The following is a 72,089-nucleotide window of genomic DNA, read 5'->3' on the forward strand; positions in this document are numbered from 1 at the left end:
TATAATTTGGAAATTAGCCAGCTGGAGTGTGATGTTGGATATGATTGATATTTGATGTGCAGGTACACTGCACCAATGAGAAAGCTTCCCATGTGGTTGTGGATGACATCCAGACACCTTCCACATGATCCAACACAAACTACAGCCGTGTTCGGATTTTGTTTCATTATTTTCTGAAAAGTTCACTGCTCTTGTCATTTATATAAACCCCACCTATCTCTCTCTACCCATTTTCTCTCTCTAGCTATTTAAACAAAAATCTCACCTTTTTTGCTCAAGATTTTGCTCCCAGTTCTCATTGTTCATTAGTAAGTCACCTAACTCACTTCTCATTGTTCGATAGTAATATTTTATATTCGTTCGTTATGTTATCTTATGTTATGTTATATATTGAACGATCCTTTATGATGTATATATACAGTCCACATTGATCCTGCAAGATCCTAACAGCGCCCTACCACAAATTCATTTTTAAATTATGAACATGCATATATTTATATATTGGTGGCCCTGCTAATCCTGCAAGAGCACAGCCCCTACAAAACCTGATTTAAATATTGCATAAACAATTTAAGACTTTTTTGGTTTTGTCATTTTACTAAATGTAGGTTTTTATTTATTTTTGGGTTAAATGTGTTGGCCTTAATTGTATTCATCAATTTCAAATGAAAATTTGATAGTCATTTTTCAGTCAAAGGGTCTTTGCCCAATATGTAACGGTATTATACGTAGTTATGGTAGTTATCTTTAATCAGTGTTAGTTAGTTGGTTAGTCACCTGAGTGGTTAAATAATCGCTATGTTACAAATAAGGATGTCGATGTAAACAGAAAGAGCGTGTCTCTGGTATTAATACAAATTCTTGTTTAGGGTTAATCCCTTGATCTCTTTGTTCTTGTTGGTTTTTTTTTATTGAATACTTGTTGCAATGATCTCCAGGGTCCTATAAAATAATATTGGTGATTTTTTAAGAAGAATTTTAGCAATGGTGCATACAATATGTAGAGACAGCATATTCAGAACTACAAGCAACTATAGATATCAGTCTTGTTATTTACCAAATGCATACCTCTTGTTACTTTGATACATATGCATGACGGGTGCGAATAACTTAAACAGTTGCATTAAAAATCTAAACACTACTAGGGTCACCACCTCGTTACCATGATGCGAGAAAGATTCGTGATCACACCCATGTGACAGTGATAGTGATTAAAGAAAGGGAAAACATTTGATGTTATTTTAGGCTTTTTCAGATCTTCTTTTTCTTGTGAAACCTTACTTAAGTCTAAAGAAGTCACCTATGTTTTTCTAGTAGCCTATTCTTTATTTACTTTATTCAAATTCCATATTTTCTTTACATTTCCTCCATCCTTTTGGCTCTCTTTTTTTCCAATTTTCTAATTTTTTTTTATTTTTTTAAAGCATGTAAACACACCCTTTGAGCTCACATGCATGCATTATCTTTACAAGCTGTATTAAATATTAGTTTTCTTTGTTTTAATTGGTGTTAGGTTATTCCCACAGGATATGGTTCATGCCACTATGATTATTAATTCCCTTGATCCAGTGGGACAAAGGATTTAAAATCTATTAAAATGTCATGTTAGGATCAAATGAAATTTTCATTTACTTTAAATGGATAAACATAAACTATAATGATTTTTTTGAACGACGATGATCATCTAATATGTTTACCCAGATAAGATATAACTATAAGACCACACGTAGTGGTAAAGTTTTGAAGGTGAAAACGAGCCCAAAACGCTGGACACACTATCCCCCGACTTGTTACGGTGTGGTGGGGTGACTTGGCCAATCAAGTTTTTTTTCTTCATATTTATACTTTTATTTATGCTAAAAAGTAATAAATGAGTCATGATTGAAAGGGTACTACGTCACTTTTTGCAAAACTAACAATTGCTGATTGGGATGTCACGTGTCTCACAACCCCTACGTGCTTAGTTACCGCGACACGTGGTATAATGGTTTTTATATTTGTTTCTCTAGTTTTTGCAATCAAAAGACATGTAAAAATCCTCATAAAGTTTCTTGATGACTTTTAATTCCCATTAAAACCTAGAGAAACATTGTCACATTATGTCTAGCCTCATTCATCTTCAGCCAAAGGCTGTCCTAAAACAGCAAGCTTCTTGAGGCAGCAATAAATGCTAACCCGCCAGCGTTCGCAACGGGCCATGCCAATTTAGCATATGCTATATCTTCAAGGAGTGTGACTGCATAATGCCTGCAACATTAAAGACCTACTTTTCATCTTTGACTACTGTAAACAAGAAAACAACATACAATTAAGTATAGGGATCATCAAAATGGTCCATACAAATATTATAGCATTGAATCAATTGGTGACCAGGCAGACGTAATTGTGTACTATTTCTCAAAATGAAAATGATAATTGATAAACATAAATGTGAGCACAGAACCAGAACTTACGTCCTCGCAAGAAGGCCACGTTTCTAGTAAATATAGAAATATGAAAACTCTACTAAGTATGTATTATTAATCAACTATATATGTTAGAGATCATTACAGTAAAATCTAACTAGTTAATATATTTTAGAGTTAAGTTCTGTTTTAATCCCCATGGTTTGCAAGTTTTTGTCATTTCAGTCAAACGTCACTAACACCGTTAGTAAAATTTGTTAATTAAAGGGTATATAAATTTTGTAAAGAAAAAAAATTAGTGCATATAATATTATAAATTCACGAGTTTATAAAATTTGCGTTACATAAGTGTCTTTTAAAAAAAATATTTTTGTCGTTTATATATCAATATGTGTGAGTGAAATAAAACACCATAAAAATTGAATAAAAAATAAACAAGTCAACTCGAGCTTTCTTACAATCTGAGCTCGAACTCAACTTTTCAACTCGTTAAAACAAACGAGCCGAGTTGAGCCAGTTTGGTTCGTAAACACGGTTTGGCTTGGTTTGTAAACAAGCAAAAGAGAGAATGTAAACACAATTAATTTACTAGTTTTTCTTTTGGGTAATGTTATATATAACAGGCGCGACTCAACCATTTTGGGGGCCAGTCGACCTAAAATTCCGGAACCTTAGTAAATTACCATAACTACATATCAAGTCTACAAAAATAGGTTATGAGATATTGCTAAAATCATGGGATGTTCAAGGTCCGTTTTAGCGAATTTTGGAGTGTAACGTAAGCGAACCCTGTAAACTAATCTGAACCGTTGAAAATTAAAACTAAACAAAATCGACGAATTGAAGTACATCCATATACTTTGTTTCACAATTTCACATTTTATTAATTTAATGTTTTTGTTTTTTGGAGCTTCACTGAAATAATATTCGCACGTCGGAAAGGATGATGACTTAAGCCCATCATATTAAACTGGTGGGCTAGAAAGTTGGGCTGAATTAAATGGTTGGCATGGAGATAAATAGAAATAGTAAAGACTGTTCATTCAGAAAGTTTTATTTTTGGGTTGGTGGGTGGTGTGTGTGAGTGGCTCGTTTATTTGAGAGGTTGAAATTTAAGCTCAAGTTCGGCTTATGAATGTCGAGCTGCTCATTTAAATTAATTTTAGTAAAGTAAAAGTTAATATTAAAATTAATCTTATGATAGTTTATGTTGAGATCATTAACCATTGTATGTAATTGGTTATAACTTAGGCTATATGCTATACTTGCGGGCTTCCATGCTGCATCGCCGCACACTTTTGCTCCAATATTTGCTCACACCACACTTTTGCTTCAAGCTGACACCCCGTGGCACTCGCACCCATAGCACATAGCCCTGCAAACATTAAAAAGTTTAGCTTTAACAAATCAAGCAACAAGTCATCGAATGAGCTTGCCTTGGCTCGAGCTGGCTTGTTTATAAAATAAACCAACTCGATTCGTCTCGTTTATAATAAAAATGGCCGGCTATGAAGCGTGGGCAAGGTGGTTGACAGGCCCCGGTCCAATCACCCTGATATTTTTTTTTAATTACGCATTCTTAATGTTTAAACCCAACAACTCAACTCATTTAAGCCCATTTTTATAATATATATATATATATATATATATATATATATATATATATATATATATATGCATAATCCAACTTTTAACTAAGTAACCCATTTAAAATTTTAATTGTTTAAACCTATAATAAAAAACATTTTACTTGAGGCCCAAATTTTTTTTCGTCTTCGGCCCAAATTTTTTTAACGATTATCGGAGACGACCCTGATATTAAACCACGAGTTTCTGAACGGTCCTAACTGCGGGAAATACTGAGAAAACCGGGCCGAGGGGATGGCTTGCAAAGGTATCAACAACTTGATTGCTTGGCACATGGATCCAGAAACAAAGCCACCAAGGCTTTATATAAGGATTTGCATTTATGGCTTAGTGTTTTCTTGTGTTATAACCGGGATTTTGGTTTGATTGCTTTGTGTAACTTTAATCTGTTTTATTTATAACACATGTGAAGTTGTATTGAATGTTATCATTTGGGTTTATATAGGGTCCTACTAGAGACAACCCCCCCCCTATACGCCACGTATAGGACTATAGGGCTATACGGGCGGGGTCTAGCCCCTCGTATAGCCCTATACAGGGGCATATAGGGTGTTTGGTGTCCCTAGAAAACCCTTTATATATGTTCTTGTGTTTTTGTTTGGTCTCCGGGAATTAAGGATTATAGTGCGTTATTTAATTGTTAATTTCACCATAGTTATTTTAGTTGGCAATAATACGATTCATAGGAATATATTTGTATAAACGCAAAGTTAGTCAACCAATCAATATATCTTATGTTTATGTAACTAATCAAAGATCATATCGAACATCATATTAACAAGTGGCAATCCAACTTAGTTATAGTTAGCTATGTCTAGTCAGTTCTATGTATGTGGTTTTTATTCGTTTTAGTGTGATTGATTTTTGTGCTAATTTGACAAGAGGGTTTAAAATACGCAACCAGATCATGGTTGTTTAATTAAGTATCAAATTATTAGTGTATAATTACATGCATGGATCGTGTTCTAGGCTAGTCACGGTCAAGATAAGCAATGATGAATACAAGAATTTTCGGTAGAAGGAAAAATATGGATAAGTAAAAAATGGGTTGTAATCACTAACATTGTCTCACTTAATTTTTTTTTTAACTTTATTATTCGTACGAAAGTTATATAAAATTGAAACATCTAATGAAGCTTGAGTTGTTGAGAAACAAAAAAATTTGGAATAGTTTTCATAAAACACTTGAAAAACTTAATAATTAATTATTATTAAGGCATCCGTAATGAAACACCTTAAAAGTGAAAAACTTATTTACTATTAGGGTATCCGTAAATTATAAAAGTTAAGAAAAAGAAAGTGATATAGGTTACCCACGAGAGCGCCCAAAGCATAAATGCCCTCCTATAGTGGTGTTGAGGGCATTTTTGTCAGATGTGGCATGGGGCGTTAGATAAAAATGCGTGCCTATAGATGAAGTTTTCTCTATAATTTTCTCAGACAATTTCCTTCCTACGCCTCAATGGAAAAATAATCCTTATTTTTTATACAGCCAACACTTCTAGTCCTCTAAGGCTATGTGTAGTGAGAGGCTACAAAATATGGGGGATTTTTGACACGTGGCCAAGGGGGGCGATATGTAGCCCAAAAATCCCCCCCCCCCCCCCCCCCAAATCGGCCCTTTGTCACCTAGGGGCGGTGTTCTCGCCATTGTTGTCCCATATTTGCTGCCCATTACACCTGGACTAAGATATTGACATGATTAATGATTATAATGTATAATTGTACTAAATTATATGAAAAGGATTCAAGCAGCAGGTTGAACCTACCCAATTGTTAATATTAAGGCCTTGTCCAGATTCGACAATACTAAGCATTCCTAGCTAGTCTAATCGTCCTCGGTTGTTTGTTTAGCAGGTATTAAAATATTCAAACCTTTTGTATATCAGTTAATATTAATCCATGTAGTTCATAATATTATATTTGAAATATTCAACTGTTAATTTTTATATTTAAATAAAGGATGGAAGACTCATTTGGAGTTTAGAAGAGAGGTTTGGCTTTGACTTAATGGTTTCTTCTATTGATCTTCTTTGTGTTTACCTTTTTCTCTTTTGTTTCTTCGTTTTGTTTTATTTTGTACACAACCTTATACATAGATACTCCACTATAATAATAATAATAATAATAATAATAATAATAATAATAATAATAATAATAATAAACAACTTTTGTAAGTTACACACATGTCTATGTGTATAGGTACACATTCAATGCAAAATCAATTAGGTAGAGCCGTAGAGAACTACGGGAAACATATAAATCGTGTGTACGTAACATTTTGCTAATATAATGAGCGAGAGAAAGAGAGAGATATAAATTATTGCATTGTATTAATTAAGACTGTTAAAACAAAAGACACAAGTGTTTATATGATTTTTGCATTCTTCTACTAACTATGTAATGGTTTTTTAGTTATGCTCCTATATGTGTATATGCATGTATGCATATGTATACTTCAATTTTAGAAATTAGAACCATATGGATTAGAAAAGGGTAATAGCCTTCACCGTAAAATTTTTAGAACAAAGGTGATATTTAAAATTCTTAGTTGGATGGTAGAGACTCTTGTCTTTTGAGAAGAAGACTAAAGTTCACATATCGTGACATGAGGTATATCATTGGTATAATTTGAAAATAGGAGTAGATTATGCTGAGAAGTGTCGTTAATAAAAGGAAAATAAGTATTATAAGTTTACTATAAAAACAATATTAGGTATAAAAATCCACTTATAACTCCTATTTTCACATGACCTTGCCAAGTAATTGCTCTTCATATACCAAAAAAAAAAAAAACTAGGCTAGTAAATGAATCAAACGAACATGAACAAGGGCATGAACCTGTTCATTCATTTAACTTTAAACGAACACGAATACTTAATCGAACACATATTTTGAGTTCGTGTTCGTTTATTTAAAAAAATGAGAATGTTCGTGCTCGTTTATGCTCGTTTGTTTAAAGTCTAAACAAACATTTTACGAACATAAATAAATAGAGATAAACAAACATATATGAACAAATGTACATAAACACAAACAAACATAAACGAACATATATGAACACACTTAAATGAATACAAATGAACAAATATAAATCTATTAAGTAGATAACTCTTCCTGATAATATTTAATTATTTTTTATTAATATGTAAACGAACATAAATAAACGGACATAAAGGAATATCAATAAACAAATGTTCACGAACATAAATGAACGAACGAAATATGTGTTCATGTTCGTTCATTTAATTAAACGAACACAAAATTTTTGTTCATGTTCGATCGTTTATTAAATTAATTAACGAACTTTTCACCGAACGGTTTACGAACAATTTACCGAATGTTTGGCTCGTTTACAAATTTGCAAACAACTAAGGGGTTAAATGTAAATTGTATTAATTACAAATCTTTGATAAGTCACTTTACTGATATTATAAAAAGTTGATGGATAAATATAAATTGTCTAGCATCCAAGCATATTGTGTTATAAAATAATGTTAACTGTATAAAATGTTTACTAATTAAATATTATATGTCTTAACTAATTTATTCTTGGCATTCGATAATCATTACATACTTAAATGATATTTATAAATTTTACTTTAATCTCTAAGTGTTTATGTCATACATATCACCGAATATTTTAATATTTTAACAATAGTAATATTTTAAATCCAGATCGTGTCACAAACAAATCTAAAATGAAAGCTACTTGACCCTGATACCTTACGTCTCTTTTGCTTTGGATGGATTAAGTGGTATCTTTGATCATAATATCGTTACAAGAAGTGTATGAATAATCTTACATCTAAATAATACTAAAAATGCTAAATATTCTAAGACGTTATAAATTATTCGAGTCTATCGCTTGTGTTCACGGCATGCACCAATGTGGTTAGCGTTGACTTATAAGGTTATCGTTCTAACGTTAGGTGTGTCACTTAGTTTCTATCAAGTTGAGGCTTATCGATCCTTGATACCTGTAGCGGCTCGAAACGACTTAGAAATATTCGCAAGATTGGGCGAACAATTAACTTTGATTTATTGTTTTGAGAACAATTAATTGCAACAGAGCTTTACATGTTACTTACAAAGTCTTTCGATGTGTTAGATGTTAACGTACAAAATAAGATCTTACTTATTTATACCTATTTTTAGACCAATTCTAGAATCTTCCTTTTTTTCTGAACGGCATTATTATTTTATAAAGCACCGGCCAGCAAGAAGCTAGACGGGCAAAGAAAAGAATTCTAGAATCTTTTTAGTTTATAATTCTAGACACTTTCATTAATCTTCATGTTCAATTAAGGTATCTCACACATCTACAAGGATTTTTATACTTAAAAGAATTATGCATAAATATAGAACTCTCTTATCTTTCTAAGGATTTCTATCATTTTGTGACTCTCACTTAAATGATTCTAAATTCTTCCTTCGAGTCTTCATCTTTAAATATTAATACAAAAGTTTACGGAGTTCTCAAGTCTTGCGATTCGTATTTAAGACGCGCCATGACATTAGAAGTTCTTCGATCCCCAAATACATACATGTATTTTTTAAAAATATTGTTTCTTTAAATTGTTTCATCTCCAATGATATACTAAAACATTGTTGCTTCTCTTTTGTATAAAACCAAAAGTGAATATTTTAGTTTTTAACAACTTATATCAGTATGGCATTTAAATATATTGTATAGATGATGATTCTGATTTTGATCTATGATTTTAGGCCATCATACTATTTTTATTTGAAATGGTCTTTGTACTTTCTAAACCAAATATTGGTTGTTGACAAACAACGATTGAAATTGTTGGTCACAAGCTGTACTATACTACTATATATATAATTGTACCTTTTGATTGAATTATTCATTTACATCACTGTAATTTTTTTTTTTACTTATAGCATTATACTTTCTATGTTTGGTGAATGCCTTTCTTCTCTAGATCACTTGCATTTTTTTTTCTTGCACACTTTTCATACGTTATACGTACTATGTACATACTCGTGTTATAAGTAATGTTACCTATACATACACACAATATGTATTGAGTTAACTACATGATAATCATTGTGGCTTATAAGTTGTAACTAACACCTTTGGAATCGACCGGGTCTAATTTAGAAAAAAATAATAATAAAAAAGAAAAAGAAAATTATGTGTTTGAGTTATGTGTTGTTAGAACACTCATATCCCATCTATCGTCTCTCTTTACCCTCAACTTTAAACTTTTAAGAAAAATCTACTAGAAACTAATCACTACATCTCATCGATCATTTCTCTACCTCAATGGTAAATTATAAAAAGACGTTGTACTAACTTTTTATATATAAAAAGTTAGTATACATCCTTCACAAATTATTGTTAGTGTATAAAATTAATAATATAATAACAAAAGAGAATTATAATAAACATTTCTTGTATAATGAAAACATAAACCTACCCAAATTTAGAATCTAGTATTTTTTAAATATTATGGTTACGTTAAATATTAAATGTAGCATGCCAAAATTATTTAGGTAACCATAAAAGTTAAAATATAAAAACTCTTAATTAAGTTTATCTAACTAATAAAAGAATTGACTGGCCGGTTCTATATTTTTGGTATATACGTGTAACTTTGTATGAAAAGTTATGCTTGTGAGGGCACATATGAAAGGTTAATAACTATATATTTTTCTACCAGCATTCTAAAATTATGGAATATTAACTCGTACTTAAAATTAAATGTCAAAATTTGGACCTTGTGTTTCAAACTATGAACTGAACCATATATATGGAATGTGGTGAATTAGCCCGTATCCATTTAAATGATTTGTTTACCTTTCAAAACAAAATACATAAGCCAATTCATGACTCGGTGAGTTAACTCGGATAAAATGACACCAAAAATTTTAATTATATATCGAGGTAGACCAACCGTTGGAATCTCACAGGAATAGAGGCAAACATGAAGACAATCTGTCAAACTACATCATAATATTATTAGCTGAAACAAGTGTAGCATCCAATGTAATGTGATTGTTTTTTCCTAGTGTTTTTTATTTTCACAATGTCAACGGATCTAATGTTGACTTTCGACCTAAACATTGTTCTTATCACTACTAAAGATAATGAGATCTTTCATTTCATTGAATTCTTATTAACTATAGTTATGCTTAAACTTTAAACAAGAAGTTAATTTGTGGAATATACCCTAACTAAATGCCTTTTCCTCTATAGTTGTATTGACATTCATAATAAGATCGATTACTTAATTGATATGTACCCTTTAATTGTTTCCTTTAGTGTGATTTGCTAAAATCATGAAAATTGTGTTTAGTTAGGGATTTGATTCATGTGATTTTGCTAGCATCCACAAATAATTTATAATATACCATAAGGTTTATCCTGTTTGAAAGTATATTATTTATCAGATAAGAAAATTTACCGGTAATTAAAATGTTAAGAGTCATCTCACATTCTCACCTAATACATAGTATTGAGGTAGTGAACAACTTCACCGGCACAACATCATGTTAATGTGTGGTAAAAAAGAAGCTTTTATCGTTATCATATACCCCCAATCCCATTAGCTTATCCGGTTGTGTTTTTTACGAAGTCTTTATTTTAATGGGTTGTTTGATAGCATCCTATGATTTCATTAAGATATCAGACACAATATTTGTTGAGATCCTACAGCAATTGGAAAATACATCAGCAAAATCCTGCACTTGCCAAACATGCCTAGAGGCTTGTAACGTCCGACCCCTTGTACAACCAATATTGTCTGATTTGTCCACGAAAAGCGATCACGGATTTTTTGGTTGTCAATGTGGAGACTTCCCAGGAGGTCATCCATCCTGATACTACTCTCACCTGAGCACGATTAATTGCGAAACTCTCCTCTCGTCGACTGGCTTTAAGCTCAAAATACGTTGGTGATTTAAAAAGCGAAACATTTACTTATAAACCAGGAGAAATTCTCCTATTCACAACCAATACATAATTGCATAGGTGTTAGACGGCTTCTTGGGATATATAATAATCCCAAGTCCCAACAATTTCAGTTCATCTTAATTTCCATTTCTTGTTACCACCAGCGAACACCCACAAGAGTATTATTAAATAATATATATGTAACGAATCTTATAGTATGTACTACTTTAAAACTTTTAATATCCTAGCTACCTTAAGGATCACAGATACTAGCCTATGTTAAAAGTAGAGATACTTTGGTTAGAATCATAAGGATTCATAAAAAAACTTACATGACCATCAATACTCTATAGTACTCTATTAGTCAATGTAACCAGGAGTGGTTATATATTTAGGTTTCGGGTTTTTCGGGTCGGGTTCTTCGAGTTTGAGAAATTTATTTCAAGTACACATACCCATAACCCAACCCTAATCTCCCTCAGGTTACTCGGGTTTGGGTCATTCGGGTTTATGGGTACGGGTTAATCGGGTTTCGAGTATTTGACCTAAAAACTATATATCAAACAAATATATCATTTTTAATTTTCAACTTACATAAGCAAATAACAAACCTCATAATCCAAAATACACAATCATTTAACAAGCCACGTTAACATTGATCAGAGGTGTGTCACCTTAACACTTATCAAAGATTAAATGTTTTCTTGTTAAAGATACATATAGTTTTAGGATAACACGTATTTCATTTTCTATATATAATGTAAATTGAGCAATATTTACATATATTTTTTTTCCTAAAACATGCTATATAACAAAACTAGCATAATGTAATATGAAAATTTTCTTCATGAGCCATATGATATTTAAAAACTAACACAATTTCTTGTTTTTTATTTACAGTTTTTAACGTATCACCACTCATCATTTGGATATGTAGTGATTTTCATTGAATAGGCTAAAGCAGGATATATAATAACCAAATATAAGACTTAGTCAAACAGGTTATTCGTGTTTAATCGAAACCCATTAAAAAGTACAAGGTACTCGACTCGTATTAGTTCAGGTTGTACTCGGGTTTGTTCAATTCGGGCTCGGGTTTCATGAGTACGAGTATTTTTGAGTTCGGGTTAATAATTATTTGAGTCGGGTTGCGGATAAATGGCAGCCCTAAATGTAAGTAACGTTGTAACACTACGACACCTTGAAGATTAAATGGAGAAAACTTATAAATATAGCATGCAAATAAGAACTTAGTTAATTATTATACTCTTATACACGTAAACAAATAGTAGATGATAGTTATGTTTTTAGATGATGGAATATTTAACCTGCTAAGAATATCCCTAAATAACATAAAATAGAAATATCTAAACGCACTGTTTTTAGAATTTAGTCCCTGCCTACCTATTAGCCACTTAGCCATTAACCAATATATTCAACACCTACATTCATGGACCATGGCTCAATGTGCACACTTATGGTCCAAATTTGTGACTTGTGAAGTTGTGACCCACAACAGCACCTATGAGTTGCAACCAACTTTAAACTAGTAGAATACCCTACAAATAATTAGATGCAACGATAAACCATTATATTTGAGTTTCTCAAAAGGATGTGAACTTTGCACAACAGAAATTAATGTTACAACTCTAAAATAATCATACTTTGTGTCTAATATATAGTGTGAACTGGTTTATTAATATATGCATATAGGGAAATAAAAACAATAACGCAAACATGCAAAGTTGTAATGTTATAACAATTACCGACACAACTCGAAATATGACATGAATTGATGAACACAGCATGAAAATAGCAAGGTATTTTGTCATATCTAAAATGTTTAATAAAGGGGTCGTGTTTGGATTTATCTATTTAACTTGATTAGTTAAACAGGTCGGCATTCCAACCTATTTAATTAAACATGTCGATGATCCACTAACCTATGCAACCCATTTATTTACATTTCTTACATTTTCTACTTCATTATTACCCATCAACTTGTTTGACACATTTGGATAAACTATTTAGACTATGTGTAGCGGGGGGCTACAAATTGGGGGCGATTTGACACGTGATGCCACCTTAGCAAATGGATAATTTTTATTTTAGGGTGTAATGGGTTTTGTAATCTCATCACATCATACACACACACACATATACATATTACACACACATACTAATATAATAATATTTTCTCATAAAACACACCCGGCAAATATATCTCCCCCCCCCCCTACTTATCGCCTAGGGCGGTGTTCTCGACCAAATTCGCCCATTGTCGCCCCTATATGGATGTCATAACATGTCGAACACAATACGATGACCTGTGATACTAAACATAACACATTTGGGGGGTGTTTTAGCAAAAAGAAAGGTGTCCCTAGAATTCCCCAAATAAAACTCTATAAAAACTTCCTAACTTTTAAGGAAAAAAACAGACATACTAAATAATTATTAATTACAAATAATATTATACAAACTGGTAACTTGTTTAATTGATGAGTAACGGATAAAAGCATTGAATTTGCAAACAAAGAGTAAGTAAATAAACAAAAACCAACAACAAAACAACATTTTCACTTCACCCCGAAAAAACAAAAATATTGACCTTTTCCTCCGTATATAAAAAAATATTATTAATTTTATAATATATTGACCCCCTAAGCATTGGTTTCTGTTATTTCACACCCCCTTGGAATTTTGTCACTTGGTGTTTTCCCTTCATCCGTCGATTCCCCATGTCAAATTTTCGTTTCTTCACTTCTACAAAACCCCCTTTTCCATTCATCAATTTCACCATTCATATTATTATTATTGTTATTATTATTATTATTATTATTATTATTATTATTATTATTATTATTATTATTATTATTATTATTATTATTTCTATAACCAACATCCATCCATGGTGCAGATTATAGAAAATATTGGAAATGCAGAAGTTGATGTGGATAACAATAATAATAATGAAGAACCTGAACCTGAAGCTAACAGGTTCAGGTTCTGCATAAACGACCACCTCGATTTGCTGATCGAGGTGTTGAAGCGTTTGGACGGGCGATCGCTAAGCACTGCCGCATGCGTGTGTCGACAGTGGTGCGCAATCGCCCGTAACGACACGTTTTGGGAGCACTTGTGCTTCCGCAATGTGTCGCCACCACCGGTTGGGGTTAGGCCGGTGGTGTCAGCATTGGGCGGGTACCGGAGGCTGTACATGGTGTGTGTTAGGCCGGTGTTGAATCGACTCAAGCGGCGGAGGATCGGTGGTGAGTCGGAGGTGGTGAGGCGGGTGTGGAACCGGCATGAGGTGGAGCTGTCGTTGTCATTGTTTTGTGTTGAATATTATGAACGGTTGTTGGTCGGCGGCGGGAGAGTCGCCGGCGCCGTAGATTCGCCGGCGGCGTCATTGAAGTTTCTATGCATGCCGGTGAATGTTTGATGGTGAAACGACGTCGTTCCGGTTGAGTATTTGAGCTTACATTCTTTATTTTGTTTTGGTTTGCTAGTAATTTTCCATAATTATATTTTTATATTTTATAAAGAAATACATTAGTAATGATATTATTAAAGTCTTTTGTGTACATGTTTAATTAAACGAACACAAATTTATTGTTCATGTGCGTTCGCTTATTAAATAAATGAATTTTCTGTCAAACAGTTCACGAATAGTTTACCAGACGTTCGGTTTGTTTACAAAACTAGTTTTATTTATGTTTTATGGATTGAAGTTTGGAGTGTATACTAGTTTATATTTGATTATTGTAACTTGTTTAAATATAGCTATCATGTTTTTAACTTTAATGTGATGTTTGGTTGTCTATTCTAAAATTACTATGAACACGTGAATTGTTTCAAATTACTTGAACACGTGAATTGTTTGCAAATAGATGGATCATAAATCATAACTATAAATAAAATTTTAAAAAGTAATATGATAGAAATGTTATTTTTCATCTGTACCTCATAAAATAACAAAAACATTGACAGACCCATTCTCTTGATATAAAAATAATCTATAGGTGATTGTGTCGAAGAAAAATTAGTATTTCTCTTAACAGGTATTACGGCCTGTATATAGTATATACTATGGTATTTCATCGACCGTCAAGGGTTCTTAGTAAAAACTCACAAAGTAAGATAAAAATTGAAATCGATATCATGTATCAACTACGCATGTGAAATGCTTAATCAAGATTAAGTGTCGACAAAGTTAAGTTCAATAAAATTGAAATATCAAGTTATTGATGAACACAAAAATCTACATTACTCTTTTTTGTATTATTAAAGATAGTTTGATAAGTACTGCTAATTATAGACATTATATGATAAATAATTTTTATAAAATAAAGGCTTACTAATTGAATGAAGTTTATATACAAAGTTATTTACTATATTTGAGATTTTAGATACTTTTATAAAACCAAAATACTTATAAAAACAACCATAAAAGTTTGGAAGAATTTATAAAACAATGAATATGCTATAGAAGTTATTGAATCTTTTTTTTTTTAATTGCTAGAGTGCTTAAGTTGTGGAATAATCTTTAGATCTAAAGCGAGTAACTGAACATGTTTTTTTAAGTTGCAGATACACAACTTACAAAAATGATTCAAGACTTTACATTTATAAACTATCACATAAATTGTTGGTTATCTAGCCGTCCGTCTCAAATAGTTTAAATTATATTCTATTTAGATAGGAAAAAAATTATATATATATTCTACTTAGGGTGGGCCACTCCTAGCTCAACCCGCGAGTACCGCATCACTAGTCAATAGGTCATTGGTGGTATTGACCCACATAATTCACAACTTTGTTTCCTCTTGATCATAGGCGTGAACCATTGTGTAAGCCCACTCGGGTATCAATGATGTTTTGGTTCACGACATTGTTTGGATTTGTGGTTAGGAGTGTATATTTTAAAATAGAGAGAAAAATATTAGGATGATGAAATATTTGTGTATTTAGAGTGTAAAAAATGGGTATAATTTTTTTAATTAAATATCATATATACTTTTTTGCCATCATCAACGCTCAAATGTTTTCCTTGCTCTATGTTCCACAACCCGCATCCACTACCTGATTCCTCTTCTCGCATCACTCGGACAGATATGCTATAGGTACTCGCGAGCGTGCTTAGGTGGCAAGTTGAGTCGCCCGCAACCCTTAAACATGGTCAACCCTATATTTTGAAAATGTTTCTTTAACAAGTAAGCATTTTGAAGGCAACCATTTCAACAACAAAACATAAGTTTAAAGTACGAAATTCCAAAGAATAAAAATACATGAATGAATTATGCACCCTTTAGTTGTGAGTCTTGTGACATCGTGCGTCAACCGTCCAACATTGATTAATTATTTATTAACTTTATTTATGTCACATCGTTACCACACTTTGGTGCTCATTTTAGAAAATCTAGAAACTGAAACACATATTTTCTTGTGTGATCCTATACTTATGTATTTATTCAATTTGCAAGAATTAAAGACAATCAAGATAAACAAAACGCCCAAGTCAAACTCTGAAACCAACATGGACCCAATTAAGACAACATAGTCTAGCTAGAATGAAACAACGAGACTCTTTAAATTGGAGAGTACGAAGGCATAAACACACACACACAAAAAGTCGTTCTAAAAAATAAAGAAAACGTTAACAGAAGAAAGAGATAGTGTTTGAAGTGTCAACTGTAAGCTCTATTATAAGATACATTTGTTACATGTTTTAAAAACCGGTATTTTATTCGTACCTGATTAGACTAAAAAACGTTACAACCGGTTGAACCAGGTTGTATCGGGAGGTTCAACCGGATTGCATAGTTTACCTTATAATTTCATATAAATGCAACTTTAACTAAAAAAACCAAAAAATTCATAATTTCATCAAATATCATTCAAAAGTTAATCCATATTCTAAAAAAAATACAAAAGCACTTGATTTTCAAACAAAGTTCTTTTAAAATAAAGGTTCGCAATGCTGTATGCATCGAGTTCACGATCGCTTAAAAGATAAAATTCACTCTCATCGTCATCCTTATCAACAAAAATATAAGTACTTTCACTTCCTACAATAATAAATAAGAAGTTTTTGTTACATATAATCATAATATACAAAAATCACATGAAATAAGTAACATATAAAAAAAATGGGTCTGAAACATAAAAACGCCTGTGGGCTTTTAAATCGGTTTACCGGTATAAATCGGTTTTCTATGAAAACCGGCCTGTTTGATGTTCCATAAAACCGCTCAAATATACCGGATACATAATACCGAGCTGCTCACCGAAATCCGGTTCAACCGGTTGAACCGGCCGGTTTAAACCGGTTTTTAAAACAAATGTGTACGTACAAATGTGTACATGAAAGTAGTGATTAATTACTACCAAATTAGTGCGAAATCATAGTGATTTCTTTCATACTATAACAAAGAAGTTGTGAGATCTATACAATCTTAGAGAAAAACTTATACATAGTGATATGATATCTACTTGAATAACTAAAATGCCTATATAACCTCAAACCCTTTACTGATTATTCTTTAATTCATAAGTTTTTTTTATATGATATGTTAACAGATTTGCATGAGTAAAGGAATAATAATAATAATAATAATAATAATAATAATAATAATAATAATAATAATAATAATAATAATGGAATTGAGAGGCAAGGGGGTGGTAAGGTCATTTTCAGTGTGTGTGTGGTGGTGCCCATGAAAACGAGGAAAGCTTTAATTTTCGTTTCTATATTGGTGGTGCAAGGAATGGTAACAAAAGGATATATAATTGTACATTATTCCATTTGTTTTGCATTATCAAGTAAATATTATTATATGATTTTTTTGGATACGCACTATTTGACTATGAGTTAATTTTTTATTTTCAGTAAACCACAATATTTCGCTATATGAATGCGAATATGAATGAATACTAAGAGAGAAAAAAATTTATACAAGTTATGTACCCTATTAATGATACTAGCTAGTGGATTGGCTCGCGTGATCTGTGGGGTGTCACCGAGGCTCTTTTGAAAAACACAATCTAATCCAACCCTTATATAATAAGGGTATTGTTGTTGTTGTTGTTATTATTATTTATTATGTAGTTATTAATATGTTTTTTTTTCAAAAAAAGTCATTAATATTATTATAATAACTATTATAATTCATTTTGATTTTCTTTTCTTTTTGGTAATGTACTAATTAATATAAAAGTTATTATATATATTCGTATTTATATTAGTTTATATTTTAAAAATTAGTTTTCATCAATATACTATATATCTTAATACATGAAAATATAAAAGACAATAATGTAAAACAAATATAGAAATAAGAGTTAATTCCAAGTGGTTTAGTTAAGAGTGCTATATTTTGGATCTAACTTTAAAAGGCTAATGATTGACCAGATTAATGGTTTTCAATTTATAAGATGTTTAACTAGCTTTCTTTAAAAAAAAACAAGGCATGTTCTAACACTAGTTTTGATGATATGGGAACTTAAGCATCTCAAAAAGACCAAGTCTTGTAAGTATTTCTTAGCATATATAGTTCGTTTACGAACGAAGTCTTGCAATCATTCGAGTTGTTCCCCTTGATACCTTCATGTCACTTTCATTTTATGTCGATTTGTTGTTGAGTTCATGGAGGATGTGGATACAAGTGAGGATTGCAGAAAAAGAGTGGGGTCGTTTTCTTTATTCCTTTTTTCATCATGATCCTTTCATCGTCGAAAAACCATGTGGAAATTGTTATGGATCATCAAAACCTTACATGGTTAAACCATGTAGTTGATTATTAATACCAAAGAATCTAAGATTTTACATGTTATCAAAGTAGGGTTAGGGTTGGTTTTCTTTAAGAACTTCAAAAAAGTTGACAACCTTTAGAAACTCTTAAAAACCAAGCATTTTTTTATCTTTTTTTATTTTAACATTATTTGAGAGTATTTTTATAATATTTGATATATAATTTTTTTATTACATATATAAATCACAAGTTTGCATATGTATAAAACTTATGTAATAACAAATCTACATATGTGTAAAGAAATTTTAGATATGTGTAAAACTTAATTTGCATAATTGTAATCGTAAATATAAATATTAAAAGTGATAAAACTACACTCAAATAGTATTAGTATACAAAATATAAATAAATAAAAAGTTGGTTGTTAAAAGTTTTTAACGTTCTTAATTAATTTAGAGTTTTGTAATTAAACTCATCCTACCAAAAGTTAACTAATACGTACCAAATTACATATTTGTTTATAGGCAAGACAATGGATTGAGTTGAAACGAGTGCTGGTAATCCCAATCACTTACCTAGTTAAAATTGCATCCTATACCTAGTCTCGTATCCATTGGATGCTCATTACTCAATACCCACTGGTTTTCGGGCAGTGGCGGATCCAGAAATTTTTTCTAGGGTTACACTGTTTTTAGATGGTCCAATTTCATATAGTCAAATATAAAAAAAAAAAAAGTTCAGGTCGGTTCGACGATTTGAGTCGGGTAAGGTTCATCACATACTATTTCTATTGGTGCTGAAAATTCATTATATATTTGTGCATCTATACTAAAGCGAACTCTAAGATAGGGCCTTTTCAAGATATTATTATTAGTTTCTCAACAACTAATTTAACACCTTCAATCCTTCATATTAGTTAAATCCTAGTATGGGTTAAACTGTGTGCAAATAATAAAGACAGTTACAGAAAACAACCTTATAGATTGAATCAAGACGTGCTTCACAGCTGAAAAACAGTCTGAAAGGCCGAAACTGTTCCCTAAGAAATCTAGTTGTGTTTGTGCCCATGTAGAAAACTACACAAAATGCTAGAGGTTTGCATGAGATAAGATGGAACTATCAAAAATCAAAGTAGCAATTTTCGCTAAATTGTTTATCCGGTAATTGAACATAGGTTCCGGTACCCATCCTGAATGTATCAAGTTCGGAATTTTTCCCATCAGATCCTGATTTCGTTTGACATCGACGTAGTGTGTTGACTGACCCGATAAACCCAGTATTGAGTACTTCTGTTAAACTACAATTTGTAGAATTGTACATGAACAACTAGCTGGTATGAAAGTAATATTTATGTGACTTGAGTCAAATAGTTTAGGTCCACTTTAACATAAACATTCCCTTTCTTTTCTCCTTGTAACAATCTAAAAAAAGTATGGATGTTACGGTTCTCGAGATCGGCTCGTGAAAAAACTCGATCAAGCCGAGCTTAAACGAGCTCGAGCCTAAAAGCAAGCTCGTTTAATAAAAAGGAGCTTAAGTCAGCTTGCGAGCCAAAGCCAGTCTGTCATTTGTATAATTTTTATAATATCTATACATATATATTTACATCTATGTATATGTATATAATAATTAATGAATTAACAAAATAACTAAATAATATATATTATGTTATATATTAAATTTTAATTGAAAAAAATATAAAAATAATAAAAAATATATAAAAACTAATTAATAAATAGTAAACGAGCAGGGCTCAAGCCTTTGAAATAAAGATCGAAGCGAGCAAAGGTCGAGCTCTGCGTAAGCTAAACGAGCCGAGCTCGGGCTCTACTTGTTTGCACCCCTAGACACCATCACAACAAAAACATCATTTTCCTTCTACCTCACTTTGATTATGTTCTGCCACCTTGGTGAAATTGGTTTTTTTAACAGCTAAATGTTACACTTAATACGAATTGAACCCATGACCTCCTATTTGACACCTTAACCATCTTACCACCCATCAAATTGGGAATAGCGCCTCGGTGAAATTGCTTAGGTAACTTAGACGTGACCCGGCCCGATTAATATTAATAAGCACACTAAAAGTTAAAAGTAATGGTAGTATAATATACTAGTAATGACCATAATGAACATATGAATAAACCTCTTCCATGACCATTTGCCATTGCATTGCTAGTTTTCAAGTGACAATAATCTACAATATCAAGTCAACTTCTCAGAAAAAACCACTTTCACCAAGATCACTTAGATTTGCCAGTTGAAAAGCAAAGACTTTGAGAAGAATTAAAGATCATCATGCAGATCATTAACACCTTTCAAGTACTACAAAAAGCTGCAAAAGAAATAAGGGCAAGCCAAGGAAGGAACAAGTTATAAACAGAAGCCATGAAGTCATGAATTCAAGCCAAGTCAAACCAAATACTCATTTCCATCAGTTATGCAGAATCAAAACAATCATCGTAGAATCAGGAACATAATTGTAATGTTTTTTAAGAGACGGGACATACTCAAGTCAAATAATGTTGGGCGGCGTAATATATCGGATCACCAACCACACTGTATGTTACTCAGCACCTTGCTGATTTATCTGTGTCTTATTATTATTATATCAATGATGGTTGGTTTTGTTGGCAAAAAATAAAAAATAAATAACGACTTACGAAAGCACAGCTGAATATTTTGTTGGTCACTGATTTTCTGTCTTCAATATTTCATTAAAAATCAAGCAAATAAGAGGTTATGTATTTGGTTTGACGCAGATAGACGAAAGTGATAAATAATCAAAGGGTGGGCATGATTGCCCATAGCTTTATCACAAAACATGATAGCTTCCAAAGCTTCCAATAACTCATTTCTAAGTGACAATAAACGTCTCGAGAAAGTGCACACAGGCACACTTTAGGCTCAAAGTATTCGCACAAAAAAGCATACCAACAAAGTCAGTTCCAGTCAACTCTTTGTTAGCTATAATGGTTAGGGTTAGCTTTGCTTTGTATGATGGGAACACCATCTTCCCTCCAAATCACGCGCTCATCACATACCGCAGCCGCTACCTCTGCATACATTTTATGTTCCTGACAATAAAAAGTTTCAGGTATTTCACATTATTAACAGCAATGCCATACAAGCTTAAAAAAAGCACACACAAAAAGTTTATTAACAACTATGCCATAGAGATTACAAACGATAAAAAAAGATAACTTCATTTAAAAAAATGCAAAATTTCACATTATTAAAAATGTTCCGGGTATTTCCTCATTATTAACAGCCATGCCATAAAGATTAAAAATGATTAAAAAAGACGCAAACTTTATTTAAAAAGTTTAAAATTTTCAATTACCTGACGAAGAACCCTTGCAGCAAGTGTTTCGGCAGTGTCGTTAGCAAGCACTGGAACAATTCTTTGAGCTAGAATGCGACCCGTATCATAATGCTCATCAACAAAATGGATTGTGGGGCCTGAATATCTTCAAAAATAATAAAAAAATATAAGAGATCAATGAAGCACAAATGCACAATAATCTTGAAATCCAAGTGGAAAAGAAAGAATTGCAAATACCTAGCTCCAGAAGCAATAACAGCTTTATGCACCTTTTGACCATAATACCCTTTGCCTCCAAAAGCTGGAAGAAGTGAAGGATGAATATTCAAGATCGATTTCGGATAAGCTCGAACTAACTCGGATGGTATAAGCTTCAAGTATCCAGCTAGAAGTATAAAGTCAACCTTGTACTTACTACACCACATAACAAATGTATTGAATAACTGAAAACAACAGACAACACCATAAAACAAGTAAATATAATTAAAACTGACCTTAATGCCGCTACAAGGTCATTTGAAGACAGACCTTCGGGTTCAGCTTTTGTACTTGGGTATATTATAACTGGGATACCGTTCTCTCGTGCATAGTTTGCTCCTCCACAATCTACAAATATAAAATAAGTAAAAAAAAATAAGTGTTGAAAATAATGCCACTTGCTCATGTGAATTCATCGTATTCTTGGTTTAAAAAATCGTGCCTGAGACACGAGGCGACCTAAAGCGCAACCCTCATCGCTTTTGGCTACTCAAAGCAACCAAAGTTCAAAAGAGGCGCGATTTTTAGGCAAAAAGCGGCTAAGGCTCGCGCCTTTCATACACGGGTGGCTTTATGAATCGAAAAGCTGTACAACATGCCTTTTAAGTTGTACGTGTAGGCAATTTATATATTAAACCATATATGATGCTTATTTATATCTAAATTTTGGGCAGGGGATGCTAGAAACCTATAGTGTGTATAATATACATTATATAGAAAGGCCTTGCGTACGAAAAGCGCTTTTGCGATTCGGTTTTCAACCCTGTCGCTTTTGTGCGCTTCTCGCTTTTTAAAACCAAGATCATATTTTATATTCTTAACAACATTATCGTTGAATATGCTTGATGCCAATTCACCATGTATTTGGTTAATCATTTAAGACTATAAACAATTCTAGACTCATTCCATATCGAATTAGGACAATATACAATGGCACATGGCACTTGAATTTACAACTATAGTATCTTGTTTTTAGCACATTCGATGCTTAAAGATCAAAACAAATATGTGGCATCAACAGTTCTAACACTAACACACAACACTAAGTTCAAACTAAAAGAACACAATACACAAAGGTAAAAACTTTACCATGTTTATTGGTGATCAAAACAACAAACTGCCCATGAACATCTCCCCTAACAGTTGCCTCATGAACGGCTCGAAAATTCGAACCGCCACCGGACACAAAAACCGCAAGATTCTTCCTTTTAACACCATTCTCCAAACTCCCACCTTCATAGCTACTCATACACTTCAATCCCCTATTCTTGGACACAATCAATTGCTTCAAATCTTTAAAATCATGGGATTTTAAGGACACCCAGTTCTGAGATTTTAACTGTAGACTAATTGGAATAAAGGGTGTGTGTTTCTGGGGTTGAATCGATGGAAACAATGAAGATGAGCTAATGCTGAAAAGGGTTTCCATAGAAATAGATAAAGATTGAAACTTTAGGGTTTGTGGGGTTGATACTGAGATGGGTTTTGTGATTGAAGAACAAAGAATCTTTAAATTGAGAGATTCTAGGGTTTTTTGATACCCGATTGGTTGAATTGGATTCAGGGTTTTAGGATGAGTGTGGTTTTTGGAGACGATGGGGCGGGAACAGGGAACGGGTCAGGATAGGGTGATGCACGGTTCGGTTCGGTTTGGTTTGGTTCGATTCGGTTAATAGTCTCGGTCAAATTAATCACAGTTTTTGATTAATTGGTTCGGTTAATTTTTTAGTTTTTTGTTTGGTCAAGTTAATTATATATATATTAAAAACCAAAAGTCGGTGCTCTCAATGTAATCACTATTCATCAAAATAATATTTGTTTATTCAAGGAGGAAAACATGTTTGTGTGGATTTGACAAGGGTTTCCTCTCTGGTGGGCTTGGGGAGTAGTGGTTTCACAACCGGTCAAACCGCTTTTAAAGCTGCTTCAGGCAAGGTGACCAAACATGAGAAGGCGTGTCTTGATAACCAACATGTTGCTTTTAACACTTTTGGTTTCCTCGCGCCTGAAGCTGTGGAGTTACTTACCCGTGTCCAACGGGTCATGCATGGTAATGTTATGACTCAAAGATCCGCAAATGTAGTTTTTAAAAGATTGGGTTATACAATTCAAAAGACGCAGCTTGTTGACTGCTTACCTTCTGTTTGGATGAATCTGAATACTTTATTACCGATAATTTATATTTTTCTTCATTATTCAAGGATTAAAAAAGAAATTAAGTATTAATTCAAAGGACTAAAAGTTATAAAATGTTAAAAGGGCACCAATACTTAACTTTTTTAAATCACTAGCGACATCAACTTGATTATTTTTTTATATTTAAAATTGAATACATTGTTACCAGTAAGGATGAGCTTGGGATGGTACCTCCGATCTCGAAAATCCCGATCCCGAAATTCATAAATAGTTGGTACCGGTATCGGTACCGAAATGTTCGGTTCAGTACCGTGGTACCGAACGGTTCGGTACCCGTACGATACCGGTATTTTGTGAAAAATTCGGGAAATACCGGTACCGTACCAAACCGTATCGGTAGCGGTACCGTACCGCTACCGAAAACTCAAAAGTTGGTACCAATTCGGTACGGTACCAATCGGTACCCGTTGTCACACCCCAACCTAAGGCGGAAATGCTGGGGCGTGAGCATGATTGCTCATAGCTCGAGGTAACTATCATACAATAATGGTGACAATATCTAATAATTTATTTTATTCCAAATAAAAAAATAATATTCAAAAATAGCAAATAAATTCCAACAATAATCCATAACAAATAAATAAATAATCCAGGTTAAAATTTAAGTAAATTGTCTTTATGATTTCCTAAAGTCTTGACTAGCAATCCAACACTTCAAGTCCTTAGTTCATGCGAAAACCTGCATATACGTAGAAAATACAATAGGTTTATCAACAATAATGCTGAGTGAGCAAGTCATTAAGTTTTGCAATAATGTATAATATGAAAAGATAGCAAAACGTAGGTAAAGTGGTAAATAAACCAAACCAATGAGCAAATAAAGTGTCAAGCGAATCGGACGCCGGTTATAATTAGACGGTCGCATGATCATACTATAATGAGAATATAGTGGACCTATCCGAATGCGCAAATTAAACAAGTAATCAAATAGCATTTATGTATAGCAATTCACACACAATATAACGTTTGCTAATGATTGAGACATGTATAATATGAAATACTATAAATATGTATACGCTCCCAAAACGTTTGAAAATATGTGAAAACGGGGGAATGACAAAACTCACCTTAATAATAAGCGAGTTAATTAAAATATTAAGGATTAAATATAAGTCTTCCGATTAACGCGCCAAACGAGAATATCCAACAGAACCTGAAACTTAGCAGTATGAAAGTATAAGTAAAAACGAACCTAACGCCGCTGGAATCAATCCAAACGGATGAGTAGAACTCAAGTTATGTCAATTTTAACGTTTAAACTAGTCGAGTCTAACCAGAATCCGAACTTCGAGTCGGAAGTTGGGTTTTGGTCAGAACCCTTAAAATTTTATTACGAGAAGAAAAGTCTTCTGGACTGAATGTTGAATCCGACCAGAGGTGTGAGAAAACGAGAAATCAAACAGATTGACTATTTTGCCCTTTTTCGGTTTTTAAAGCGATTGACCAGCCAATACCCTTCAATATCAGAAATTGATTGAAGGTTATCGACTAGGGAATGTTTATGAACGAAAAATCAGTTTACAACTTACCCGGAATGTGAACGAACAACGAAATATAACGAGTCAAAGGTCCTTGGACTAGCAAAGTCAACCGGTTATGAACGGTTCTTCAACAAAAACACCAAAACCGAAGAGATTTGAGAGAGGCAGAGAGGGTGACGGCTGAGATATGTTTGTTAGGGTTTAGGTAAGTTTTGTGGCAGATGAATGATGTTAGTTTATATAAGAAATGCCTAAACGAACTAATTAAAGGCTTTTTGGCCCGTTAAGCAACTAAATATGACTTTTATGATGAAATCTCTGAATATAATCATAAAGATCTGGTATTGAATGATAAGAAATGAATTTAAATATATATTTTAGTTATATTAAGATATCTTGATCCTTACTTCTCTCGATTCATGCTCAAAATAACCGATTTTTTGCCAAAACGAGCTAATAAACGAAAAACGAACTCAGATTCTGTGCGAACTGACTGTGCAGCAGCACCATAGCACTGTGTGGTCAGCTTCTGGACCACCACCGCGCGGCGCTCCGGCGTCCAGGTTAGAGGTGCACAAACCGGTTTTTTTTAAAAAACCGGTTCGGTTATTAACCGGACCGGTTTTTTTGGCCCGGAAAAAAACCGGTTCGGTTAATAACCGGTTTTTTGCTGTCAAAACCCTAACCGGTTTAACCGGTTAGGACCGGTTTAGAAACCGGTTAGAACCGGTTAATAAACCGGTTTTTTTATTAACCGGTTTTTTTTATTAACCGGTTTTTTTTTTTTTTTTTTTTTTTTAAATTTCGCGGTTTCAAATACGAATATTTGTTTTTTATATTTTGTACTTAATGAAGACCATTATTTTTTCACAGTATAAACAAACCGGTAACTACAAGGCAAAACGGTAACTACAAGGCAAAACGGACTGACCGAAGCCATTCTTTGCTTTCGTTGTTAGGGTTCTTTGCTTGGAAGATGAGTATGAGTGTGTGTTGGTGAATGTGTTTTCAACAAACCAAAGATTAAAAACACATAACTTTCATTTATAGTTTTTACATTAAAAATACAAACATTAAATCGTTATCGCATATTCGTAACTCAAAAATACAAACATTAAATCATTAACACTGAAGAAATCTCTGCCAAGAACTGTTGTTCATGATTTAACTCAAAAATACAAACACTGAAGGAATCTCTACCAATACCCAACCTAAACTATATATAGATGTTTGTGAGGGTAAAATGGTAAAAAAAAAAAAAACGATCCAAAAACAAAAAAAAACGGGCATATAGCCGTTATAAACCGGCTTTTTTATAAACCGGTTAACCGGTTTTTCCATAACCGGTTAATAAAAAAAACCGGTTTTTCCATAAACCGGTTAACCGGTTTTTCCATAACCGGTTAATAAAAAAACCCGGTTATTTTATGAATATAAAAGTGAATATACTGGACTCCAGGTGGGTCAAGTTTCAGCCGTTGACAACTTTAGTCCCTAATGTTTGTATTTTGGCCATTTTATGAACTTTTTAAGATATAATTAGGATTTAAATAACGAGTAAACATGAAGGGCTTGATGTGAATATAAAGAAACTTAATAGTTCATAAATGCAAAGTTCTTAATAGAAATTAGGATCCGAATAACGTTCAAACACGGATAAAACAAATACGATAAAATCCGAAACGTTACACCGTATTGAAAACGCTCATCCCTGGTTACCAGTATATTCACTTTTATATCCATACGACCATACCTACGTGCATATAAAATGAATCGTATCACAACTACGTATCTGAAATTATAGTTACTTTTATATACTAGAAGTTACGAGAGATTTATAGAACATTTGAAAAAAAATCTAAAAACTTAAATTATCAAACACAGTTAATAAAATAAGCGTATACACGGTGAGAAAAATTGCCGCTTCTTTATAATTTTCCTCACTGTCACGTGCTATACGAGCCATATAACATTTTTCATTTTTTCTTCTGTTAGGCCGTGTGTAGTGGGCGAGGAGGTTCGGCGTTAAGGAGGAGGAACACCCCCCCCCCCCGGTGATAAAGGGGGTTGACAAGGGGGGATGTGTTTTTGTCGCTGGCGATGATTTGAATAATAATATTATTATAATTTTTTGACCGTTGAAACGATCATAAATAAATAAAAAACAATATATATACATATACCTTCTTTTTCTCCGACTTCATCTCCAACAAAATCAATATTTTATACAAAAATACATCTCTTCTCAAAAAAACCTACAAAAATGAATCCTAGAAAGAACCCGAGCCATCCATTCCCCGCTTTCGGGCAATCCCTACAACCGGATTGCCTATCTCTTTGAATTGCAGCAAGTGGGAAAAGACTACGACTTCCTCGTCTCAAACGGGTGGGTAAACGAATAGGTCGCTTTATTGGAAGAACGACGAGTAGAAAAAATGGCAAATTTTATGGTTTTTAGTTTTATGGTTTTTTTATGTATTTTTTTGTATTTCTTTTTTAATTTTAATGTATTTTTTATCTGTTTAATTTAATGAGTTTTTATTTGTTTAATTTAAGTATAAAAAATATATAAAAAAAAAGATGATGACAATAAAGGGATTACAATACTATTACACCCTTAAAACAAAATTTTTTTATTTATTGACTAGACGTCACATGTCAAAATTTGTCCAATTTTATTTTTATGTAATCCATCCACAACAAATATAGTCACACAACCCAAATAACTTGTCAAGGATTACAATAGTTTGCGTATTCAATAAATGCTCCACTCTGATCTTAGATCCTCTTTGGGACCAAACAAGCTTCACTTTTCTCTCTACCAAACACCCCACCCCATCCCACCCTGGGTGCGCATCACGCACACCTGCGCACCTTTACCTCTTTCTATCACATGAAAACAAAAGCAAACTCCCTTCTTCCACTCCTCAAACCACTAAATCCAAACCACTTCACACACTCTCACTTGTACACCCTGCATTAAAACTTGTACACCATCTTAAATCTAAAAATATTTATCTTAAAAAAAGTACACCCTAAACTAAACCTTAAAGCCTCACTTACACCATCATTACATGATCATATTTTATTTATTTATTTATAAAACCTAAACTTATCAATATTATTTTACCCCTTTTTCACATTTCAAGATTTACATAAATTAAACCACTTTATTAACCAATTGGCCAAGATTTCAGATCTAATTGATGTGGATCTAAGTAAGTTTTACTTCAATTTCTTGCTTATTACTGTTGATTGTGACCCAATTGAAATTAGGGTTTTGAACTCATAAAGGTTTGATTTTTATGCCTAATTTGAGCTGGAATTGGTTTAATTTTTTGTGGGTTTTTGGGGTTTTTGTTTAGATGAATTGGGTGTTTTGAATTAGTGAATAGTTTCATTCTAGGTTGAATCTTGTTGACTGATTATGAACAGATTCATGCTTATTGTTTGATTATAGTAATTAAAGATTTATTAATGTGTAAATTGTTATCAAATAGTTGCTGAATTTATAAAATTTACAGGTTTTTTGGTATAAAGTTTAAATCTTTGAGATGGAATCAAATATAGAAGAAGCTATTAGAGCTAAAGAATATGCAGAGAAGCTATTTGCAGTTAAAGATTTTGTGGGTGCGAGACGGTATGCGATAAAGGCGCAAGCTTTTTGGCCACAATTGGATGGTATTGCTCAAATGGTGGCAACTTTTGAAATATTTGCAGCTGCCGTGTCGAAAGTCAACGGGGAAGTTGACTTGTATTCGGTTCTTGGATCGGATCCATCTGCTAAAAGATCGGTGCTTAAAAAGCAATACAAATTGATGTCTTTATTGTTGGACCCGCGCCACAACAAAACTGTCGGGGCTGGCGAGGCGTTTAAAATTGTTTCAGACGCATGGACGGTTTTGTCTAATAATGCGAGAAGAAGGTCGTATGATGTTAGGAGGAATAAAGGTTTGCTAGCTATGGTTGACCGGTCAAACGGATTGTCTGGGGTTCGGACGGACACGTTTTGGACTGTGTGCACGTCGTGTCGGGTCCAGTATGAATATCTTAGAAAATATGTTAATAAACGGCTTTCGTGTAAAAACTGTCGTGGCGTTTTCGTTGCGGTTGAGACGGGTTCGGCTCCTGTCGCGTTTTGCCCGTGGTCGTATGCAACTGATAACGGGCTCGCAAACCATTCGTACAGTGCAGCTACTTACGGGCCTCCATTGTTTCATTCTGGTAACGGGCCCGATATCGCCAACAATTTGTCATTTCAGTGGAATAATAATCGTTCTTATATGGTTAACGGGGAGGTCGGTGGAGCAAAATTAAACGCTAAGCAACCTGGTAGGCCTCCCAAGAAACGGAAGATTGAAGTGGGAGATACACGGGCCACAAACGGTGAAACGGGCTCAACAACGGAACCGGATGTTGGTGTAAGTAGTGTGCCAAACAGGTGTTATTCATTTGACCCGGCTTTTGATGTTAGAAAACTGTTAATCGAAAAGGCCCGATCGGTGATTCGGGTCAAGTTAGAGGAAATGAAGTCAGCTTCAAAAGCCGAAAAGAGCATTAAAAAGACGAAAAAGGCAATAACCGTTCCCGACCCCGATTTTCATGATTTTGACAAGGACAGATTAGAGGAAATGTTTAAACCGAAACAAATATGGGCGATATATGACGAAGAAGACGGGATGCCTCGTTTATATTGTTTGATCCGTCAAGTTATTTCATCAAACCCGTTCCGCGCTTACATCAGTTACTTAAGCTCAAAAACCGACACCGAATTCAGTTGTGTTAAGCGGATAGAATCCGGATTTACAAAATCTTGTGGAAGCTTTCTTGTTTTTCACTCGGATGTGGTTGACCAAGTCAACATCTTTTCTCATCTTTTGGGAAAAGAAAAGGCGGGTCGAGGCGGGTGCGTTAGAATCTACCCGAAAACCGGGGACATATGGGCGGTGTATAAAAACTGGTCCGAAAATTGGAACCGAAAGACACCTAAAGAAGTGGTTCATCAGTATGAAATGGTGGAGGTTGTCAGTGATTATTCTGACAAAAACGGGGTTTGTGTGGCTCGGTTAGTTAAGTTAAGCGGGTACAAAACGGTTTACCAGCGGGACCCGGGTGAGGACGCGGTTTGGTGGATTCCTAAGCGGGAAATGTTGCGCCTTTCGCATCAGGTTCCGAGTTGGTTGATTGAAGGTCAAGGTGTTGACTTTCCGGATAGGTGTTGGGATCTTGATCCTGCTGCAACACCTGAAGAGCTTCTTGAGGTGAAAATGGAGGGAAAACCTGCAAATGTATAGACATAATAAGGAGTTAAGACAGATACAGTGGAGAAGATGAAAGAATTTAGAGGTGTTAATTTGTCCATTTGACTTTAAAAAAAAGTGATCTTTATTAATTTAGAATATTAAAGTTATTTTTGCACAATTTTTCTCCATGTTACAATTCACTGATTTAACCAGACCACATTTATGATCATGAATAAGGAATGATGGTTCTTGAAAATATAGATGCATTATTAATTTGTGAGGTTTTTGATATTTCCTTTGTTTTTTCTGTTGCAAGTGTTTTTGGCTTGTTGGTTGATTTGGTTTAGGCAGTCTTGCAAAAATCCTGACTAGGCACTAGTTAATCCTCGATTAATCGCTAGTCCCCACTTCACTGATTAGTTTTGGTCTAATCAGCAATTAACCGGTCAATGGTCAAATCCGGCCAAAATCGGCGGTTTCTGGCGAGCTTCCGACCAAAAACTGCTGCTTTCGGCGAGATCCCGGCCAAAATCAGCAGTTTCCAGCGATATTCCATAAAAACCCGGCGGTTTCCAGCAAGATTTCAACTAATTTACGATCAAAATGTGTTTATGCATGTATAAAACTGAAAATTATATATAAAAATGTATGCCTTTATATATAAAATTGAAAATTATAAATTAAACTCCGATCCGATTAATCCCGACTAATCCTGATTAATCGCTGGTCCAGTAGTCTTCATCCCACCGCTCGACTAGCGACTAGCGATTTTTACAACACTAGGTTTAGGATTACTTTGAACTATGAATTGTGGTTATAAATCTACAATTAGTTATGTCCGCAATGTACTTCTCAAACTAACTTTAAATAGCATTAGACGACAACAGATTATTGTTGCGTGTTTATGAGCTAAAAGGAAACACAAAGAACATGTTGGAATTAAATATGGTATGTCTTATCAATGTGACAAACCTTATCTATTAATCTGTGTACCAACAAATTACAAAATAATAATGAAACATAAGCTTGCCCGGCTCAGCCGCTCCCAATTGTGAGTTGAAGTGTGAGTTCATAAACTCGCTCCTGGTTGAAGGTTGGTGTGAGAGCAAATGTCATGGATGCATATTCCAATTGTCATGAATTATGCTGAGTTTTTGAATTATGTGACATTTTTTTATTTGAAGGTCAATCTCCATATTAGTCATTATTGCTCTAAAACACGTCACATGGGTTTTAAAGGCTTGCATATGGGTTCTGACATCTTTTGTCGAGTCTTTACAATTTTCTAATAATTGTTTCTTTTGATATTTTATTGTTCTTTTGTACCGAAAAGGTCATTTTAATGCTCTCTCACCCCCCCAAATTTCGTTAGGGTGGGCTGAAACACGTGACACATATTAATAGATTGTTGTGGATATAGCGGGTTCATGACGAAGTGCCCCACCTACCCTTGTTAGAAGATATAATATCAACGCATTTTAATTGATTTATATCATCCTCGTAACCCATAATCAAATTGAACCGAACAATACCAACACATAACTTACAAACACACTTTTAAATATCGTTTTGATAATGAAGGTCTACTTTCTTTGTTCACGCGTATGGAGTTTTCCTTCTTGTATTCGTCTATACGCTTATGGAGCCGGTGACATTTGAATTTTTTTACCAACCATCGTGGTGCTTCGTTTGTATCAGTTGATGTGGCTTTCTCATGCTCTATCTTATTAGTCTATTAATATTTTCAATAATCAAATATGAGCATCACCACATTTGTCGATTCTCTCTGTTGTTTCATCTTCTCCCTTTCATGCCGTTGTCTAGGTCTTGTTATCCGCAGGTACCAAAATATTAAAACTACATACACACGTATGTAGTTTTAATAGGGCCCAATAATATTGATAGTTCAATTGTCCAAATACCAATTTAATGGTTCTAGGCTTTTAGAAAATTAGCTAAATAAAGGCCCAAAATTATAGTTCTACATCACAATTAGTTTCCTTTTCCTTCTTAGAAACACTCTTTTTTAGGCCACCGCACTATTTAATTTAAAAAGTTCTGTTGTCTCAATTCTGTTCAGACTATGTTGTATTAACCGAGCTCATACTGGCTTCAGAGTTTGGCGTGGACTTTCCCCTTGGAAACCATACTTTTATGTTTTTTTTATCCAGTTTTTTTTATTGAACAAAAGGATCCAATTACAACAGAGAGGTGGGTAAGCGAGCAACAAGCTACGTCGCCACTCCTTTTTGAATGGCAAACCCGATCATACTGAAAAGAAAATTATAGTTCTTTGGCGTCGATAAGTTACTACGCTCGACCCGTTGAACTTTTTTCAGAAACGTAATAGCTTCAGGAGCAAGTGACCCAAATGCATCAAAAGCAAAAGAAATGAATACGTGTTAATTCTCAGCACATGCTTTCTCATGCTTAGAAATTTTTTCTGATTTCATCTTCAACACAGCCCGCCTAACAACAAACCCAGTATCCCTAAGCCCGACAACCCATCCAAATACAAGAACGTCTGCTGGTTAGAGAGTAGACCTCCCTTTGTGTTTAATTATTGATTGCTATAATAACTTTGTTTTATTTATTGTTATCCCAGTTATCATCGATCTTTAAGGAAAAGTTACATACAAAGGCCATTTTTAATACTCGTTTCGGGCATCCGAAATTTAGAACAAATATAATATTATCAATTGGGATAAAAACGAAAGCAAAGAAACATAAAGGGGCCAAAACATAAATAACTCCACTCCATGGATCCTTTATAAACCCCCAAATCAACTTCTTCATCGGGATTTCACGTTTCCGGTAACCGATCCCTGAGCATATTCCGTTAACTTTCACACACAGTAACTCAGTTTCGTGCCGGAGATCCGCTTTTTGACACAATCGTTTGGTTTAATTGAGAAATTTAGTAACCTGTAAATTCTAGGGTTTCGTTATGGGGCGTTCACGAGCAGTCAATCACTCAACCGAAGAGGATTCAAATCAAAGGTATACATATTAATTCATTATTCATTCCTTGTAAATCACTATTTTACACTTGTTTAACTGCTTCTATTTGTTTTGATAAAGTAATAATAATATTATCATAATTAGGGCTGTAATCGAGCCTGGACGAGCTTGAACTTAAACGAGCTCGGCTTGCTAACTTTGAAGCTCGAGCCGAGCTTGTTATTTTTTTATACTGATATTGATATATAGGGTTTGGATCTAATTGTGAGAATCAAGTAATGTAATTATATATACAGCATAGTGTAATTATAGTGTAGTGTAATTACACCATGATTTAATTACGTAGTTACACTACTTATTTCGCACAGCTAGCACGTTAGTTTCATTTGTATGTTAACTTACCCCTTGATATATATAAAGTTATAAACGATAAAAATACAACTTTTGACATTAATGTATAGACTAGAGAATTTATAACATTATATATTTTATTTCTGTTTTTTTATTATAATGTTTTAAACCTCAAGTAGCATCATATATGTATTATTTTTATTTTTATTATTTTGGTATGCTATTATTATTATATATTCAAATTTAGGGTTTAATATAAACGAGCCAACGAACCTAGCTAACGAGCCGAACCAACCGTGGCTCATAGAGAATTCGAGCTGAGCCGGCTTGTTTAGATTCGAGCTTTTTTCGAGCGAGCCACGGACTTTTTGAACACCCCTAGTTTTGAAATTGACGAAAATTAAGGGCAGTTTTGTCACTTTTTGATAATGATTAATCAGAATTCAGTTCTTGAATATGTTGTATGATGCTTCCATAATTTATTTGTGAAGCTGTTAATTGTTAAGGGATATTTGTGCATTTGTGTGTGCACATTTATTACTTAGGTTCATCAATTGTTCCCTTCATTGTTATGAGTAGATACCAGATGATTTTTTAAATTAATGGTTTTTCAAGTGTTTAAGATGTATAATTTACTGCAATCTCATGATAATCTTGATAAATGAACCTGATTATATGATAAACTAGTTTCTGAAGTAGTTGCAATCTAGTGAATGTCAGAGTAATTATGTTGATACAATATAGCATTCATAAGTAACAAATTACACCAACTTATTCAAATGAAAGGCTGTTGGCATGTGTAAATTTGATAGTGTATATCCATGTAGGAGTTGCAATCAAGTGAATGCCACAGTAATTATGTTGATACAATATAGTATATATAAGTAGTAACAAATTACACCAACTTATTCAAATGAAAGGCTGTTAAGATGTTAATCACAAATTTATATTCAACCCTATTGCGGAATACTTGTTGACATGTGTAAATTTGATAGTGTATATCCATGTAATAGAACAGATTGAAGGGGAGTAATGGGTGAAAAATAATTAATAGAGTTAATTACACGAATGGTCCATGTGAAGGTGAAAGAGATGTGCAACGGATACATGTAGGTAATTAAAGAAAGAACAATGTCAAGGCTGTTTTGCAACGGGTCTTGGTTCTGGTTGTAAGGTTGTCCTGTGAATCAACAATATGGTGAACTAAATTTAATCGCCATTGGGTTTGTAAGGTTGTCCTGTGAATCAACAATGTGATGAACTAGATTTGTGTCCGTGGGACGGACAACCATCATGATGGCATGAGAGTGGATGATGCCATGAGAAGTGACAATGAAACAACCAGAACCAAGACCCGTTGCAAAACAGCCTTGGCATTGTTCTTTCTTTAATTAACTACATATGTTTGTTGCACATCTGTTTTACAATAACTGTAATGTTTATAGAGAAAAAGATAAAATCTACTATACAGGCATTACCTAACAGACCATTTGTGTAGTTATGCTACCAACTCCGATATGGGTTAAGAGGCTGAGTCAATGCAGTTAATAGGGAAGAAGGGTAGTGGGAAGATGAAGAGCTAAGGTTTAGAAAATAAATGCAGCATTTATCATGCAATTAAGTTTATATATATGTTCTTGTTTCGGTTTATAGGATATCCATGTTTATATGTATTAAAAATAGGGGTTTTTACGCATTGTATTTGGAGAATTGCGATCATGAATTGGCTAAATGGAAATAGCCCATTTCGAATTGGGACAACTATCCTTGTTCTTGTTTATTTTAATTAATCAAATCTCCGGTTTCATCCAATCAACTCTAATTAATAAGATGCTTAATATCTGTTATCTTATAGTTATTGGAGTTAAATGGCTCAATAATAAACCTAGAAGTTCTTGGTAAGCTAATGAATGTTTTAATTACATGATGAAAAGTTATTTATTTGAATGATGTCAGATTTGAATGTATTGAATCAAATTCAACACTTCTTTTGTAATTGGAAAATACATGAAGGCAGTCTTGAATGACACAGAGAAAAACAAATTTTAGAGTGGAAAAAAAATTCGACAATCGACATTAATTTTGTATGTTTTTTCCTAGTTATTATTTTGCTGCATGTAGGCCTGCAAACAAACCTAATGTTAATTAAACCATTCAGCTTCGTTCGTTTAACAAACAAACATCAACACAACTTTTTTTTTTAATTTAATTAAACGAACGAACATGAGCATGTCTTGTTCGTTCATAAACGTTCGATCACTTACGTTTGGTTATGTCCATTCGCTTATATCCGTTCAAATTGTGTCCATTCGTTTGAATAATGGTTCAAAGATATTTATTACTAATATTAATTTAAAATCAATATAAATCTTTTATTTGAAAAACATTATTGGATATCTGTGTTTACTTTTGAACTGTTGGATGTAATGATCATGCTATTTTAGACTTAAACTTGGGAATACGCTTATGTTCGTTCATTTATGTGCGTGAATCCTTCGCCTAGAATATTAACAAACAAACATAAACGGACACGTTCATTTTTTTAACGAACGAACATGAACAAGAAAGCCGTTCATTTAAGCGTCCGTGTTCGTTTGGTTCGTTTACAGACCCAGCTGCATGTTCTTATCATTCTATGTTCTCATTTCTTATAACAATTTACTCTTGAGTTGGCTTTGAAGATTTGACCTTGTTATACATCTTCCCTAGTCGTTTATCCGAGCCTATCAGTCTAGCAATCTTGTCATAATAGATTTTGTTGCAAAGTAACTTCATTTTATGGTTACTTACATCTTGTTTTTTATTTTGTTACCCTTGAATTTTTCTAACTGTTAATGTATTTCATTTGAACATTTTTAAGCTTGTGGTTACTTTTGCATATTATTCAGCCGATCAAAGAGAAAGCGAACGACCTCAAATTTAGAGAATCTAGAGGCTGCAACTCCAGGTCTCTTATTAATGGAATACACACCCCCTTTTCGGCTATTTTATTATAAACTCGATTATTTTTTCTCTTAATATAACAGGCCAAGGGATTAGTGAAGGGAAAAAGGCTTTGTACCATTGTAACTACTGCAACAAGGACATTTCAGGAAAGATACGCATCAAATGTGCTTGCTGTTCTGACTTTGACCTTTGTGTCGAGTGCTTTTCTGTTGGAGCCGAGGTTTATCCTCATAAAAGCAATCATCCATACCGTGTGATGGTAACTAACCTTATTATAACGCGTACCTGTTTTATTTTATTACCATGCTTTGACATGACTCATATCTAAAGTAATTTTCTTTTCACAGGATAATCTATCATTTCCCCTCTTTTGTTCTGACTGGAATGCAGATGAAGAGATATTGCTACTTGAGGTAATTTTTTTTAATCCACATATATTTATGAAACAACAAAATATATGCTAATAGTTTTATATTGCAGGGGATAGAAATGTATGGGCTGGCGAATTGGAACGAGGTTGCTGAACATGTTGGAACCAAAAGCAAATCGCATTGTATTGAACATTACAATACCATATACATGAATTCACCTTGTTTTCCACTTCCAGTATAACAACTGTTTCATGTTTTTTCGTTCTATAATATTGATTTTTTAGCACACAATCATGTTAATTATGTGCTGTGTTATTAACTTATTTTCTTTACAGGATATGTCTCATGTTATGGGAAAGAATCGAGAAGAACTCCTTGCAATGGCTCGAGGTTATTGATCACATTCAAGTTTATTAATTTTTATATGACAAAATTGCGCAAATGGTCCATGTGGTTTGACCATATTGCAAGTTTGGTCCCCAGTTTTGAAAAAGCGAACTTACTTAGTCCTAACCTTTGTGAAGAAGGCTGCGCGTTTAGTCCCCACCGTTAATCTGAGTTAGTTAACGGAAAAGTGATGCCATGTGCCATTTATGTGACCCACTTGTGTCTGTTCAAATTTGCAACCCTAATAAAATATTCTTCCAAACTCCAGAACTCCCGGCGTTGACTTCAACACCTTCGATCAGTGCAAAATCGAAGTCTCAATACATAATCGAAGGTGATGAAGTCGAGTTAGGAGTTCTGAAGGTTGAAGAGTATTTTATTAGGGCCCCCAATTTGAAAAGACACAATTACCATCACATGAATTGCACGTTAATCATTTTTCCTTAAACTAATTGGGATTAACAGCAGGGACTAAATGTGCATCCCTCTTACAAATGTTTGGACTAAATTTTGCAGTTTTTAATATGCTCAAACCACAAGGATCATTTGTGTGATTCTCTTTTTATATTGCATAACGAACTCCTATCACATATGATTGATTTCTAAATTGCTTCAGAAAACCCGACTGGAAGTGAACTCTCTGTGAAAGAGGAATCTCCATTTTCTGCGAGAATAAAGTATATCATCATACTTCCAAAACCATGATTTTCTCTAATGAAAATTTAACTTTTTCCAACTTTGATTTTGTAATTTTAATTGGTCAGGGTTGAAGAATCAAGAAAAGAAGGTTCGGCTGGAGGTTCTAGCGTCGTCAACGCATCAACAGGGGCAGGTAAGAGAACATCAAGCATTGTTCAAAGTGGCGATGGGATTAAAATAGAAGGTGGGTCCCTGATTATGTTATATCTAGATGAATGATCAATTACAGACGGGTATATAATTATGGTTTTGTGATTTTAGTTCCAGATTCTCATACAGATCGCAGTTTTGGAGGGAAGAAGCTGAGGGCATCAGTAGAAGAAGGGCCTTCAATGACGGAAATAAGTGGATATAACTTCAAGAGGCAAGAATTTGAAGTTGAATATGACAATGATGCTGAACAGTTATTAGCAGATATGGAGTTTAAGGATACTGATACGGATCCTGAACGGGAACTTAAACTTCGTGTCTTGCGTATATACTCAAAAAGGTCAACCTGCAGTCAGCACTTCTAACTTTCTCCCTGTTTCAGTTGAATATAAACATTTTTTTAAACATAATTGCATGAATGGTCCTTGTGGTTTCCCTATATTGCAGCTTTAGTCCCCATGTTTCAGAATTATAGCTACTCGTGAGCTTTTGTAACTTTTAGAACTGGGGGACTAAAGTTGCAGTACAACCAAAGCACAGGGACCATTCGTGTAACTAATATTTATTTATTTATTTTAATTTATCACTTACTGCAAGCAGGCTAGACGAGAGGAAACGCCGAAAAGACTTCATTCTAGAAAGGAACTTACTTTATGGCGACCCATTCGAGCAAGGCCTTTCAGTTGAAGAAATAGAAATATGTCGTCGCTATCGGGTGTTCATGCGGTTCCATACAAAAGAAGAACATGAAGAGTTGCTGAAAACCGTCATTGAAGAACACAGGATTAGAAAACGAATAGAAGATCTTCAGGTTCTTGCCAATTTACATTATTTGTGCCGGTTCGATCAATGTTATTTATTTGTTAGTATTGATGTTAATATGCGTGTTCAGGAAGCCCGAGCTGCTGGTTGTAGATCATCTGCAGATGCTGAAAGATTCATTGAAAACAAGAGAAAGAGAGAAGCTGAAGAGAGTGCACGCGTGTTAAAGGATATTATGCCGCCTGGTCCTAGTGGTAAATTCTTGCAACGAGCCAATCATATCAAAGGGGATCTTGATACTGGCGGTCTAGCTATAGCTAGTTTGGATGACTGGGATGTGACCGGGCATTTGGGTGCTGATTTGCTCTCAGAAGCTGTAAGTATACTGATCATTTTGCTTATTTGGATTGAAGTGTCGGTGTGTGTAATGTTTTTGTTACATTTGTAACTGTGTAGGAGAAACGGTTGTGTGCGGAGATGAAGGTGCTTCCTGCGCATTATTTGAGCATGTTGGAGAAGCTTAGCATAGAGGTTATGAATGGTCACATAAGTCAAAAGTCAGATGCGCATCGGTTGTTTAGTGTTGATCCGAACAAGGTGGATAGGGTGTATGACATGCTTTTAAAGAAGGGAATCGGTCAACCATGAACCGTTTGACCATGTCGGAGTGCTGTTAGCAATCTGTTAGTTGACTCTTTGATGCAATGCAAACATGTTCTGAACCCTTAGTTATTAGCTGGTAACTTGGTGCAAGTATTATAAGGTGTTTTTAAAAGTTATTGTAAAACTCGGTTCAGACATTGACGTTTTGATTGGTCGGTTCAAAGGTTCACATGAGCCAAAGGATGCTGCGGTTCACAGTGTTTAATTGTTAGTAAACACTCCCAAAGAGGAGGCGGATGCTATGTGACTATGTGAGGCGTCTTTTGGACCAAAGGGGCACCATGGTGCGGATAAAATAACGCACTGGGAACATCATAACAAATTCTGATAGTAATTGACTTAAAATAGACCATATTGTGTTCGAAAGGACCGCCATGAGAGAATGAGCTCCATGAGCATTTAGAAGGTATAAATACCTCATTTTGTTAACTACGATGAGATAAGTTTACATCAATGGTTCCTTTCGCTCTATCTAAGCTCTCAACTCACAACTACTTTCAATGATTCTTACGCTCGAGGGTGGTAGAGAGGAAACCCTATCTTCTTTCTGACGAGCTTAATTGTTGTTTAGTTTTGAAGGGAATGTATCACCATATAAAGCTAATCGAACTCGCTATCATCTAGTGCTAATTCTTGAAGCTTGGGTGTATGAACAGCATGGAATAGGAGACGATATAGCCATATAGGCTTGACGGGTTAAAAAACACATCTTGAAAACCATTATTTTGGGAATGCCATATACAAACATCACTCCCATGGTGTTTTTACAGCCCTATACGGTTTGTATAGTGGCTATACGAGTCGTATAGGCATTGCATGACTGCAAATGTACGTAGGGAACAAAATGACACCCTTTTGAAGTCTATACGTGTCATATAGCCCCTATACTAGCCGTATAGACTTCCTTGCTCGCATAGCCTCTATATGACTTGTATCGGTAGTTTTTTTAACTTAAAAGAAGCAAAATACAAAAATATAGGAAACAATAGTCGACATGGTTATAAAATAAAATCACGTAATTTAAAAGTACATATTTTGCTCCATATTAATTAAACAGCCTACGAACAACTAGAGCGTTTTGGGGAATCGGTGTTGGCTATTATTTCCTATAATTTATATATTTTTCTAAGATTTTTTTTTTAAATATGCGTATATGAGTCATACAGATGGGGCTCGTATAGGGACTATACGAGAGAATGAGACGGAACCTGACACTCGCCAACAGTTCGACACAAACTGACATAATATGGACAAACACGACTCATATAGCCTCTATACAAGTCGTATAGGTTTACCTGGTGTCCAAATAGCCAATCCAGTGTGGGTATAACCCAAGCCTTACTTAGAAGTTTATGTATATGAATATTACAATCGTCCTTAACACCATTTGTGAAGATTAACCTTATTCTAAGCATCATTATGATGTTAATAATTGACACCATCTTATGTGTGATTTTTACATCTTAGTGTGAGCGTTCGTTTTTTCAATCATATGAATTATATTAATTAATTAATTTGGTTGAGTGCAAACAAGCCGACCGAGTCAGAGCCTTACATTACTCGAGCTTGGCTTGTTAGGCTTTTCTTAAGTTCAAGCCCAGCTCATTTTAAGCCTATATTACTTGGCTTGGCTTAGTTTGGCTTGAAGCTTTTGATCAACCCAAGTTAAGCTAATTTGAAAAAAATCTTAAATGATCCTAAGCTTGGCTCAAGCTTGGCCATATGTAACTAATATACACACGTCCGAAATAATATATATGCACCTCCTATTTGCGTTAGCTTTACACCCCCTCATTCATCGAGTATGAGATTGTTGCAAGTTACTCTTCCATGCATGGTACTTACATGATGTCACGATAATAGGAGATGCCATTGAAGTGGCTAAAGCCTTAGATATTATAAAATCTGAGGGGCCATGTTTGGGGCTTGAGCTTAATATAAAGAAAACTGAAGTCTTTTGGTCACCTTGCAATGGAGTAAAGACAAAAGTAGATTTGTTTCGTAGCGGGATTGGGAGGCCGAAGTTGGGTGTGAAGCTCCTTGAAGGGGCGGTTAGTTGGGACGCCAACTTTATCAGTAGTTTGGCCATTAACAGAGCTTCAAATGCAGTGAACCTAATGATATGTTTTACTTGCTTGCGTGACCCTCAATGTGAGCTCCTTGCATCGCTCCATACGGGGTTTGCTAAATTGTAATTTGGCCTTCGAGCATGCAAGCCTATGTTTGTTAAGGATGTTGTCTTTGTTTTTGACAGCGGGCTCCGAGAGGCAATTGAGAATATTGTGGTATGTAGGGTCCATTTTTTGGGGATTTTCAATGGAGACTAACATCTCTCCAATCCATTTTGGGGGCTTAGGTTTATATTTAGCTGGGGATGTTTTCACCTATGCTTTCGTAGCATCAAGGGCACAATCTTGGAAGTTACAGGACCACATTTTGTGGGATTGTGGTGTTGATGGGTTGGATTCGGATTATGGTTATGCGGTGGATTTCTTGCATCGTTTTCTTCCGGATCTTGATCTAAGCGATTTCGCTAATAAGGACCCCCCCCCCTCCCCAAAGCTCAACATGCTTTGGTGAGTGTACTTTATAGTAAAATCGTCCAATGCTTGGGAGAGAAATTTAGTTTATCCAATCGTCAGAGAGTGGTGTTAGAATGCCTTTAGGCTCCCCATGCTCAAGATTTCTTGACCGTCATCCCCATTGAAGGGTTAGAGCAATGCATGTTAGCAGTGGAGTATCGGGTAATTCTTAAATATCGATTAATGATCCCATTGTTCCCAGTTAATCAGCCATGTCCGGTTTGTCGTAAAGTTTGTTTGGATAATTTTTGTTAACATGTCATTCATTGCAAGGAGCTTCCAGGGTTTAAGACATGATTTGGTCAGATGTGATGTGTTAAAAACGAGTGGGGATCTCGACAAAAAGAGAAGCTCCTATGAATTTCCTGTCATAACCATTTGAAGGAAGATCTACTCTCCGGCCAGCAGACGTTCTAGTGTTTGGATGGGCAGGGGGAAACACGTTTGTATAGACCTTACTAGAGTATCCCCCATTGTCGAGCTTAGGGATACCGGGTTTGTTGTTAGACAGGTCGTGTTAAATGCGGAATCTAGTAAAGATTGCTAAGCATGAGAAAGAATGTGCTGAGAATCAACATGTCTTCATTCCTTTCGCTTTTGATACATTTGGGTTTCTTGCCCCCGAAGCTATTACGTTTCTGAAAAGAGTTTCGCAGGTCGTGCACAGTAAATTATCGACGCCAAAGAACTATAACTTTGTTTTCAGTAAGATCGATTTTGCAATTTTAAAAGGGGTGGCTACACAACTTGTTGCCCGCTTACCCACATCTTTATTGTAATTGAATCCGTTTGTTCTATTATTAATGAAACTAAAACATCAATATTTCAAAAAAAAAACATGATTTGTTAAAACTCAACGAACCTTAACGATCTTTCCATACAAGCGTCTACTCGTTTTAGTATTTTAATCAATCTAATCTAAAGTAACTAGCGAACCGCAACACTCATTTTAGACAAAGCAAAAAGTCAACAAAAAATAGCATCTCACCATCCAACCGTCCAAACTCTCTCCACTACCATCCACACTCCACCATCCCGCCACGTCACACTCCACTTATCCACAAACAAACGGCTCTTACCCCTCCCACGTGTCACCAATACCGCGTTATCTCCACCTCGATCCAACGGACCACACCACTCCAATCCCACATTTCGCGCCAACCACACTCTCCATGGCGGATTCCGACAACGAGTCAGGCGGCCACAACACCGGCAGCGGCGAGCTATCGGCGCGAGAACAGGACCGGTTCCTGCCTATCGCTAACGTGAGCCGAATCATGAAGAAGGCGTTACCGGCGAACGCGAAGATATCGAAGGACGCAAAGGAGACCGTGCAGGAGTGTGTGTCGGAGTTTATCAGCTTTATTACCGGCGAAGCGTCGGATAAGTGTCAGCGAGAGAAACGGAAGACGATTAACGGCGATGACTTACTTTGGGGGATGACGACGTTAGGGTTTGAGGAGTATATTGAGCCGTTGAAGACGTATTTGTCAAAGTACCGTGAAATGGAAGGCGAGAAGATGACTACCGGACGGCCGGGAGACAAGGACGGTTCGATTGACGGTGCCGCCGGAGCCGCCGGCGGCGGCGGCGGCGGTGGATATAATGTGATGTACGGAGGGTATCAGATACAGCACCAGATGTATAATTCGGGTAAGTATAGTAATCAGCAAACGGGTTTGGGTAGTCCGACGGGGAGGTCGGGTAGTATGGGTGGGTCGTCTTTGAAGCCGGGTAGGTAATGTTTAGGGGAATTAATTATTTTTAAGGTGATATTATTAATATTCTAATTGGCTTTTTTTTTATTTTTTATTTCTGATTAGTTATTGACATGTGGGTTTCTTAAATGTGGTTTTAGCTTTTGTGTTTAGTTTTATTTTTGTTGCCGAATATAGGTTTTGAAATTTGAATGATTGATAGTTTTATATACTTTAACGTCTTTTAACTTTTATTTTTAGAATGGTGAATTTTATTTTTGTGTTTAAGCCTCCGCATAGTTTAACATTATAACTGACTGATGAAGGTGATTAAAATTGTCTTTAAAATTTTTTTACTTTATATGGGTGTCGGTAAGTTTCGGTTGATATCTCTACCATTACTTGATTTTAGATTTTCTGAGTTTGAGAAGAGTCAATTAAATCAGGCAAATTGGAAATAAATAATCACATCTTTTGTGTATTGGTGATAATAATCTTACTTTTAAAAATCACTAACAACACTTAACGATGGAACTGCTTTTTGTCTCAATGGTCTTCCGTTAAAAAACACTTAACGCTGTTAAGGTTATTTCCGAGTTTCAAATAGGGATGGCAATGGGTCGGGTCTGGGACGGGTCTAGGTATTCCCTGACCCGGGCCCGTTTATAAAACCCCATCCCAGATTCGTCGGGTATTTATTGGGTAATTACCCATCGGGTCTCGGGTATACCCACGGGTTTCGGGTATACCCGTTAGTTTATTAAAAATACTCATCGGTTATACCCGTCAAGTTTCGACAATATACAACTGGTCAATATGTTTTTTTAATTGATTGCTTATTGATATACACATAATATCTTTTTAATAGTCTTGAATATTACTAGAATGTAAAAAAATTAATACAATAGTTAACACAAATTAGAAATATTAATTTTTATATTTACATATATATACATATATATGTATATGTATATGTATATGGATATGTATATGTATATAGATATATAGTTATTGGGTACTTCGGGTACATAATCGGGTAATCGGGTCGGGTAATCGGGTATATTAGAAATCCCAGACCCGTCCTAAACCCGCGAAAAATTTAAAAACTAATCCCAGACCCGTCCCAATTATGTCGGGTATCAGGTTTTCCCATCGGGTTCGGGTTTCACTTCCATCCCTAGTTTCAAACGGATGTTTTAGGGCTTTTGATCGAAAGAATGATACAAGTCAAATGATGTAAAACTTATCTCGAAACGATGTATCAAATGGATTGATTTTTGTTAATTGAAAATTCAAACACCCGAATTGAAACAATGTTTCGTCGTTTGGATCACCGTTTCGAGATAAGTTTTACATCAGTTGGCTCGTATCCTTCTTCCGATCAAAAGCCCTAAGACATCCGTTTGAAACTTGGAAAAAAACATAACGGCGCTAAGTGTTTTTTAACAGAGGACCATTGAGGCAAAAATAGTTGAAAGGTTAGACTGTTGGTAGTGATTTTTAAAGATGAGATTATTATCGACCAATACAGAAAGGTGAGATTATTTCTTTCCAATTTTCCATTAAATAAAAATGTAATAGTAATTCAGTATAAAATGCATAAAAATATTGTATTAGAGAATACCTATCTAACAATTGCTCTCCACATCGTTGAAAATGATGTACTACATTTTATAGACAAACACTCTTAGGGGGTGTTTGGTACAGAGAATGGAATTGTAGAGAAATGGAATAGAGAAATGGAATTGCAGAGAAAGAGAATTGGTCTGGAGAATGAGAATTGGCTGTTCTGTTTGGTAGTACAGAGATTTCAGTAGAGAAATATAGCTGAGAATCATTTCTCTTGTTTGGTACATAGAAAATAAACAGAGAATTATATCAACTTTATCATTAGCACAAGTATTTTTTTCATAACAAATATTTATTAAAAAATAAAAAACATATAAAAAGATGCATAAATTCCAACCAAAATATGCATTGATCAAACCAATTCACATACAAAACATAGTTTTTAAGCAAAAAACATCAACTATAGTTAAAACCAATTCACATACAAAACATACTTCAACCATACACAACTATCCCATTGAACCATCGGTATACAACTCGACCATCTCAATTTTCTCTTCTATTGTCAACGCAAGAAAAGAACGTCCTAGATCCACATCTTTACCAATCAAATGTGCTGCTTTGAACCGTTTTTTCGTAGTGATACCTGGTAAAGCTTTCAACTCATCACTAACATTTTCATAGATTTCACGAGCCTCCATACCTTCTTTTCTAAGTTGTTCACCCACCATCTCCCCAAATCGAAGCAAAACTTCCTTGATATCTTTGCAGGACTCTCGATATATCTCATCTGCGTCCGTGCTTCTACCTCTTTTGCGCTTGCTTGTTACACTTCCTGTTTGTCCTTCAGATCTATCAACATTTGGAACGACTTCATCAACAAAATCAAAGTCTTCAATATCAACAGGTGAGCTTTTTTGCGTCTCTTGAACATCTTCTTCTCCAAGGTCAACTGCTTTACTACCAGTAGCTCTATCCTTACCGAATATGGTACACAATTTGTCATAGAAAGGAAATGACTTGTCACGAAAATTCACAGCACATTTGTGAGACTACAAGACAATTACAAATAAATTAGACTAAAATTTTAAAATCTAAAAAACATATTTTTTAGAATATACATTCACGTATTCATTCCAAACACTATCATCGGCAATAATACAACATTTTTGTTCATCCCAACCAAACCCACTTGTATGCACCATATCATATACAATGCTAAAGTGTGTCTTCAATGTCTTCATCCTAGACTTTATATGTGGTTCTGCTTTGAGGCCAGAGTTAGGAAGACTTACATCTAGCAATTGTTGAACACCATTTAAATAACCTGGTTTGAATCCATTGTCAGCGCCAGCATACTTTCCGGATGCATGTATCTCCATTAATGCATCAATTAGCTTTGCATCTTCATCATTTGTCCAGGTATGCTTGCTCCGAGTAACTCCTCTCACTATATTTGAATCTGCCATGTCTACGTACAAATGCATAATTATACAATTAAAAATCATAATTCATGTAACTACAAATACAAATATAACAAGAAACATTAATAAGAAACAAATAAAGTGCATAAATAAACATTAATAAGAAACATCCTTGGTTCTACAAATAAAAAATACATAATTGTCAAACATAATTAAGAAACATTGTTGGCACGCTGCGCACGCATCGCAGTCCAACTATTAAACATTTCATTAGCAAGAAGGTCTCTACGATCGGTCCATTCTTGTGAGGGCTCGATCATAGAAATAACATTGTCATGGTCATTTGCAGGTTGTGTGTGATTTACTGGGATTTCGTTATCAAAAGGGTCTTCACTCATTGTTGTTCGTATGAAATTGTGCAATAAACAACAAGCAATGATGATACGTGGCATGGACTCTATGGGATGATATGAGTTATCACGCAAAATTGCCCATCTATCTTTAATCATTCCGAAACATCTTTCTATAACATTCCTGGCCGATGAATGTCTCATATTAAAGAACTCCTTAGCATTCGTAGGAGGACGAGACAAATCGTTAAGATGATAACGTTGACCTCGATATGGAGTTAAAAATCCTTCACCATTTGTATAACCGGCATCACAAAGGTAGTATGTTCCTACAATTAACCATAAACTCTGTTAATTATCATACTTAAATCTATGTATATTCTTTGAAAATTGTCTATCACATACCCGGAGTTATTTTAAGACCATTGGGTCTACTGATTGCATCACGCAAAACTCTACTATCAGCTGCAGAACCCTCCCATCCCGCTAAGACATACGTAAATAAAAGGTCTCTCGTACATACTCCGAGTACGTTAGTACAAATCTGCCCTTTTCTTGTACTATAAGGTTTTCTATCAATAGCAGGGACTTTAACTTTAATGTATGTTCCATCTAATGCTCCTAAGCAACCCTGGGTTAAAAGAAATCATTACTTACTAATGTATGTTAGCAAAAAATATCTTTAATAAAAAATGTGTTTGACTAACCTTAAACCATTTCCATCTTTCATCAGTTTCATTATCTGGCACTGGCACGGGTGACTTGTAGAGTTCTTTGTGTAATCGACATATAGCATTTAAGACTAACTTGAAATACCGACTTACAGTTTCCCCGGACCGAAGAAATCTGTTGACTAGTATCCTATTCTTTGCATTATGAGCAAGGGTATGTAAAAACATAGCAACTTGCTCATCGACTAGCATGTTTTTACTATTCTTTAGTCCCCCTCTAGTTTCTAGCATATCACAAAGTGTTGTAAATGCATGTATATTCATTCTTATGTTAACAACACTCGTAACATCACTTTCATAAACCATCCTCACCATGTTTTCACGCCTATTATGGTAACTCATTAAATATTTTGTACGTAAAGTCATTGACTCAATCGACCGACGGAAATGATAAGTACACAACATCCACCAACGAATCGTAACATGAATGACATAAAATGCACCTATGGCAACTATTCTTTGTCTGGAAGGTGATCTTGCCATCTACACATAAAAATATAAGAAAATTCAAGAAAAACAAATAACTCCAAAATCTTTAAAAATAAAATTTTATTTATTTCTACTGATGAAACATAGATATTACTCCAAAATATAATCCAAATATTAGTTTGCTTTGTGTCTGTTAAATCTAAACTTCATTTAGCTAAGAATATTGAAGCAGTTGCTAATTTAATCAACAACATAAACCTAATTCATGTTCTACCACTTAATAGAATAAGATGTATAATGAAAACAAAGTGTTGGATTAAAGGAGAACTCACAGGTTAGGTTTGCTGATGATTAAATGATTGATAGAAGCTGATTCCAGGTACGGCGGCGATGCTGATGGATGTCAGGTGACTGCCGATGCTGATGAAAAAAAAGTATATCAGTTTGCTTTGTGTCTGTTAAATCTAAACTTCATATATATAACAAATCAAAAGAGTTCATAGTTCCTATTATACACTAAACTAGACCTCACGATAGTTTATAATAAGCGCACCATGTTCAGAGGAACCAAACTTATATATTGTCCAAAAAGAAAAAATCCAAAATCTTCATCCTAAATAAACATTTCTAAACTGATATCTAACTAATCCAAACAATACCCATGTATCAGTTGTATATATCAAAAGTTGAGGGCATTATCGAATGCTAACAATACCTATGTAAGAATGCACATGTTAAAGCTGCCAAAATCATACACTATGAGGCTGCCAAAGTGCACATGAGATTGCAGGTAAATTAATGCAAAAACGCAGCCAAAATGCACACCAAAATGCAGCAAAATAAAGTGCAAAATTGAGCTAAAGTGAAAGAAGCTTCCAAGTTATCTTATAAAGTGTCAAAATGGACACTATGAACCGGCGAAATTACTCATCAAATCCTAGAACATGAATGCCAAATCTTGCATCAAATTGCACCACAAAATTATGTGAAAGTGAACATGTAATTGTAGGAAAACGAATATCCATCTCAAAATAACCAATCATAAATCATAATAGGTTCAAATTTTATGAACGTGAAAAAATAAATCTCAAAATAATCACACATAATAGGTCTAAATTCCTCCATCCCCTAATGAAGAGTGAAACAAAGAAAACCTGCAAGTGTAAGTGTAAGGCTCATTCCTCAAATGGCTTGCAAAACATACACCATAATTTACAATAGTCTAGTCGAAGATATTGGTTTACACAACGATGGATTTGTAACATTTCACATACACAAAGCCAGACACCTCCAAATCAATTAAATAAAATGAGTCAACAAACCTAAAGAAAACTTTATAGACTAACACGAAAGGACATGTAATTTATAAGTATAACACATGTGTAACCCTCTACACAACAACCTTCAAATGAAATGAACAACAAAATAAACTAGTGTCTTTAAGAAAATTGACAAAATCACAAACAATGAACCACTAATTTGAGTGCAATCAAGCAATAAATTAAAGATAAATGATAATTGCAAGACCTGCCGAAGGAGGCGACAACCGCAGTTAGAAAGGGAATTGGTCAACACTACCGCATAATCGATTAGCAATTATAAAGGTTATTGAAGGAATAGGTGAATGTTGCAACCGATTGGTGAGTGACTGTCGAGATAACGATTAACAGGAGGCAATTGGGTTGCGGTGCTATCCTTGCTGAAGGAGGAAAATGGGAGAGATGAAAAGGAGGAAAATGGGAGAAATGAAACCCTAGAAATCAATTCTCTGCTTTTTTTAGAGAAACAAAATCAGAGAAATGGAAATGGTTTATTTACATTTCTCACCTCTTTCTTTCATAAACAAATAAGAGAATTCTTTCCAATTCCATTTCTCACCCCTCAATTCCCTCTACCAAACACCCCCTTAATGATTTGTTTTTAGAATAATAAAATATAACTCCAATATTAGCACTAGTCAAGCAATTGATAAATGCAAGGTGTTTCTTTGTTTCAAATTTCAACAATCAATTTTAGTATTTTACAGAACTAAAACAGTCCCTTCAAATTAGCAAATCTTTCAATTTATCAATGTAGTGGATGAATGATGAGTTCAAGCATAGGTCTTCTTTTTACATCATGATCAAAATCATATGAATAGATCTCGGTTAAACTTAGCTTTTAAGTAATTCATACGCAAACAATTCAATGAACCAGACTTAAATCTATTAAACGTTCAAGCGGGGATAACATAACTACATTTAAGCATTCGAACGCAAAGCATCTCATCACAGAACAAGTAAAAGACGTTCATTTATTTTTAACTGTTTTCGTCATTTTAAAAGCATCGTTATAACCAGATAGAATCCGCCATTTAATTGTAAACGTTCCGTTAAATAAACAGGTGCATAAACCCGTCCAAAATCGCATACATAACTAAAAATAACAATTCAAATGTCTACCAAACAACCTATAAAAGTTGTCATAACACATAGAACGTTCATCCAAATTGCAAATACGCTGCAAAACATATACTGGACCAAACAAATCATAGCCTCCTTCCTCTTCTACCACTCTTGCGGCGAGTGCTATCAGTTGGAATTGGTGTCACATCCTCTGCACCAATCAAATCACAACTTCTCATCATCTACCACTAAACCAAAAACTATTTTTATCAAAAAATAGTGCTAAAAAGTCCTTACCGATGCGACCAATTTTCATGCCAGATCGAGCAAGAGCTCTAAGAGCGGACTGAGCACCCGGACCTGGTGTCTTAGTCTTGTTTCCACCAGTAGCGCGTAACTTAATGTGAAGGGCATTGATACCAAGCTCCTGTTGGCCAAAAAATAAAAAACTTAAAACAGGCTAAATAATATAAAAGCTAATAACAAAAAGAAAATAATTTTTAAAAGTAAAAACCTTGCATCTGGTAGTAACATCTTGTGCTGCAAGCATAGCTGCGTATGGAGATGATTCATCTCTATCAGCCTTCACCTTCATGCCGCCTGGCAAAAACAAATAAGATGTTAATAAATACATATTATAACAATAATAACAAAAACATGGTTGGATATCGTACCGGTAATCCGGACCATGGTTTCTCTTCCAGAGAGATCAGTCACATGCTGCAGTAGGTATAAAAACATATTAGTCATCAACACAGCATAAAGGCTACCAATTTCAATACATACATATTATACATAAGTAATAACTTACAATGAAAGTATCATTGAAGGATGCAAAAATATGCGCCACGCCAAACACAAGCTCTCCCTCACGAGTAGCCGGTCCAAGAGTGACATTGTCTTCCTTGGGCTCTCTGACCTTCCTCTTTGACTATCAGAGATAAAAAAACAAGTTAATAAAAAGGATTAGTAAGTAAAGATTTATATATATATAATAAATGTAGGGTGATTTCACAAGTTCTTATTACTTCAATACAGTTTGTAAACCACTATTACAGAAAAACAAAACTGAGCATTCATAATTAGCCAACATTAACTACTATGTAAGACTAACTATAAAACATATACCAATTCACACTTGGCAACGCTCCTAAACAACACTGTTGATTCAACATATTTAAAGTTGTAAAACACAAACGAAAAATATACGTATGAGTAAAAAGATCAACATAATTACTCCTAGTTTAGTAAAAGCATAGAAAACTGTGGGAAATTGAGTGTTGAGTAACCCTAATGTAACGAGAAGATGATAGCATTTTGTTTGGTTAAATATTGAACTAATACAACCATAGTTGTTAAAACCCGACTAGGCGCTGATTAATCGTCAATTAATCCTGATTAATCATGATTATTTCCAATTAATACTCGATTAATCACAAATCACCACCGGACCGACTGACTAGCGATTAGTGATTACTACCTATGCAGTCAATCTCGGTGGTATCTCGGTTATCAGCCGATACTTGACCGATATTTCACCGATATTCCCGATATCAGGGTTTTAAGTCTTAATTTTCAACTTTTAGTGTTTAATGTTGGTGTTTTGAGTCTTAATCAGTTCCTACAATTGTTAGTGTTTTTCAAGTTGTAAATGGATAATTTATTAATAGTAGGAGAGTATACTGAATTGTTAGTGTTAAAGTGCTATATATATAAATTTTGCATGATATAAAAACACAGATATCCCACCGACATCTCACTGCGATAACATCCCCGACCGATATCCGATATTATTCCGCATTAACTGTTTAGATTACCACAACACTGGATAACTCCTAACAATCATAGCATCTATTAACTCTAAATTCAACCACCAAAATAAAAAACCAAAATACCAAATCAAATCACCTAATTTTCTAGGTTTTGATAGCTGACTGAAACATTTCAGATGAGCATGTACCAAATCCTAACACTTGCATTGATTGGACACGTAATGAGCTATAAAATGGTGATTATGCATAGGCAAATAGCAATTAAAAGCTATTTGGATGATGTATATAGATTACCATGGTTGTTGACGGCGGCGAAAACAAAGGCAGCTGCTGCTTCTTCTCTGGTTCGCTGAGAATTGAGGTTGAACTGTTAATAATTAGGTTTTATAGGATTAGGGTTTCACTGTGGGTGGGCTATTCATGGAGCCCAATAAGATTTTAGCTCTGCCCACTGAGTCGTGTTCATTTGGGTTCTCTCCGTGCAATTAAAGCCTTAAAGGTGCACAAACGGGGTATTTTTAGGAATCGGAACCGGGTGGGAACCGGTTTCGGATATGGTCAACAAAAGTCAAAAGCGGGTAGGATAGGAATTGTTTTTGGGTATAGTTGGGTATTTGACCGAGTTTTTTTTTTCAGGTTTCGGGTAGGGTAGGTTCGAGTTTTGACCAGGTATTTCCGGTTTTCGACGGATCCAGGTCGGTTCCGGATATGCCTCTAGAGAGAAATCCTATACCAGGTTGTACCCGCGGGTCCGGTACGGGTAGGAATCGGTTCCAGGTCAGGTCTGGGATCGGGTATTTTGTGAACTAGGTGCAATTGCAATTGCAATTGCAAAAACTGCTTTTTTAACATGTTGATGGTTTAAGACCGGTTCGAAACATGATGGTTAACTTTTGAGATCGTTTTAGCATGATGGTTAAGGCTTGAGAATTTTAAGTTTTTAGGTTTGAAACCTAATTCAGTGAGGTTTTATCACATTGATGGGTATCCTTGTAGATTGTGTTGCTGAGGAGTCAGGCCTGTAGGCTGGAAGGTCAAAATCAGTATGGACGGTTGATATTTCATCTTAGGATGTCTTACTCAGGTCTTGAGGATAGTTCTAGATGTTGTAAAAAAAGTTTTAAGACTGGTTAATTTTATTCAATATTGTCAAATTGATTCAAACCGACTTCGAATGGAAATTATTTGAAATGATAGGAAAGGTTTGGATCGGACATTTGATTCAATATTGTCAAATTGATTTAAACCGGTTTCGACTGGAAATCATTTGAAATGATAGAAAAAGGTCCAGGTCGGACATTTGATTCCATATTGTCAAATTGATTCAAACCAGTTTCGAAATGGAAATAATTTGAATCGATAGAGAACGGTCGAGATCGGATTGGAACAAGATTCAAATGGGTTTTCTCTAATTACAAAAAAAAATTGCAAGACTTTTTTAAATTTAAAAAACTAACAAAACAAAATATAAGTAATTGAAACTAGGCATCGATGTCGTTGGCTCTTGGTAGTACTTTTAGACGTTTATTAATGGGATAACTTTGCATAATAGTATCATGCCTATCATTTGTTCTAATAAGGTCATTTAAGGCCAAACCAAAAACAAAATGCTAGTAAGAATTTGATTTGGTTTAACGGCCTAGTTTTAGTTTACATCAGTAGAAAATTTACTAACGATTTGATTTATATGATTCATAGTTTAACCTAAAAAAAACTATCAAAGTCATTTTTCATTTTTCAAGAGCTTTATGCGGAGATGTTCTAAACCAAATAATCCCATGTTTTTAGCATTACATTCTTGATGCCTGATAATTTCATAGAGAAAATTATTATTTGCGTCTCTATGGTTTTAGGGCGAGGCACAATGAGTACCCGAAAAAATTTTTGAACTGGTTGAGTCCCTGTGGTTTCAGAAACGAACAATTTGAGTCCCTGTGGTTTCAGTAAAATGAAAGTTTACCTTCAAAGTTAAGTAACTGCAGGGACTCAAATGGTTCATTTTTGAAACCACAGAGACTCAACCAGTTCAAAAAAATTTCAGGGACTCATTGTGCATCCGTCTTAAATCTACTTAAACGCAAATAGTAATTTTCTCTAATTTCATATGTTTACAACATGATATAAAAAAAGTCAAACTTGAAAAATGAATGGTCAATTTTGGGTCAAAACTCAAGAAAACACAAGGGTAAGCAAACCTTTGTGGTGTGAAAAACATGGATTATAGCAGCCATATAATCCCAACAAAAAAGAGCAAAAAATGGACATCCTAATAATAATAATAATATCCATCTCCTTCCAACATTTTCATCCTGATGTTCCTTAATCTCCCAAAACATCCACCCTGTTTCATCCAATCTACAAAACATGTCAGACAACAAGATCATGGCTGCACACCTTAAAATTGATATGCAAGAACTCTCTCTAGAAGATGACACACCAACTTCACCAAGGAAATCATCAGCCACCAAGATCACCTGCATGTGTGCACCCACCAACCACCCTGGTTCCTTCCGTTGCCGCCACCACCGCACCGCTTCCGTCGGCTCAAACCTCTCCGAGTTAGGAAACCGAAGAACCGCCTCCGTTGGTGCCAATCTTTACCAGTTAGGCAACAGTAACAGTAACAATAACGGTATTGCCAAAACACCCAAAAAATCTAGGGAGTGTTGATAATTATGTATTTGTATTAAACATTTGAAATATATGTAATTAATTCATTCATTAATATGCTTTGATAAAAGTTTTACAGTTTCTCAGATGCTTATTGCACCGGAAACATATACACCAGCACAAAGTCATAAACTAAACATAATGTCACATTGGGTTTGTGTTTTCTTGTGTTTCTTTCGGGCCGATCACGCGGTTCCTACAAAGGGGACATGTTAAGTTCCAGTAGTTTAACCATTTCTCTAGACAAGTTTTATGGAAAACATGTCCACACGAAAGGCGGTTAACATTAGCATCGGGTTGAAACTCGGTCAAGCAAACCGAGCAGTCTTGTTTTGTGGTGCACGAAAGGGAGTCGAACCGGATTGTCGGGGTTAGGCTTCTGAAGTCATCCATGAAGGTTGTTGGCGGGCTTGGATCGGATGGCACACGGATCCACATGCGCAGGATGGATAACAGGTGTTCTTTCATGAACGATATCGACATGGCGGTTTGAACCAGGATCATGCATAGGATTCCAGCATCTGATGGGCTTGAGTATGGTGACAGACCCATGTTGGGTTTAACCTGAATTTAACACAAAAGTAATCCAAATGACTAGGGTTAAAAAGTATTAAAATTTGCACATGATCTATCACAAACAACGCCTATTTAGGGGTGCAAACAAGCCGAGCTACTCAAGATCAAGTCGATTATAAGCTCGAAACAAGCCGGGCTTGTTCGAGCTCGAGTCTGAGCCTCAAATAAAGCGTGCCCAAGCCCGATCTCGAGCCTTGTGTGGGAAGCTCGTTTAGGTCCGTTAAGCCTTAACAAGCCTAGTTGCGTATTTTAATATTTTCTCTCTTTTGGACTTCTATATATTAATTTCACACTGCACAACTTTTGCTCGTTTAAGGTACTACACGAGCTCAACTGCTCAAGCCGATCTTTGCCTCGTTTAAGGATATACTCAATATACATAAAAATAATTAAAAACGTATATAAACCAATTAATAAATAATAAACGAGCCGGGCCTGAGCTAGAAAACACTACTCCCGATGCCAACTCACAAAATACTTGAGATCAGATCAATAACAAACTCGAAACGAGCCAGGCTTTTTTAGCATGATTCGAGCCCGAGCCTCAAATGAGGCTTGTTTAGTTATTGTTTGACCTCTTTTGAACTTCCATGTATTAATTTAATTTCACACTGCACAGCCCAGCATTGGCTCATTTAAAGTCCTACACGAGCTTGAGGCAAGCTGCGGCTCATTTAAGGTTTTTCTCAAAATAATTAAAAACATATATAAATCAATTAATTAACAATAAACGAGCCGAGCTCGGGCTTTGCTCGTTTACACCGACCGCCTATTTTTGTGTGAATTACTCGATCGGTCCAAGAAATTCCAATAAGAATCACCCAATTTACACATTTCGAAACATAATTAATCAAATTTGATAGGACGTAGTTTAACAATGGGATCCGGGTACCAGATAACAAGATCCAGATACAAACGAATTCAGATTATGAAGAACAAGAAACAATAAACGATCGGATCATGGGATGTAAGCTTTAAAAAGCAAAACCCACTTTATAAATCGAAAACCCACAACAGATTCAAGTTCAATTGTTGAAAACATTGAAACACGTATTCATAAAAGTAAGAAAGATACATACTTGCAGGTTGAAGAGTAAATTTGTAATTGTAATTGAATTGAATTGAAAGTTGGTGAATTTGAATGGAGTGGAAAGTTGAGGTGGGTTTTTAAGGACAGTGGAGGAGCTTTAATGGCGCCGCTACCAAAAGTTTATGGGTTTTGAATGAAATTGTAATGTTATTCGTTATAAGTTTTAGAGCATGTTTTGGGATTGAGTTATACTTATTGGGTTATTGGTTTTATTTTGGAAAGTCAGCATTTGGGTTTTTGAAAAACTGTTTTTCAACCCTTTCAAAAATCTAAAGTAAGAGAAGATTTTTTTATTACCAAACACATTTTAATTTATTGGCCTTTTGAAAACACCAATAAACATTTTTCAAACTCAATCCCAAACATGCTCTTATATTTGTTTATTTCGTTTAGGGAAAGGTGTTTGTGAGTTATTCGTGATCGGTTTGTGAAAACATGATAATTGCATGTAAGGTTTTCGTTTGGGGATGCCCAACAGGTATATCAAAAACTCGTGGGTTTACTTGATATCTGACAGGTAATTAGTTAATTATTTAACAAATACCCGAAGGATTTGAGATGGAGTTTACTAATCGGGTTTGGGTTTGGGAATGCCAGAACCTAACCCAAACACGACAGTTACCATCCTTAGCGACTGACAAGAGGCAAAGTGTGAACCGACGATTGAGGTGGGGGGGGGGGGGGGTTGAGGGCGCCACTCGAATATGTAATCCCAAACATGTAAGGGACAATTAAAGGAGTGTTACAACTCCTTCCTATTTTGTTTTTTTTCTTTCAAAGACGGAGAAAGAAATTCTATATCTCTCTCCTATTTACCTTGATGGTGAAGAATCAAATTATTATCACTATATGTATTCATTTTTTACCTTTTTTTTTCTTACCAAGTGCTGAATTTGTGGGTTATTTCTACTAATTGGGGTCCTTCCTTCACCGCCCCTCATGTAGATGGTCTACAGGGTTTATAACTACTCTTACTATAGGCGCTTACATATCCAACACTTATATCGACTATACCCAAACTTTTCTGATTCACCTCAACATTCCTCACTTGTTCGTCTAGTTTTCTATATTATGAGTTTTATTTAAAGTCTCTGAGCTATGATTATTGAAGGCTCTAATGTTTCAGTTTTGATTTTCAGCTTCATAGAAGGACGTATAAGTCAATCCGTTATGTGATGTTTCGATTGAACTAGAAGGCTCTGATTTTTTTTAATCTACAACTTTTTCATGACTGTGACTCTGTGATAATGTTTCAATTATCGTTTCTGATTTTGTAGACTTAATGATTTATCGTTGTTCACATAATCACATTTCACTATACACTAATCAATATATTTCATGACCCCTTTTTTAACTCACCCAAGGCCCCATAATTCTCAAGGACATCCTTAACAAAGGTATTCAACTTTACAATTCGATTAAATATGTAATTGCTAGGATCTTACACTCACATGAACCGAACACAAATATGAAAACAATAAATGAACACAAGGATTTCTACTCTTTTTTTGTATACTAACGGTTTTTTACGTTCACAAATATAGAAAATGCAATTGAAAATAATGAGATCCCATCACTACAACCCATTACCCATTATATGCTATAGCAACTTCAACCCATACTTAAAATACATCACCTACATGCAAACTCTTACTTTCCAATGCTATGAATCTATATGATCCACACCTCACCATCTCATCACAATAAAGAGACAAACAACTTATCTCAATACACTAGATTTATATATATAATTAGATATTTTAATATTTAATATATGATTTTGCAACTTTTCAAACAATAATATTAGCTATACTTGGTTTCTTGATATTTGGTTGAAATTTTGGATTTCTTACTTTGTTACATATATTTTTTTTTAACCAAAAAAATATGTGATTATGAGACACTTGGTGCAACTTTTCAAAAAAATATGTGATTATGAGACACTTGGTAATTATGAGACACATGTGCATGGCTCTAGAAACACCCTAATTCAATTATTTGTGATTAGTCTACTTTTACACTTAATAGTGACAATTGTTTATAGGACCTCCAATTATATTTAACATTGATACTATTTTTAATTCTGTTACCGGTTAATTCTGTTGATATCTATATCTAAATCTTCATATTATATATAAATAATAACATCTTTGCGTGTCTTGTCATATTAAATTACTAGTTTTAAAGCTCGTGTTACACACGGGATAATTCAAATTATAAAATTATAAGTAAAACAAATAATTACATAGCGTATATGAAAAAAAATGTATTACATCTATGCTTGTAACTATAAAATGTGTACATAAATTTATTTTATTTATATCACAAAATGATTTTTTTTTAAATGAGCTTAATAAAAAAAATGTCTGTGCAAAATCGTACCCGAGAATGCTTCTTTCTATTGAAAAATTCATTCTCGGTGTCATATACGTATAATTGAAATAATTTTGATTATGAACCAATTTCGAAAATAAGACTTTTCATACGATAGTAGTTCTAATCATTCAGCATAAATACAAAAGAGACGTTACATTTATTGATATATTTATCAATTTACCACCATCAAAGGAAAGTAGGATATTAATTTGTAGCAATGGATGTTCTTCAAGAACTATGTTTTTCTGAGCTACACTATAAAAATTTTTTTAATAAGTTTCAAAGGGCTTCTCGACTTAGTCATAACGACAACATAAAAAATAATATGTTAACCCATTCAATTTTGTGAATATTTTGTTTCATTTGAGCATAATTTTGCATGACATACCTCCCATTCAACGTTCTGATCACCATTGAAGGAAAAATTAATGTTGACATAAATATTTCAAATTTGATAAAAGTTAGAAGCATTGATAGGCATGGGGGTGGCATGTCGAAAGTGTTCGCAATTTTTTCTTAAATTTTAATAGTTGAGGGAAAAATAATCAATTTACCAAATCTCGAACCTTTTGATTATTTCAAAAAATGCCCTTAAAATAAACTTGAAACCCGAATCATGTTTAAAATTCTAACTTTCATACTTTTGACATTTTAAAGTCAACACTTTGAACTCATAACAAATTTGACGATAAATCTATTTTACATTCTCAAACTTTTAAAAATACTCAAAATTTTCATTTTTGATCTAAATGTAGTTAACTTGTACCAAACAATCTATTTACCAACTTCTGACCCATAAAATCAAATTTAACTTCCACAAAAAACCCGAAACAATTTTCATTTGGGAAACATGATTTGTTGTTGATTTTTGGAATTTACCAAGTATTTTGAAATATATAGTAAAATAATATGTTAATATATATATATATAGATATGATATAAATATTGTGTAAAAGGAAAGTGAATAATTATTGATTTATTACATATATTAGGGTATATTAGTTTTGAAGGGAAAAAAATTGTGAGAATTAACCAAAACATGACAAGTATCCACATTTATTTTACTTTATTAGAATAGGTAGATTATTGTCAGCATAATTAAACACAAATTATTACAAAGAGCCGTGTTGGGTTAGGCGATCAGGGGTGTGTATATGTCATGTTGGGTCGGTTTTGAGCTAAAGTCGAACGAAAACTAAACAGCAGGAGTGATATGAAAAGTAAAGAAACTAAAGTGTTTGTTTCTTTTTATGTTATCCTTAATAAGTTAGATAGCTGCAACCTTAAAACTTACCTTGAAAAACTACATACTACAAAACATACAAACATTAAGTATAAGACTGCCAAGACACCCTAAAGTCAACTGTAATTTACAAAGATCTTCACATAATAACAACTCATCTTGTTATTAGTAGCTTCTTGTTGGCACTCATGGGATCATAATCATAAGCATCACCGGCCTTAATAAACCGCCCTTTCACTCGTTTCCTCCCATCAGCCCTCGCCTTTCGCGTTGCATACCTTACTCTCTTCTCAAATCTTCACCGAAAATTGCATCCAAACACGTGATATTTAATTAATGATATTAGATTATAGAGTATATGTATCAATGAGTTATTGAGTTTATGTTTAAGAAAAACAAAAAAAAACTCACTTTCGCATCTTCTTTTTTTCCTTGTAACGAAGAACCGCATCACTTCTGGTGGTGGTGCTACCCATACCCGGTGTGCACCAAGGCGGCTCGCCCATAGGAACCATAGAAGAAGCCCCACAGTCTTGATATTCCCCACCGCTGCTCTCACCGGTCACATTTGAAAATGATATATTAGAATGCTGGCGTGCATAGCATGGGTTGGGTTCGGTTTTGCAGCTTACTAACGAATCAATTGAGGCTGCGTTACTGCATTCCGGCTGCGCTATATTCGAAGACTCCTAAAACAACTTAAACTTTAGCATATGGTAGATTCATAAACAAACAAACAAACAAACATATCCAGTAAAATCCCACTCATAGCAAGCTAAACCGTTCCTCTATCCTAGAAGACAGAGAAGTTGCTTCCACTGAGACCCTGACTCCAAAAATATTTTTCTTGACATGTATAGTATAGTATTCAGATAACATAAAGTAATATTTTTCTTGGCATGTAAAGTACAATATCTAGATAACATAAAGTAATGTTTTTTTTAACATGTAAAGTATAGTATCCAGATAACATAAAGTGTGACTTGGTGAACACGATATTTGACTATGAATCAAGGTGATACCTTTGTAGCATCTTTCTTGCCAAACAAGCTATCGATCCCGTCTTTTGCAAAAAGATGTTTTGGATCATTACAACCTACACCGAACAATTCTTCATAGTTCTCAATGTTCATGTCAACTTCATCCATGGTGTAGTCATCGTAGACCCCATCATCAACCACTTGTTCAGGATCTTTTGTCCCTGAATATGTTATCTACAAGCAAACCATGTACAAAAATTAAAACTTTAGATAGTTGTGACAATTGATATACTGATTACTGACCTCAACGTTCGCGGATGCATCTTGAATCTTGTCGTTTCCAGAAGCTTCTTGAGTCTTATCAGCAATGCTCATTGAACCCATTTCTTGTTCACAAGGTTCAGACATAAAAGACCAAATTTTTGAAAGTTCGTCGGCTGAAGGGCATCCCGAATAACAATTTAACGTCTGTCGACTATGTGTACTAGGATCCATAGCAGGTCCATTATGAGTAACCCAATCACAATTCTGACAAAGAGACATGTTTTCATCAACACATCTAACGACTGCAGGCTGTGAGTTACACATATCACACACGAGTGTTCTCATGTGGCGTTTCGAAAGTGGGTTCGCGGAATGAACATTGCGATCGCAAGATAAACATAAGTAGGCTGCATCGGACCGACAATACACCATTGATCTTGCCTCCCCACAATAATCACAATTGTATCCCATTTTTCAAATAAAATTTGTCACCTAGATCAAGATTTTAATCCTGCATAAATCAAGATATAAATGGGAACTTTAATCAGAAAGCTGATGAAATATACAAATTTTATTGATTAAGAATATGAATATAAAAAAGGGTCAATTTTGGAACAAAAATTATGAATAAAGATGATTATATCCTGATAATATCCAAGAATAAATGAATAATTTCTTGATAAAATGGTTCCTAAAACATTCTAACATAAAATTGATGGAATGGTAGAGATGCCAAACGAATAAAAGCTTAAATTGAACAAGGTTTTTAGCATCTTAAAATCCAACAAAAGATGAACCAGAATCTACATAACATAAGCTAACTATCAGCAAACAAATAAACCTAAATAAACCAGTAAAAATGAGTAAAGTTTCAATTTTTTTTTCATTTTTTTGTTATAATTATCAAATAATTTCACAAAAGATGAACCAGAATCTACATAACATAAGCTAAATATCAGCAAACAAATAAAACCTAAATAAACCAGTAAAAATGAGGAAAAGTTTCATTTTTTTTTCATTTTTTTAATAATTATCAAATAATTTCACAAAAGATGAACCAGAATCTACATAACATAAGCTAACTATCAGCAAACAAATAAAATCTAAATAAACCAGCAAAAATAAAGTCTAAAAAATTTTTCATTTTTTTCTATAATTATCAAATAATTTCACAAAAGGATCCGATTACAACAGAGAGCCAGGTAAGCGGACAACAGTCTGCGCACAGCAACCTTTTAAATGGCAAATCTGATATGAAAACTTTATAATCCAAGATGAACTTTTTTACAAAATCATAACAAATATAGACAACATAAGATGATATGTACAAGATTTGATGAAAAATATGATCAATCAAGAAAGTGAATCATAACTTACAGATCATGAAGAAACCAAGCAAATCAAGCAAATCCCATATGTATGTGGCTAAAAGAAAGAGAACCCAGAAAGCTTACTTGATAAAAAGAACAAGAACCCTGAAAAGATTGAGAGCTTTGTGGATTTAATGTTGTTTATGTAATCTGTTGTTGTGAGGTAGGTGTTGGTTTTGGTAAGGGTGTTAAATATCTGACAACGCATCACAAAATATCTTAAAAAGGGTAAAAAGTGCAAGCAGATAGAGCAAGTGTGGGCTCAAAAGGTGGGACCTTGACACATGAAAACTCATCTTGGTTATTTACTATTTTGCCCTTGTAAATATGGCAATTTCCACTTTTGACACCTCATTTTGGACGGTTTTGAACGGTTGTGGGATTATCTGGCGTTGATGTGGACGAGAAAGACAACGAATGGTGCGATTTCCAATGCAAAAGTTTGTACCACGGAGCGTGTGTGGCCGGCCCGTAAAGGAGTTACGGAGAGGATAGCCTTAGGAGAGTGAAGTAGGGGGTGTTCGTGTGAAGTGAAAGAACGTTAAACGTGAAAGAGATGAGTTTGTACTTCGTAAATCCTAACATAATGATCTAATATCTAAATATCTAATGATTCAAATGGTTTTTCAACAAGAAAAGTTTAGATTTACTAGTTGTCGAAAAAATATGAAACCATCAATTAATTGACTTTTGCTTAAAGTTAAAATCAATATTTGAGTGCTTACAAAACTAGTTTTAAATAGAGAACTACGAAAACAAAATAAAATATATATATATTTGATTTAAATTGATGTATAAAATAGTGTTTTAATCGATTTTTTTCAATTGTATTCTATTTAATTATTTTTTTATGCCCGTATACAATAATTTAAGCAGTTTTCATAATTATTTATTTAACTACCGTTAAAAATTTGATATTAGGAAACTGAGCTTGGCTACTTGAAAAGTGCACTGCTGTTTGACTTATCCCTTGGGTTTTAGTCTTTTAGACGAAAACTATTATTTGACTTTTAATTTACGGTTTAAAATAACTAAAGTATTACTTTATCCTCATAATTACGTGTCTACTTAAAATTGACTACTATCTAATGTCTATGAAGTCCTTTAATTGTTTTTTCATAAATTTCTAATAATTATGTAACTGTTAACTTTTTGTTTAACATCTAAATTGACCTCATATCTCACACCTAAATGACATTACCATATCATCAAAATGAAAATGACATATAACTTTTAACTATATCAAAATATCATCTATTATAGTTCTTTTAAGATTGTATAATATATTATTTATTTAAAAAAAAGAAAATTGAAACACGAATTTGTAAAATTACACCATTGTCTAATGTCTATGAAGTCCTTTAATTGTTTTTTCATAAATTTCTAATAATTATGTAACTGTTAACTTTTTGTTTAACATCTAAATTGACCTCATATCTCACACCTAAATGACATTACCATATCATCAAAATGAAAATGACATATAACTTTTAACTATATCAAAATATCATCTATTATAGTTCTTTTAAGATTGTATAATATATTAATATATTAGGTTTTGATACGAATAATTTATGTGATTTTGGTATTAAACTGTCTTAAGGAATAGAAGTGGCCTTTGGGGTTCATAAAAAAAATGTAAATTAATTTAATGTTAAATCCATTTATCGTAATTATATTATATAATTATGGTATTATTTTGTCTTTCCACGTCACTATAATTATACTCTAATTGTTTTTTATCATTATTTATTTAAAGCATTCTTATAGTTTCTTTTTTTCTATTTCTATAATTACGTTAAGAATCACTATTTTTTTTTCTCTTTTTTAATTAATATTTTTTATATATTTATCATTTCATTTTCGTTTTGCTTTATTCAAAACCACTTTCAATAAATATTAAAAAATTATAGAGTATTAACGGTGTTTCTTTATATTTACTCATAAACAGTAGCATTTTCCCCTTCCTACACTCACAAGTCACAACCATTTATAATCACACTCTAAAAATGAAATACACGTTCACATAGTCACATGTTATAGAGTATCTGTTATAAATGCTCTTAAATTTGTATTTAAAGACTTTTTAATTATATAAATTAAACTGTGAACAAATAGGAACGTTGGATCAATTGCAGAAATACCCAGCTATATGAAAGTTGTAAAGTTTGTGCCTTTGTTTGAGTTGAGATGATATGGTTGTTTTATTTAATTATTTTTTTAAGTTGTAGAAACCTTCTTTCCGTTATTTTATATTATTTAAATAAAATGTTGTGCATCAATAATGGAAAATGAAGGGAAAAAAACTATTATAAGTATAGGGGAGGGTTAACGTACAAATGAAATTAACGTGCTAAGCATGAGAATCAAGTAAAGTAATTATGTAATTACACGTAATTAATTACATAATTACTCTATTTGATTATCACGTTTAGCACGTTAATTTCATTTGTATTTGATCCAAACCTTATAAGTATATACATAAAATTTTTACAAATTTTTATTTTACCATAAAAGTAAAAAAATGAAAAATGCAGGTTAAATAGCCTACAAACTTTATTTTGAAATTAAGAAAGTTCACTCAAAACTTATAAAACTTTTTAGTAAAATACACCACAATTTCCGTTTATCATACACATAAAACTTTTAGGTGTTCATGATTTAGAGTAAAAAAGACCATCAAATCAACTTCTAAAAGTTATTCTCACTTTAATGGGGTGATAAAATGTTTAGGATGTAAAATAGGAGGGTAAAGGTTCAATATCTGTAAATGTTGTTAAAAATAATCAACTTTTAAAAATAGTTAGTAACATTTTATCATCAAGATGTATTCAATGGTCCTTTAGTGTTCTTAATTCTTAAATAACTTCAAGTTTCAAATCATATTAAAATCGTTTCTTCATAGCCAGCTCAATAGATTTTTTTTAACGGTCAATTTTATTGAATAAACTAAAACAATCAACAAGCAAGGTGTTCGTTGATCAAACAAAACACCGATTACACGTACACAATTACACAATCGTCATTTTACAATACATCAAGATAGGGAATACGAACACCAAGTTTCCCAATCTAACCCCTCTATTTTACCTTTACATTTTACCCAGTGAAAGCTATGCTTCTTTATGTCCTCCTTGAGTCTACTGATTAAGACTCGATGATTGTTGAAGATTGAATTGTTTCTCGTCTTTCAAATACAGCAACAAGCCGTGAGTATTACTGCTTAAATAGCCTTTTGTTTCTTGCTATATACACAGGATAACCGTGAAAAGATATCTAACCTCAAAAGCGAAAATCAAAGGAGTTCCACACCACTCGCTTATAAATTGCCACATAAAAGCTGCAACCAAGCAAGAAGATAATACATGCTCACCCGATTCCATTGATAGAAAATACTTTTAAAAAATAAACCATTTTTTGCATGTATTCTTTAATACTTCTAACAAGAAAATCAACCTATCCAATCACAAAGTATATAAAAAATTGATCAACCATTTTTTTGCATGTATTGTTTAGTACTTCTAACAATTATTATTATTATTATTATTATTATTATTATTATTATTATTATTATTATTATTATTATCATCATCATTATTATTATTATTATTTTGACCAAACTACCTATCTAAATATAGAGATGCCTGACTTTCAGGAAGTTGTTTATATTTTATAAGATTTGAACTTGAATTTTTTGCCCTTCTTTCAGTTACAAAACCGTATTTGTTAGCCACATATACTCAAAAATCAATTAAAATAATAATAAAATGATTAAAAATTAAAGTTAAAAAAAAATCACACTAAATTTTCTACGGTTAGATGATCAAAGGTAAACACTAGTAACACGGGGTAATTGCCCGCGCTCCACGACAGGTTCAGAAAGTAAATACTGCGGGGACGTTAAAATTTGTAACGCTTAGTTTCGATGAACTTTACACTAGTATTAATCCCGCGAAACAAGTTTATGTAGAAATGTTAAAAAGAAACCCGTAGTGATGGTTGATTTTTATACGAGAGTAGATAAAAGTAATACACATTTAAAATAATTAAGTAAATATTTGTTTATAATAATAATTAAAATAGTTTATTAAAGTAGTTAAAGTTTCATTTATATACTTTTACTAAGTTAGACCCTTGTACACTTAGGTGGTGTTTGTTTTTTATCTAAAGATCTTTCCGGTCTCTTATGTCTGCGTCGTGCAGATCACGCGCAGACCTTTAGTCTTGCAGACTGTTTGTTTTTCGGAAGATATTTCATTAAAAAAACATCTTCGCACCCTCTTATCCTAGAAGACATGAACCTACATCTTTTCAGATCTTCTGCATCTTCTATCTTATTCTAAACCTTGCCCCCTTTCATTCTACTTTCTCCTCCCCTTCACCACCGCGACCTCCACTGCCGTGCCGCACCACCGCGACCTCCACCTCGGGCACCACAATAACCGTCGTCGCCACTGCTCCTCCCTAGCCGACCGCCGCCGCTGCTCCACCACCTAACCAGCCGACCGCCACTGCTCCTCCACCTACCCCAGCCGACCGCCGCTGCCTTCCTTTCTCCCCGCATCACCGCCGCCGCACCCTGCTCCGCCACCTCCAGCCCTAGCTGCCACCTCCACCACCATCTACCTTGGCATGCTTATCTCTTCAAGATTTGATAGTCTATTCACCATTATTGTAATTGTTCTATTATTACTAGTTTGTTGTTGAATAAAGTTTGTAGAAGATTTAGATTTATGAATGTGTTGTTTGATTTTTTGTTAAAATTGTACAATTATTACTAGGTTGTTGTTGATTAAAGTTTGCAGAAGGTTTATGAATGTTTGTTGTTTGATTATTGTTAAAATTGTACAATTATTACTAGTTTGTGTTTAAAAAATCGATTTATTTAATTTTTCATTTATTATAGCAGTCTACATACGTTAAAAAACAAACAGTCTTCTTGTTGAAGACTGCAGAGGTTTGGTCCACCTCTTTTGCTGCAGATGCCTGCAGATATGATCCGCAGACTGCAGACGTTTTACCTCTTAAAAAACAAATAGCACATTAATCAAAATTAACTAAGAATAAAACACATGACAATAGAAAATGAAATGTAATTTTAAGCCAATAAAAACACATTGTAAAAAAACAAAGCCCAAATTTTAGCCTCACGGGCTCACGGCCTATCCAAACTTAGAAGAATGTCAAGCATGAGCCCAATGGTCTCTTAGAAAGCCTATATGCAAGTTGCTGATGCAAGTTATGTTCCTACTGCTACTGTTCTACACCGGGCCACGGCTACTCGGTTACAAGAAATTATAATAAAACATTAATGATAAACTATATTAAGAAATCAAACTGATATTGGGTCAAGCTTAATAGGTTCTGTGTCTCAATTGTGCTATCGCTTTGAAGATGGGACAAAAGCGGAAAGAGAGAAAAAGGTGTTATCTTTTGGGCACACGGTGACAAATACAAAAGCTTCTTTGATTTGCTTTTAGCAGATTGGGTCGTCGAAAATCGTTTTGTTTTTTGTTGGCTCATATTTAACAAAAACTCGATAAAAAAATGCCAAATGAATATGGCCCTCCTTTATGGTCAATTCTTGGTTAAGCACAATACTATAGAAATATAAATATGTATTTCTGAGTATAATCTGACTTTTATATGCCGTTTAAAAAAAAAAAATTCTGACTTTCATATAAAAAGAGATTGATATAGCATTGTAACACACTCAAGTAAGTAAAAGAACCCGATTGGGAGCAAGTGAGCAACTAACCGTGAAATACCCGAACATGTAGTGGCATATATCCTTAATTTTGAGGACCGAATTTCTGTTAAAGAGGGGTACAATGGTCATATACGAAAATCGAAAACCAAAAGTATTAAACATTGAATTAACATGTCGAATATTAACGAGTTGATTTTAATGAAACCAAAGAAATAATGTTGCCAACAAACCAAATATGACAAACAATTAAATTATAAATGTCAATTATTATAAGAGTTAATAGCTCGTAAAATCAATAGAAGTATAGAACGCTAACGACAAATAAGCAAACATTTCAAATATAATATTTTATTAGTTAATAGTTGGTTATTTTATGAAGTACAAGGGTTAATAAATTAAATCTTAACTAGAAGCGTAAATTGTAAATCTTTGAATTAAGTAGAAACAGTTGTTCTCACTTTGGTGGGGCGGTTAGGGAGTTAAATAGGAGGCCATGGGTTCAATTTTTGCAGTGTGCAAATATTTAGTCATTAAAAAAAGTAGAAACAAAGTTGAGGGATCAGTTTTGTCATTCTCGAAACTGAATTTGAGAGTCAGTAAGTTTTAATTAGGAATTATAAACGTACAAACACATGAGATTATTTATAATGTAAAACGAGACAACTAATGCGTAACACCAACACTGAAAATGAATACCGATGTATAATTTTAGTTGCAATAATATTATAGGTCTTCGTTCTGTCTAATTCAAGCTTAAGAATTATTACGGTTAACGCTACTTTGCTCATAATGTATGGATTCTGTGGTCTTTAAATTATACCATCATATTGTTTTCATCGTTCTCGTAGTGAATGGATTTTTGGTCCTGCACTCATAGCGTAGCACCATCCCGTTTAACTTATGATTTATAAAATCATAATTCGAAACCGTTTATTCAAAATTGTTACTCGAAACATTGATCATCATTGTTACGTTAAATATTGTTACACATATTGTACCGATTAACCGGGCTAACAGTTAACACAACCGATTCTAAAGGAAAATTAAATAGAGAATTATGCATTCAAACTATATAGTCCAACTACCATAGATCCATAATTATCTCTAGTAATTACTAATTCCCTTGTTGTAAAATGCCAATATGTATAAGGCATCCTATTATCTCAATGAAGATTCATTGCAATTGTTCTAATCTTATATGGTAACCAAAGTTATCTATACCATGTTTGGGTCTACCCACCTCACGTGATAACTTCAATTCTTTTTCTTGGTCACTGTTGTAATTCCAAGTCACGACACTAAGGATTACAAGAAGCCAGCAAGGTTTCTCCAAGAAAATAACATTACCATCTCCTCGACTCCACCAACCAACACGTTGATCAATGCCTCGTCGGCTAGTTCATCTTTATCATCACCACCATGGATGCTTGATAGTGAGGCATCTCACCATGGCGGGTCAGATGAGGTTGTGTTTGGATTTTGGAAAAGGTAAAGGTGTATCCATTTCTCACACCGGTTAGGCAGTTACATAATACTTTCCCACTTCCTCTCGTTCTTTAAAATTTTAAAATGTTTACCTTGTTCCTAGGATACGTAATAACCTTGTTTTAGTGGAAAAGTATTCAAATCTAGCAATGTTTTGGTTTAAAATTTTCCTTATCATTTTATGGTTTAGGGTCTTCGTAAGCGGACACATCTAATGCGGGGAGTGCACGTTAATGATGTATATTATGCCCTTATCAACACTCTTCGTTATCTTTCTCAAATCAATTCAATCGTCAAGTCAACCGTGTCGATTCTTCATGGCATAACAAACTTGGACATCCGTCAATCAAAGTTCTCAAATTTTTACTTAGGTAGGACTTTATAACAAAATGTTAAATGCTTGTTTCATTGTGATACTTGCTTTATTATTAAAAGTCATAAAATGCCTTTTGGTGAAAATTATTTTAAAGTTTACAAACTGTTTGAACATTCAGAAATTTAGGGCTCGGTTCAAATCACAAACGATGGCTAAGCCTATTATGACATAAGTTCTAACTACTGGAAGACTTTAAAATACCATTCACCAAAAGGCATTTTATGATTTTTATTAATGGAGCAAGCATCACAAAATGAATCAAAACATTTGAAATTTATTATAATCATGTCCTAAATACTCAAGTAAAATATTGAGAACTTTGATTGATGGATGTCCAAGCTTGTGATGCCATGAGAGAATCGACTCGGTTGACTTGGTGGTTGAATTGATTCGAGAAAGACAACGAAGAGAGTTGAAGGCGACATAATAGACCTCATTAACGTTCGCTCCCCGCATTAGATGTGCCCCCGTGCGAAGACCCTAAACCAAAAAA

The 72,089-nt window shown here is 34.0% G+C and overlaps 5 protein-coding genes and 2 pseudogenes across 5 annotated transcripts; 4 read left to right on the forward strand and 3 right to left on the reverse strand.

The window, feature by feature from the left end:
* The first annotated feature begins 13,882 nt into the window (after positions 1-13,882).
* LOC143561927 (F-box protein SNE pseudogene) lies at positions 13,883-14,528 on the forward strand (annotated as a pseudogene).
* A 7,090-nt stretch (positions 14,529-21,618) lies between these two features.
* On the reverse strand, positions 21,619-23,907 carry LOC143561928 (phosphoribosylglycinamide formyltransferase, chloroplastic-like). The gene is made up of 5 exons (XM_077049882.1): positions 23,398-23,907; positions 22,545-22,656; positions 22,288-22,464; positions 22,069-22,195; positions 21,619-21,802 (listed from the first exon to the last, which is right to left on the reverse strand). The coding sequence occupies exons 1-5, from the start codon at positions 23,735-23,737 to the stop codon at positions 21,689-21,691; spliced, it is 870 nt and encodes a 289-aa protein (XP_076905997.1). The 5' UTR covers positions 23,738-23,907; the 3' UTR covers positions 21,619-21,688.
* A 5,611-nt stretch (positions 23,908-29,518) lies between these two features.
* LOC143561929 (uncharacterized) lies at positions 29,519-31,325 on the forward strand. Its single transcript, XM_077049883.1, has one exon. It carries the CDS (start codon positions 29,540-29,542, stop codon positions 31,277-31,279), a length of 1,740 nt encoding a protein of 579 aa, XP_076905998.1. The 5' UTR covers positions 29,519-29,539; the 3' UTR covers positions 31,280-31,325.
* Positions 31,326-33,988: 2,663 nt separating this feature from the next.
* On the forward strand, positions 33,989-40,503 carry LOC143561931 (transcriptional adapter ADA2-like). The gene is made up of 12 exons (XM_077049884.1): positions 33,989-34,228; positions 37,429-37,487; positions 37,567-37,745; positions 37,834-37,899; positions 37,967-38,092; positions 38,193-38,247; positions 38,861-38,921; positions 39,009-39,127; positions 39,211-39,433; positions 39,694-39,904; positions 39,986-40,231; positions 40,312-40,503. The coding sequence occupies exons 1-12, from the start codon at positions 34,176-34,178 to the stop codon at positions 40,501-40,503; spliced, it is 1,590 nt and encodes a 529-aa protein (XP_076905999.1). The 5' UTR covers positions 33,989-34,175.
* Positions 40,504-44,272: 3,769 nt separating this feature from the next.
* On the forward strand, positions 44,273-44,842 carry LOC143561932 (nuclear transcription factor Y subunit B-3 pseudogene; annotated as a pseudogene).
* Positions 44,843-51,729: 6,887 nt separating this feature from the next.
* Positions 51,730-53,797, reverse strand: LOC143561933 (small ribosomal subunit protein uS11x-like). The gene is made up of 6 exons (XM_077049885.1): positions 53,751-53,797; positions 52,496-52,615; positions 52,359-52,404; positions 52,199-52,284; positions 51,982-52,111; positions 51,730-51,895 (listed from the first exon to the last, which is right to left on the reverse strand). The coding sequence occupies exons 1-6, from the start codon at positions 53,751-53,753 to the stop codon at positions 51,828-51,830; spliced, it is 453 nt and encodes a 150-aa protein (XP_076906000.1). The 5' UTR covers positions 53,754-53,797; the 3' UTR covers positions 51,730-51,827.
* A 7,768-nt stretch (positions 53,798-61,565) lies between these two features.
* Positions 61,566-64,128, reverse strand: LOC143561945 (zinc finger protein CONSTANS-LIKE 9-like). The gene is made up of 5 exons (XM_077049896.1): positions 64,110-64,128; positions 62,695-63,166; positions 62,434-62,625; positions 61,823-62,100; positions 61,566-61,707 (listed from the first exon to the last, which is right to left on the reverse strand). The coding sequence occupies exons 2-5, from the start codon at positions 63,124-63,126 to the stop codon at positions 61,566-61,568; spliced, it is 1,044 nt and encodes a 347-aa protein (XP_076906011.1). The 5' UTR covers positions 63,127-63,166; positions 64,110-64,128.
* Between the last annotated feature and the right edge of the window lie 7,961 nt (positions 64,129-72,089).

The sequence above is a fragment of the Bidens hawaiensis genome, unplaced genomic scaffold, assembly GCF_021521415.1.
Source record: "Bidens hawaiensis isolate Kalapana, Puna unplaced genomic scaffold, B.hawaiensis_p1.1 tig00020887_1, whole genome shotgun sequence".
NCBI lineage: Eukaryota > Viridiplantae > Streptophyta > Magnoliopsida > Asterales > Asteraceae > Bidens > Bidens hawaiensis.

Excerpts from the sequence above, each read along its gene's own strand:
- LOC143561933 (XM_077049885.1), bottom strand. Across the intron at positions 52,285-52,358 it reads AACCATGGTCCGGATTACCG|GCGGCATGAAGGTGAAGGCT; the intron begins GTACGATATCCA and ends TGTTTTTGCCAG. Across the intron at positions 51,896-51,981 it reads CATGAAAATTGGTCGCATCG|AGGATGTGACACCAATTCCA; the intron begins GTAAGGACTTTT and ends TGATTGGTGCAG.
- LOC143561945 (XM_077049896.1), bottom strand. The coding sequence starts at position 63,126 with ATGGGATACAATTGTGATTATTGTGGGGAGGCAAGATCAATGGTGTAT. Across the intron at positions 62,101-62,433 it reads GCAAGAAAGATGCTACAAAG|GAGTCTTCGAATATAGCGCA; the intron begins GTATCACCTTGA and ends AAGTTGTTTTAG. Across the intron at positions 61,708-61,822 it reads GAAAAAAAGAAGATGCGAAA|ATTTGAGAAGAGAGTAAGGT; the intron begins GTGAGTTTTTTT and ends TTTTCGGTGAAG.
- LOC143561929 (XM_077049883.1), top strand. The coding sequence starts at position 29,540 with ATGGAATCAAATATAGAAGAAGCTATTAGAGCTAAAGAATATGCAGAG.
- LOC143561931 (XM_077049884.1), top strand. The coding sequence starts at position 34,176 with ATGGGGCGTTCACGAGCAGTCAATCACTCAACCGAAGAGGATTCAAAT. Across the intron at positions 37,488-37,566 it reads TCTAGAGGCTGCAACTCCAG|GCCAAGGGATTAGTGAAGGG; the intron begins GTCTCTTATTAA and ends TTAATATAACAG. Across the intron at positions 39,905-39,985 it reads AACGAATAGAAGATCTTCAG|GAAGCCCGAGCTGCTGGTTG; the intron begins GTTCTTGCCAAT and ends ATGCGTGTTCAG.
- LOC143561928 (XM_077049882.1), bottom strand. The coding sequence starts at position 23,737 with ATGGAAACCCTTTTCAGCATTAGCTCATCTTCATTGTTTCCATCGATT. Across the intron at positions 22,465-22,544 it reads GACCTTGTAGCGGCATTAAG|TAAGTACAAGGTTGACTTTA; the intron begins GTCAGTTTTAAT and ends TATGTGGTGTAG. Across the intron at positions 22,196-22,287 it reads GTTATTGCTTCTGGAGCTAG|ATATTCAGGCCCCACAATCC; the intron begins GTATTTGCAATT and ends TTATTTTTGAAG.